Genomic DNA, 72,089 nt, shown 5'->3' on the forward strand with positions numbered 1-72,089 from the left:
TTCCACCCTAGTTTTCCGGCACGCGCTGAAAATACTTTGCCTCGAATTATGTGCAACATTCGATCTCGTCATGCCCGCAATTCGCTCTTTGGGGTTAGTTTCACATTAGGTTAAGGGGGGCTTAAATGTCTAATGTATTAATTCCGCTCCTCGGGGTTGGCGGGATAAGGCATTTCGTCTTCATCTCATAAAATTGCAAATTTTTACTCTGTGCCCTCTTTAATCCAAGGGAGAAGAAATTCGCAAAGTCGTTGGACAAATGTCAAAATTTGTGGCTATTGATTTGACTTCCTTTCAGTGACATTGGGGTTGGAATCCATTGATTAACGGGAATAGGAAATGACGTCTACTCGCATAAAGAAATTTATAGACAAATTGGAAATCGGGGGAGGCGGCTCAAACGATAACATGTTGTGTGCGAGTGCATAAAATGCATTTTAATTTGGGGGGTGGCTTTTGGGAGGGTGCATCTTTAATTTGGGGTGCGGGTGCTAATGGTTTGATGACCATTAAGAGTTTTAAAATCAAATTGCGCGAAAGTAAAGTTTAGGTTATGGCAAGCAGCTGCAAAGAAAGTAATGAAATGGTTTTTAGGGTTGCTTAAAAGTGTGGGGCTAGCAGTGACATAATAAGTGGAATGATGAATAAAAAAGGAATTTTAATAAATAGTCAGAAGCGTTTATGATAAACAATCTTATTACACAGCTAAAATAAAATAAAAGAAGGTTTTCTTAAGGAAATAATGATATTTAAGCCATCTAAAACAGCCAAGCCTTCCCGCCTTTTCATACCTATAAATTGGACCAACTCAGTCGATTATTTTAACATTGAACTGCTCCTCTTCGCGATGTAGACGGCGTGTCTGAGTAATCCTATTGGCACCAATCAATTTACCATCAACATGTTGCCAACCCATCCATCCCATTCCACTCACCGGCCGGGTAAAAACCTGTCAACCATCTCACGGCTCTAATCCAATTGCTAGCTGCCAAACAAGTTCTATATAAATCGCCATGTCCCGAAAAAAAGTAAAGCTTGGCTCCAAAGGTAACAAAAAAAACATTTTATATTTGGTGAACACATAAATTCCACAACGTTTTTAAGCTTATGGACATTTAGATCGTGGTGTATGGCCATGGAAAATCCGTAAGCTATTTAGGAGAAAGATCTCTGCACAGCTGCACACTTTTAAAGCAAGTGCAGTTTCATTAGACTTGCTGTGAGGTCTATCAGTTAAAAATGGTTTAAATCGATTATTTCTTGACAAATCGTTGGCTCCTCTGATCAAGTTTTTCTTCAACTCAATTATTTAGCTAAGAGTGGAACTTAGCTAAAAATACATACAAGAACAAAATTGTATTTAAAACTGTTTTGAACGTTATATTCGCAATTATCATCTTACAATAGTGATTTTACTTACAAAGGTTTCACAAGATATGTTTTTCACACAGTGTAGAGCTTCTGAATCTCTTCAGAAGCTCGTTCCATTGCCCAAAATACCTATATTGCTCCTCCACAGCACCTGAAGCAATGTCACCAATGCGATTTACGACCATTATTCAATCAGTATGACTGTTTGTCATTTTGTGCGAGCACTTTTTTGAGTCCTCCACAGTCCTTGGTCCTTGGTTGAGAAATTGGGGGAATGGACTCGGGGACTCGGGGATGTCTCTTGTGGGGGAGTTGAGGTTGCGATGTGGAAGTCAACTTGACGCCGTCTCGTCTGTTGCATTGTTGGAAAAGCATTTTCTCGCAGTTTCTGGCTGTGTTGTCCTTGTCTCGTTCTGTCGCTTTATCTGTCCCTATATCCATCTCTTTCGCTGCCTCTATCCCGCCCTGTGGCCATCTCTTTACCCATGCCTATTCCCCATCTCTTTCTCCCCGTCCGAAGTCAGTCAACGTTGACGCGCGCTTTTAATGCATTCTTATGTCATTTTTTGCACTGCACTGCACTCGAATGTCATTTCTTTTGTATGGCTGGAGCACCGAAAACCCAACCCAGCCATCGAAAGCCCCAACCAACCTTTAACCACTCTTCGTTGCCCGTGTTGTTATTGTGCTTTTCGCTTTTCATTCATTTTATACTTTTAGAGCTGCGTGGGACGAGAAAGAGGAAGGGAAAGACGGCGTCGCCAAACTTGAAATTGTGGGCGCATTTCATTTATGTTGACAAAAGGGTTTTCCCCACCCGCTGGCCATTTTTTTGCTACCCAATTTGGCGACTCCTCAGCGATCTCCAACTGCCCAGAGAGTACCCTTGTTTGCGGAGTCCCCTTTTTTGTATATTCCCGGTGGTCGTACAATAAGTGGGTATACTAGATATATTGCTGTACAGCAACGACAAGATTTTTAAACAATATGAAAATGGTTGAGATGGAAATATGCCAAGGTTCTTGCTAAAAATAAGACATGGTTTTATGGCTGCCTGGGGAATTATAGCTTACCGAGATCGATATGTAATGTAATGTAAATGTAATGTATTTAAATGTTCAAAGTGGAATTTAGGAAAGTCAGCTTAGGTTTTTAAAATCTATATGTTATTTTCCTTAACTAATGTAGACCTAATTGAGCTGAAGAATTCGCGCTTAAAATGCATTTTTAATAACAACAAAAGGGTATCAAACTTTCGTCCTTTAAAGCTACCTTTTCCCCCTTTTTGTTTTGCTTTTGTTTTGCTTTCTGGCTTCATTTGGAGGAGTTGATGCCAGGCGCTTTTGTTGCCCGCCATTGTCGTTACCCGGAGTAACATATGACAAGCTATACAGGAAGGGGTTAGGCAGCGGGTAGTCGGGCAGTCGGGTGTTAAGGGACCGTGTTATCTATATGTCTGAGAGGAAATGAAATGGCAACAATCGGTAGCTTATGTTGGGGGCGTTAATTGATTTTGATTGAGATACCGAGACAGGATGGATGCACCACAAGTGGAGAATGAATTACAATAAAGGAAAAAAGATCAACACAAGTACTTCTAACGTATGCAACAAATTTTAAATAAATACAACGGTACCTATTTGGAACAACACATAATTTCAACTTTGTGTATTACTTATCTATAATATTGTTTGCACGGCGAATAAAAATATGTTTATATACTGGAATGTGTAAGGCACCCTTGCCAAAAATTAAGAAAGAAAGGGCACATAGCAGTATTATATAATAATTGCTCAACAAAGTCCTTGTTTAAATTCTGTTTTCATTTCACTGCAAAGAGCGTCACAATTTTTACGGATAAATCCTTGACAAATTTTGAGTTTCCTCAACCAAGCCAAAAGCCAACGTGGTCTGAATAAATTGGGGTCAATAAGAGACAACAACACGGGAAGAAGATTCTCGCAAATTAATACGAAAACTTTCTTGATTATTTGCGAATCACCTGAAGAAGCCGAGTCACACGGAGGCAACAATGTTTTCCATGTTGGCCGACAGCACGGAGTGACACATGAGACAAAGTCTACCCAACCTCCCTCGGGGAAAACTTTGATTCAAAGTGAAGACTCATGGGGGAGTTAGATGGTGTTTTCAAGTAGTTAACTAATCCGCTGCTTAGAAAACACGGCTGGTTAGTCAAACGGAGAAGATAAAGAAAAATCTTAACTCGGTTTGATTTTGCTCGGTGGCGAAAATTTGTTGTGCGCGTGCCATTTAAAATTGTGCAACCGTGCGTATGCGTAATGTTTTTCATATGAACTCTGGAATTTTCGGGGTGACAAGGCTGCGAAATTGAAATTCAGCAGACACACCGCCCAGAGACTGAGTTGAGATGAGTTGACTTGACTTGACTCGAGTAGACTTGACTTTTTGGCTGAGTGCACCAAATGATGATGTTTTAATTTTTTCGGTTAACCAAAAAAAGTTAAAATAAAATAAAAAAAAAACTTTCAAGCCAAATTTTCTTTACTCTACATTTCCTACGTTCCATGGGCGAAAAAAAACTAATTTGTATGCTAGGCAGCAGAAGTCGTTAAGTCGTTTCAACCAGGCGAAGAAGCAACCGTCTTGGCTTGTCTTTGAAGTCCCAAAAATAAAAAAACTAACAAGAAAACGCAGCCAAATTTCGTGTTAGAGGTTCTTCCTCTCTTTATGCTTCTGCTTGCTTGCCAAGTGCAAATTGAATTAGTTTTGCTTGGGAGGGAAAGCTAATTAAAATGCCGCACATCATTTACTAGTAAATGCATTTTAAATAACACTTGAAAAATTATGTGACAATTTGCCATAAGAAAACACAGAAGAGAAACGTTGCTGCCACAAAAAATGTCGGTCGCAAATTTTAATTAAAATTTTCAGTAGTTAAAACAGTGCAGGAAAAAGGCTATAAAAAGACTTCATAAGTTGTTGATTTGGTTAATGGGTTTGTTTAACCAAGAAGTGGCAAGTAACTTTTGAAAAGAACAAATATGTGCCATTTGGAAAGACACTTTTGCAAAAACTGAAAAGTTAGTCATGCATTAAACGAAAAGTTATTTAAGCATTAAGCTATGAATAAATATTCAAGATAAACATTTTCCAACTTGGCTACATTTTAAACTCAATAAAATTTTTGAGATTATTCAAGCATCGCCAGCATATTGTTTGCCTTGAAGTCAATATGCAAATCATTCAATAATATGTTGAAATCGAACATGTGTAATTTGATAAGGAAATGCCTGGGATTATGCAACCAATTCAGCATCAATTTATGTTTCTCTGCTTCTGCCAGCAACAATTAGTTATGCAAAGTAAAAAAAAAATTAAATTGCAAATGCTCAAAGTACCTGCCAAGCAGTAAGCCCATAAAATGGCAAAGGCAGTCAAAATTTTATTACTGCTGGTCCCTGCCTTGTGCCCAAAATCAAAGCTCATTTTGTTCGGATTCTTAGCCCCTACCATTCAACAAAGAGACTACCTTCCATCTGAATCTGAATGTCAGTTCGAAGTTCTCAAATTGCTACCCGTCCTCAATCACTCAGTTCGGCAATACAAAATGCTTTGCGTGTCCTTTGCAATTTTCTCGTACATCAATTTTCATATTCATATGTTCATACGAATTGAGTTTTGTTTTTCCAATAATATTCGCTCCAATATGGAACGACAAACGGGTTTCTTTTGTTCGCATTTTACGCACGATTTCATTTATGTGCTCGGCTTATGGTTCACATTGTTTCGACGACTTTGGCAGCCAGGGCTTCTTCCATTGCAAACGGGAGCTTAGCTTTCATAAAATAAATTAAATCGCATCTTCTGTATGATTTTAGACTTGTTCTGATACATTTTAAAACAGTTTTCTTACATACTCTAATCAATATAATGTTTTATTTAAATTAAGCCCATTCATGGCTCAATTATATATATTTAAAGAAAAGGTCGTAGGCGTTGTTTAATTCTGACGCGTTATACTGTTCTCAATATATGGTAAATGAGGCCATAATTTCATTTGCATTCATTTGGTTTGCCGGACACTGGCGCCCATTTTTGGCATTTTCGATTAATTTATTGGGCTGGGGAGCAGCATTTTAAAATTATTGAAAATATTATTCCGTCATTGACAGCTGCGGCATCGCATATCAAAATTGCATTTATCGTTCAGTGGCTGGTCATAAACATATATTGACCAAAAAACAAACAATCAGCTGTTTTTGTTATTTGGTTACACTATGTGGACAGGGACAGCGTCAACGGAAGTGAAGTGGCTGTCAATGGTTGATTCAGTTCTGGATCTCTAATTTAGATGTGCGGTAAATACCCAGTACATTCAACATTTGTTTATTGCACTTAAATGGATAATGAATATGAAACCCAACAGTTGTGTGCGGGGGTGATTGGTTTTCGGGTTAATCATTGTAAATAAAGGGAGGTTTATTTGAGATAATAATGGTTGCAAATAGTACAGATTATACTTTAATAGGGCCTTGAATTTGATTTCAATTTCAAAAAATAATTAACAATCTGCGTGATTTAATTTTAGAGGGGAATAATAACAGTGGATAACCAAAGCCATAAAATATATGCTAGTTTTTGCATTTTAAGGGGCATTTGAAATAATCTTATGAAAAAATAGATATGGTGATATTGAATCAATAATATTACATTTAAATAATAAATAAAAGACTAATGGTGTATACATTGCAAACATAATTCTAAGCGCTATACTCCAGCAAACTAATTTATAAAGTCTATAATCTTTTTGGCGGCAAAACTTAACTAATTTTGCATTGAGAGCTGGCGTTCTTCGGTCTCTTTTTTTGGCGACAGCGGCGGAATGGGAAATCGCGATAAGCGACTCTAACAAACATTTATCTATGGCGCATGCAAATTTCCCCCGCCAACTTTACACCCACACAGCGAAAACTTTTGACTGCAGCGTCGAAAGGCGAAAAGCGAAAAGCTCCAAAAAGTATGCCAAACAGATAAGCGAACCGCACCGAAACCAGCTAACTGAAATGGGTAAAGTGCGACGGAAGGCACAGAAATGGGCGGCGGCTCCGGCAAATGTCATTGTCATTGTTTGCGATACAATTGAAAAGTATAATTAATTAGACAGACGCAGTGCGGGGAAGTGGAGAATAGAGTTGAGCACACACATTCATTCGTACAGAAAGAAAAATTTCACTTTAATTGAACGAACATATGAGGTCGTAATGAGTAATTGCGGGCTTATCGTGTGACTTTTGAAAAAGCTGTGAATCAAATAGTAGATTGTCAAGCAAACCATAAGCTGAAGCAGAAAAGCACAGCTATGTACTGAAAAAAGGTCAACAAAAATAGGTACTTACATACTTTACCATGAAGTTAAGCCTTACTCAATTTAAAACGAATTCTTAAATAATTTAATTCAATCAACTAAAGGGATTTATTTTTTCAACTCAGACCAATTTATTCTATGGCAATGCTTAAAATAAGTTATTAATAAATCTTTTGGTTCATTTATTTTTAAATGGGTTGTAATGGGTTATTTCTTACCAAGTAGAAGGCAGTAATTTTGTTTCTCTCGGTACACGTACTTCAATGAAGGGCACTTCACTAAAGCGGCTTAGTCGCAGACAGAGACAGAGAAATAAACAGCGAAGCCAGAAAGAGAGGGACAGAGAGAAGCATGGAGACGGAACAACCAACTCTATATGTCCTATATGTCCCTCAATCTGTTCAAATCCCGAACCAAATGAACGACCAAAACGCATTGCAGTCACAGACACTGATGGCTAAAAGGGCTGGGAATTGGAGGCGAAGCCCTCTCAGCATTGTTGCCTGCAGTGTAATTAGCATATTAGACAGTTTCAGTCAAGGGTCCTAGACCACCAAAGCGATGGGCGGTGGGAGGGGGGCGGCACTTTTGCCTCCATCCGAAACGAAGGCGTCCAACCTGTCCCAATTCAATGCAATTAACGTAAGGCGCCATGAGCAGGGTCAAAAGGGGATCTGGAGCTGCAATCTCGGCTCCATTCGGTGCTCGGCTCAATCTGTTGATATGACAATTCAGATTTCGCAAATTAGTCTGCATGCGTGCAAATGTTTCACACATACCTGGTCGCCAACAATTGGCAATGCAGTTACAATATAGAAATGCCAACAGTGGTGCAGGCACAATGGTTTTCAAAGGGATCTTCTTCGAATATTGGGGAATGCCATAAAAATAAACAGAAATAAAAGTTTGCAAATATAAATGGAAACGACTTCTTTCAAATTAAGAATATACTGTGTACTGTCTTGTGCATACTCTAAGACTCTTTTAATAGTGATTTCCAAATCCTAGTGATTATCTAAATAAATTAAACAATTGAAATATGAAGTTTCTGAATATTCAAGCTTGTTGTTGGGATATAAGAATATACTGTGTGCTATACTTTTAGACTCTTTTATAAGTGATTTTAAAAACCTAGTGTTTTCTGTATTGTGTAAATGGATCAAAGGCTTTTTATATTAAATATTTAACAGTACTAATCAATTGCAATATGAAGTTTATGAATTCCGGAGCTTGTTGTTGGAATATTTAAATTTGTTCATAAAGTCTAAAATTCTCAAGTCTCCCCCTCTGAGTTCACACCACTGCTTTTCGGATAATTTATAACCAAGTCAATTTGCTGGCGAGAAGAGACGCAGACTCCCACTCACTTGGGAGTGTGAGGGAAATGCAATTGTGTTGCTGTCCCACTGTCACGTAATCGTCCGAAATTGAATTGTAACCCCCCAGTCCTTTGGGCAAAGAGAAAAAAATCCGGCAGATAGGAGGTCCACTAGCTGGTACCCGCAAACATAATGTTGGTGTTAAATTTATAGACATTTATGCATTGTTGCCCCGGTACCAATTGCAACCCAGAAATTAAGACAGAGCCGAAACAACCGCGCACAATCAGCCGAAAAACAAAGCCAGCAATAAAGGCGAATGAAAACAACGTAGTCAAAGGATAAGCTAAATAAAACAATAAAAAGCCACAACTATGTGCCGGCAGACAGTGTCCTGGAGAAGGGGCAGAGTGGGGAAACAGGACCTGCAGCTGGAGGACAATGTCCAAGCCAGGATAAAGCGAGCGGGATTGCGATGCGCGACACTTGCAGCGAATGTCCTTTTCAAGCGCTCCCCGTTTGTTTCAATAGTCCGCACGGGTAGCACTTTCTGGTGGCGCGAAACAGGGGCGGTGTTCAGTGAACAGTGAACAGTGAACAGAACAGGCAAATGTTGCAAAAAGTATGCATTTTATTTCTATTGGGGTCATCAAGCTGAACGCGTCTGGTTATGGCTCGGTTGTCTGGTCAAAGGTCGCCCCATCCCGCGGCAATTCGCTAGATTGCGTTTTGTGTTTTGCCTCTTGTTTTATTCATTTCCCACCCGCCAGCCGATTATGATTGTCTTTTGTTATGACTGTTGTTGAGAGGACAACGTAATTGATGGTAGGACAATCACAAAACTCTTTGATAACAGGTAACTGAAACTGTTTTTTGTTTAGTCTGGAGAGCTAATTTCTGCTACTGCGTATAAGTCTGGCTGAAAATAAAAGGTTGCCTAAGGTAAGCGGAGGAAAGGAACTTTAGCTGGCTATATTACATAAGCTTACTTAACCATACATATGGTTTAATATTAAATCTGCTTAGTTAAATCTTATTCATAATTTATTGGGTATATATTAATATTAAAATTAATTAATATTAAAACTTACTTTTACATACAATACAAAATTTGTATTCATAGCTGTTTAAGGCTTTTGAAATATACAGATCAACAAACACTCTTCAAATTCATTACAGATTTCGGTAAGCTCAACCATACAAACTAGAAGGAACCAAAAATCGCCAAGAGCCACAAAATAATCCCCTTACGACAAGAAAGATCAATGATAAAACGCCTGCTCTAATTACACACAATGGGCAATAAATAAAATATTGACAAATCAAGATGTTTTTGTGTCTGCTTGAGGTCACTCCCCTCGGCAAATACGGCAACAACATGGACTCCCGCCCACTCACAAAATAAGTCCTCAAGCCAAAAGGAACGACAACAAAGGAGAAACCCAAATCACTTGATTATGTGGAATACTTTGCTATCATTAATCTTCGAGAGGGAACTATGTGTTTATACGCTTATAATAAATGGGCCAAGCACATCTATATTAATAACTAATAGATGACAGCATAATTGTGATTTACAAGAGCCAAATAAATAAATTTTTATTAGCCCACAAGAAGCGCGTGACTAGAAAAATTGTAGTAAAACAGAAGAAAAACATGAAACAATAAATGGAGTGAGCAAGATATTTGCTTTTCAATTAATTCTTAATAACTTAAAGTAATGTAACAAAAAACATGTTTGATTAATTAAATGATAAGAGGGGTTATTTGTCAGTTGTACATAAAAGAAAGAAGAAAGTTAGAATCAGGTCAAATTAAAATAAAATGTTTTCTGGTCTACTCAAATTCAATGTGTTTAGAAAAACATAGATAAAATTGGTCAAACAAATTTATTAAATATTTTATACAAAGTTGTAATTTTTAAAAATACAAAAAAACCTTTTTTAAATAAAGCCTACTTTCCTTCACCCAGAAAATATTTAAGTGGCCGCCAACCACTCTTCAAAGCCAACTTCAAGTTACTCCTTTTGGCCTTCGTGAAGTGAACCTGTTGGCAGTTTAGAATGCGAAAAGTGCATTTCAGCAGGTTTCCTCGAAAAGCTTAATGGACATTTTATAGCACTCTCCCTTTACACACACAGGAAAAGGAATATAAAAAAAAGGGGAAAAGAGTTTTAGTCTGGCCCGGGTGCCATACATCATTTTAGCATTTCAAATACGTAGGCACATAAAAATCTCTTAACACCAAGTCGACGGCAAAAATGAAGCAAACAAAACCCAGCAGAGTGCGAGGGAGAAAAAATTGCAATTGTAATTCAACTTTAGTGTTTTCAAACTGTCAGAATGGAGCTGCAGGCAAGGGCACGAGTGCCAGCAATCTGACTGCTCTCAAAATGAAAAATTGAATTTGTTGCCCGTGCTCACCCTCATCCATTTGAAAACACACACAAAAAAAGTTTAGGAAGAAAACCAAAAGGGAAAATGAAAGTCTAGCTCTTAAATTGAAACGCTCGTTACGCACACTTTGCACTGTTTATATGCGTGAAACTCGTCTTGATTTATGCAACAATTGCAGTGGCGAATGAAATGCGGTGGGCGGCACGATTGCGGATCCAAGGGGTGCATAAAACCTAATAGGAATGAATGTGCACCCCAAGGAATTTATGCGGCAAGTGCACATAATTGAATTTTATGAGTGGAAAATGCAGGTGAACATAAAACAAGAGCAAATGAAATAGAGAGATTGGATAGTGATTTTTTGAGGACTTATTTACAGGAGTTCGAAAATTGGAAATATTGTTTAAGATCACAAATCGAGTTGTCTACATTTTCTCTCTACCAAATCAAATTGTGATTAAAATCAAAAAATAGTAATAATAAACACTTTATTTTAAGTAGCAATCTTTAGGCAAAAATATAAAAATCTCTGGTCCACTTTTCTAAATCTTTAATACTTACTTACCGCTCAGTAAAAAAAGGCCAAACCAATTTTAGCATCACTTGCGAATTTCGATTTAATTGAACTCGAAAACAATCACAAACAGGCAGGCAGGCAAATCGTGTCCAACTTTTTGCAATGATTTAATCCAAACTTAATTTCGTTTCATCATTGCCAGAAAGTTTGTCCGGCAAATTAATCCACTTCTAGTGCCAATAGTTTCCTTTATGCCCCTTCGCTCCGACAGGCGGCAAGTGATGCCCGAAGCAATAGCGAAGCTATTAAAAATTATTCATTAAATACGGAACACAATAAGGCGAGGAACAACAATGGGGGAAAGTGCAGCCAGAGGAACAAGGAAATGAAAAACTTACTGGAAAAGCACCCGAACCTTCCTTTATCCCTCCATTCTGGCGAACAATTGCGAGGTGCCGCCTTTTCAGAGTTTTTATGCTCGCCAAAGTATGCAACGAAATTACAAATGTACGGTGCAGTGCTGGTGTGGTGAGGTGAGTGGGGGGTGGTGGAAAAAGGGTGGAAAAGGGGCGCGGTGGGCGTGACAAGGCCAGAACCCGTAACAGAGTTTTCCGCCAGGAAGCCGCCGTCGAGTAGTGAGCTGAAAAACGCCAAACTAACTAGACTTTCACTTTATTATTCATGAAAAGTGAAAAGCATGCAGTGCAACAGCCACCAGAAGATGATGGCGCTGGAAAATGGGGGGCGTGGCAGGGCGTCGGGATCAGTGGTGGATTGCCAAATGACTAGCAAGAACTGACGCTATGTGGGGCGTGGCTGAAAATTAAATTAAATTAAATGCAGCAACAGAATGAAAGGCAGAAACTAGTCCCGGAGTCCGGAGAAAATATATTTAAATTAAAATGCACAGAACAAAAACAAAGCCATGTGTGAGCTTATAAAATAAATATATCCTAACAATCATAATGATGGAGCTTGTAGTGCAGTTTTTTAACAAATTTATAAACATTCTAAAAGCATAACACGATTTCTCTATAAATGCCTTTTAAATATAGATAATATTTTTAAACTCAATCTAAAATTTCAAAGCTTTGTATTAACATAAAAATTTTTTACACTTAAAAAAAGTTTTTTTTATTTTAAAAGTTATTAAGTTAATATCACACCAAACTTTCAAGCCACTATTAAAAGCTATTTTAGTTGCCTACTGTGTGCTGAAGTTAAACATTATTTTATTTTTTCTAGAACTCAATTACTATACACACACAGCTCAAACACGCACATTCCTTTAATCAATTTTAATTAATTTGCCGGCAACTGTAGGAATATAATTTTTATAAATAAGCAACACTAATCGTCGCACCTTCACCCCTCCCCTCGGCCCAGCTGGCTGCACTAAAGGCCGGCAATTTGTTTCTATTAACAAAGCTGCGCCTACAAATGGCGCATCATTTATCAAGTCGAGCTGAAAGCCGCAGTATGGAGTGGGTGTGTGAATTCGAGGTGGGTGCGATTGTGTGTAGCAGAGTGTTCAGGGTGTCAAATGGTCAGGACTGAGCACACCTGAGAAATTGGTAATGGTGTGGAATTCATGAATAACAGGCAGGTAGGTTCAATTAACGAAGTGAAAAAGACTAGAACCATTCCCAGCAATCGTTAAATTCACCAATATGGTTTGTATTTGTTCAGAAGCTAAATTTTTTATAAAATAAAGAAATAAAAGGTGTTCAAAAATAATTAAAAATACGAATACCTTTATTTACCTAAGCACTAGTTTTTGAGTGATTACTAAAACCTTACCTGTTTTTATTTCTTTTCTATAAAATAATTATGTTAAAAATATATTTAGAAAAATCTATTTATTAGTACTTAGTGTTATAATGCGAGTTTAAATTCATTTAATACCTAAAGGTATTTATTAAGAGCATATCAACTACTTCTGACTTAATTCTTCGACCAATCGTGGTCAATAACAAGAATTCCCATCCTCTGCAACAATCACGTCAAAAGAAATGGGCAAGAAAATGAAAAACTTCCTTCGCGTTCAGCAAAGTTCAGACACTCGCACATGTGTTTCGACATGTAAAGGGGCCATCGAATACAAAGGACTACACGTATATGCCGTCATCATCAGATATGGCCAATTTGAAGTCATCACTCAGCACGGACAAACAACAGCCGGCAGTTGGTGGTCGAGGCGGAACCGGAAACACTCTAAGCACCTCGTCGCACTGATAACATGAACGCCACACACTTTAACACTGTAAAAATTAATTACTGGTTTCCCAAAGCAGAACTTTTGGTATATTGCCAATAATATCTATAATAAATTAATAAGTTGTACAAATTTAACTTTAATAATTTACGTTTATTTTGTTATTTTGGTATCTTATTAATATTGATTTAAGTTTCAAGTACTTACTGTGTGTAATTCCGCACCAAGAGAGCAAATAGTTTTATTCTTAAGAGATTTTAAATCACTTATTAAGATGCCCATAAGATGCCCGTTGGATAAATAGCGAACGAAGGCGTAGAATTTTATAAGCAGACTTTACGAAACTTAATAATTTTTCGAAAATATTTTTCATAACTATCTCTTCAAGTTTGCGTTATTGTAAGATCAATTTCAATATTTATTCCGTGCGTGGCTTGCCAGTTTCCTATAATTCTAGCCTTTCGGGTCATAGATTTTTCCAAGTATGAACGAAAGGCTGAAGGTCGTGAGAAGGGGGGCCTGGACGCCCAGAAAGTTGGCAAGTCAGCAGTGAGCCGGGTCGACGAGCTCCGACATAACTCACAAAAACACATCAATTATGCGGAGTCTCCGCACATGTGGGTGTGTGGGAGGGTGCCCGCTGCCTGGTGTTCTTTATTAATGACAGTTAAACTGTCAGTATGTGTCTGTGCGTGCCCTTGCAGGTGGCAAGAGCTTCGTCCCGAGGACCCTCAATTTTCCCCATTTTGCGGCTGCACCCGTAGAGCGCGTTTTGAGTAATGTGCGCTTGTCAAATTTCAACCGGATAGGACAGCCATAAGTCAAGTATTGCCTTGTGGGGGGCAAGAAATTGCTGCCCATCAATATTTAAAGTACATCTAGAATATTGGGCAGCATAAAACGGAGTTGAGTTAGTTTTTCTTAGACTTTTAATAAAGCAAGATGATTTTAAAATATTAATACTATTCAAAACGAAAGGCCATTGTTTGGAAAACGAACCAAAGCTTTTGTTTGATGGTCTCTTTCAAACTTAAATTGAGGAAAAAAGTTCAGGACAGAGCTAAAAAATCAAAAATTTTAATAAACAAAGAGTTTTCTCCTCTTTCCATCAGCCATTCATCAAGTGTGCTAAGAACGCAACTCAATCCAGGCTGGCCAGGCTATTAAAACTTAAATCGACTTCCTTCAGCAGAGCAACAAAATCCCATTCAATTTAATTGCTAAACGAAGAACAACAGCCCCCGACACACCATATCCCGTATATGTAGGATCTGCTATACAACGCCTCAAAGTATGCAATAAATTCCATGCCTACCACGCGACCTGCAGAATAACCCATCAACCAAAAACAAAAACGAAAAAAAAAAAAAGTAAGAAAACAACAGCCGGGAAAGGAAACGAAAAATAGAAAAACCGAACATATGAATGACTTTCATTACTATTTTGATGTGAAATGCTTTAGCATCCAGCTGAGGCCTTCCGCCGTTGTTCCTCGCTCATTGTTCGCCGCCATGGGCATAGAATGTTTACCCATTGTTATGTAATCAATGACAGCCAGGGATTGAGGCTGCTGGAGTGGATTGAGTGGAAATCCGGATTCGCTTTCGAGAGTTCAGCATGCCTGCCTGCAGTTCGCAGCGAAAGTGGCGTTAAAGTTCATTGAAAATAAATGATGGCATTATTTTGATTTGATGTTTGCTTTGATTGCTCCGCCACATACAGATGTGAAGCGAAGGGAATTCACAACAAATGATGTTGAGGCAGTACGCAAAATAGTTGCAAATGGCCCACACACACACACACACACACACACACACACACACACCGACAACTTTCCCTTCGTGTCCTGTGAGTGTGGCATTTTATTTCGTTGGTTGACTGATTTAGCATGTCATTCAATTTCATGGTCAGTGGCTTTCACTTCCAGTATAAAAATTTCTGGGAAATGTAAAAAAAACACATGAAAAGAAAACAATAACAAAGTCATTTGCATTGTCCAGGAAAAGACAACAAATTGATTTGAAAGTGAGCCAGCTGAGACAGTAGCAAACGACGTGAGTGGGGAAAAAAGCAAACCACGATTTCCCGAGCATTTTCCCAGGTCCCGGATATTTCGCTAACCAAAAAATAAACCAAATGTAAGCTAACCGCGGAAAATGGTTGCTGAATTTTTAGTTTGTCTCTGAGCAAATATTCGAAATAAAAGACGCTGTTAAACCACTAACGATGTCAAAGACTGAACAACAATTATTTCCCGTCTCGGTTCGACTGACATGTTTGGTTATTTTTTTAATATAATGTTAAAAAAAAGATAGGTTAATTAAATTGTTTAGGATTAATTATGAGCTTTTAATAGACATACAAAATCGTTTTTAAGTCATGACATAGTCAACGTACATTTTCAAACCTGCAAGAAATTCCACCAAATATTTTTTAAATTCTAATAGTCATGGTAAGTACTTAAAGCATAAAAAGCGTAATATTAAAGCTAGTATTTTATGAAGAGGATAACAACTATTAAACTAAGTAAGTTCGCAGAAGTCAAAATGATTTTCAAGTGTCGAAGTAACTCAAAATTAGAGACAAGGCCACATTATCTAGTCCTTTTTCCTAAATTTGACCAAAATGTTCCTAAAATGTAAGGCTCTGGTTCATTTTTTTGTGTAATTTTGTAATGCAATCGAATAATTACAATAAAATAAATTCTTTTTGTCTCTTAACCTCTGCTTCTATCACATTTTCGCTAATGTAAATATGTGCCTTGTTGACTTATATAACCCGCTGACCAACCACAAACCTGTAAGCCTTTAAGCTATAAACGACAATATCAAACTGATCCCCAGAGACCATCAACAAACTTTAAAAGTGGCAACAATTACGCGCCAGCTGAGCTACTAACGCCAAAAGGCCAGCGCAAAAGCTGCGGGCGCCAAACAACAGCCAACTTCAAACAAAATAACAAATTGTCGAAGAGCAATAAACAAACAACAAGAGCGAAAAAGCAACAAACAGCTTAAAACATACGCAGAGAGGCGCGAAAAGTAGTTTGCCATTTCACTTTTAATAAACACATCAAGCACTTAATTGCGTACATGATAGCGAGCGTGGAGTGCTTGAATTGAAAAAGTCCTGATGACTGAAGGATAAGTCGTTGAGTTGGAAAATAATCCCAGCTGACTGAAACGGACAGAAAAAAAGAAAAAATGCAGAGCATTAAATGAAGTATAATGCATAGATTTTTGATCCAATGGTTAGTTAAAAGTAAATTTTTATGTAAAAAATTCTTTACCTCTATTGTCTCATCTAAGCTAAGCAAATTCCATACGTGTTCTCAGTTTAAAAAATATTTTTAACTTACCATGAAGTCGAAAAAATGGCGCTTAGTCTTATTACTTTTCCGCCATTAATCAAGATATACAACGTAACTTTATACTCGATAAGAGCCCACTTCAAAAGCCACTGCAGTTAAGGCAAATTGTCGCTTGCCCCTTTCCCTTGTGAAATTCAGAAACCAGCCTGCAGACAATGAACTTCTGTCATCGGTGCAATATAATTATGGCATATATAGCATATATACGTATACCGTTGCGTGCCCATGCGAGTTTGTATCTGCGAGCGCAAACAATGGAAATTACACTTGAGTGGCCTCCGACGAGTCCTGTCTCACTTGAGTCCTGTCTGCGTGTTGCGTGCGCGCAAATGTTTCAATATTTACCGTTTATTAGCTGCTATATAGTCGAGGGCGGCTACCGAGTGGGCGGGGCACCAGACAATGGCCGACGATGGTGTGGGCGTAAAGGTGTGGCAAGTGTTTAAATGCTGAATGTGTCTGGTGTGAAGTATATTGCCATTACAAGTGAACATTTAAATTACCAGATGGCAATCTTAATGGAAAGCAGCTTATCTGTAAATATTCAATTTGTTTTTTTGTAATCAAAATTTAAAAAATATGTATTTTTATGCTAGCCTACAACTTTAAACTGTAATTACGATATTTCATCAAGCATGTCCATTTACAATTTTTTATAAAATTTAGCGATGAGTTTTTTGATTGCAACGCACCCTTCAGAGCAATAATACCCCATAACTATATGCACACATCCTTATTAAGGTACTTTTGACGGCAAAACTGTTGTACTCATATTTCGCAAACAATTATAGCAAAAAGCGGAAAACGACAAAAAGTTAAACTTTCTTACAAACACAGTGATAAAGATATTTTATAACTGCATTTTATGCTGTTACGCCCACATACGAACTTTGGCATAAGGTCTCTTAGGAAATGACTTCGTCTGCGTTTTGCAGCTCGAGTTAAATTCCCACATAACAGAGCAAGAAAACATTTCAAACTTTTGTTACACTCAAGTCCCACAATAGATATAGTTATTGTCAAATATTTATTTCTGGTGTGTAAAGTTTGACAAAGTCGCAATTGTATTCTACTTGGAAACCAAAAATATATTATGTAGATTTTTGCTAAGTAGTTGTAAACTAAAATATGAAACTATGAAATATTTTAATTTAACTCTGTTTATTTTGCAAAAAGATTCATATTATCTCTGTCAGTCTACTACAATAGATTTCTAGAATTTTATTTAAATATTTTAAGTTTTATTAACCTACTATATTTTTTGTAGCACAAAAGTTTAATGGTTATTTGCTTCCTTTTTTGTTTATGGGCTTTTTTAAACAGCAACGAATTCCGGAAAAAGGAGCTTATGCTCATATTATAGAAATGCCAAAAATATTCAGTCTATTTCTAGTTCAGACACAGCTAAGCCCCAATCACAAACCCAATCCCGTGGCCACACCACAAGGGCGTCTGTAAACTTTTGTGAAAGTCAAAGCCACAGACAGTGGCAGCAAATCGAGGCAGTCAAAAATATTAATAAACCGCAAACGCTGTCTCAGAGCCCCGAGTTTCCGCAGCCCCCGTTATGTGGGACTACCCCTTGTCGTTTGGCGAATGATATAAACCACAGGATAAAAACTCAAATATGCAGCATCGACAATTTTCCACAGCCATGTCGGGGGCGCAAAAAGAAAACTATGAAAACATCATAAATTTTCCACAGTCAGAAAAGTTTTAGAGAGCTGCTGACTCACCCACATACGCGCACATCCAAAGCAAACGAGTACTCTGAAGCGAAGATAGCTGATTATCCAAATGAACTTTGGCAGCCGAAACCAGTGAAAATTGAAAAAGGCCTTCCACTCACAATTAATGCCTCGATTGAAGAGACTGCTGCAGTTGGAAGCGCATTAAGTCGAGGAGAATCGGAGCATTGTCGATTCCACCAGAAAATCCCACTCACAAAGATCACCGAATTACGGCCTTCATTTGCGTTAGTCGGCAATTCGGCTGATAAAGGGAGAGATATTTGCTAAAGGCAACTGCACATTTTGCGGTTCGACTAAGGGGTATTGGGTCCAATTTCGGCAAGTCAAGTGGACCTCCTAATTGTACTTTAATTGACTGAACTGCAAAATGGAAGAGATTGTCGGTTCCCATCGGTGAACCTTTACGTACTTTATTTTCTATACATTTTCATCTATATTCCAAAGAAAGAACATTAAGTATCTTTTAGATGGTTGCCAATGTATCTTATATACACACTACTTATTTTTTTACCTTATAAGTGTTCGCTGGCACCGTCAACCCTTCCTGGCTTGTAAACATTGCCATACCACACAATAAACTGGCTTATTTCAAAGGGTTTTTCTTTGCCAGATTCACAATACTTATTATCATTTGAAGAGGTGGAACTAAACAGCAAAAGCCGAAAGAAGAAATTATTGTTCAGGGTGCTGCAAAAACATTATTAGCGTATGTGGGTCACAAATACTCTTTTTGCATTTCACAGAATTCTTGCGAGCTTGTAAAAGCGTTGTTATTCTAGCGTGTTTTCTACCGCACACAACTTTTTGCCATAAATACGAATATTCTCCATTTTGGGTGAACAAAAATTTTACCAGCCATCGCTTCTTTCCGGCTTATTTATTTGTTTTAGTTTAATAATCTGTGCCAGCACTCCCAAAGGAAACACTTGTAAGCGGAAGTGTAAGTGACTGCCAACTTTCCAGCTTTCTTTTGGTTTGGATAAAATACCTTTCCTTTTTCCACGTATATATATTAGCGTACTTGTTTTCGTGTATTGTTTAAGTGCCTTATTATTCCTGTAATTATAATGGTTAATTTAACTTATAATTTATAGGTTAAGACCAAGGCGCCAAGCCATTACGAGAATTAATCACTGGGGTTTAAAATCAATAGTGAGCCAAAAAAAACTATTTTGTGTATGTTTAATATTATTTTATAGTTCTCAAAATTATTACGATGTATTTATAAATAATAGTGTAATAAAATCTCTCTCAGATATGCATGTAATGGCTAAACTATTACACTCAATTCCCAATTACACAATACTAACTAGATAATACATTTTAACTACTGATTTTCTCCTTAAACATATATATCTAATTGGCTATGCTCCTGGTTTTGTATAAACTCTCATCTTTCAGGATCATCCTGCCAGTTATCCTAACTTCTTATTGAATGAGTCAGTCAATAAATTCATCGTCCTTGCTTAAAATCATCGAAGCTTACACTCATCAACAAAATTGAGTCGGAGGAACGGACAAAAAAAAAGAAAAACATTTCTGCTCAAATATTATGGCAGTGGCAATATTTACATTTTCACGCTTTTCACGTTTCGACTGACTTGCCATTTGCTCATTTTTGGCACTTCGCTATCTCGTTTTATCTGTATCCATCTATATATCTATCCATCCATCCATCCATCCGTCGAACTTTTCTGTGCACTTTGCTCTTCTTCAACGCTTCGTTTGCCGCACTGGGCTTGCCAAAATAATATTCGTAAATAATTTTTGCACCTTGATGTGATTTGTGCGCAAAAATGTTTTCCAAATGATTTGTTTGCCTAGGTGTTTGCTTTTATCGGCTTTTCCCTGCTGTTGGCCAATAGACAGAGGTGGGTTCGGAAAAACCGGAGCAGGAGCACTCAGTGTAATTGTATTTGCCTTTCGAGCTTCCTTCGCGTCATTTTACGCCCACGCAGCGAAAGTCAAACACAAACAAATAAAGCGGTAAAGGGAAAGAGGAGCGCCAAAGAAAATGGGGGAGGGGCTGGACAACCTTGGTGGAGCTGTGCCAACGGAAGCGAGGAAAATGTGTGCCGGAAAATGGCGATGCACATTGATTAAATCAAATAAAACGAAGGCAAATAAGAAAATTGGATAAAGGCAATACAACAATATTAGTTCGTCAATGCCAACATATTTTTGCATACCGCGAATGCAGAGGTAAATTGAAAATGGTTGCTGAGTACATACAAAATACGATTGTAACTCGATTTTGACATAATTGTTGTGGTAAATTTAGTTAAATGTAAAATCCAAAATATGTTGAGAAAATTAAAAGGTTTCTAACAGACTTGGTTTAATTATACATTGCGGTAAGGCACCTACCCAACACCGAAATATTAAACTGATTCAGCAGCTTTAACGAAGTTAAAGACTAAGAACATAAACATTAGCTGCAAAAACCCTAACATATAATTGGTTTTTTTTAAGAAGATAAGTTTAAGATTAAGTTTCCCATCCGAATGGCGCGTATCAGTAGCATTAATACCCCTTTCTTGCATCCTTGCAGTTGGCTTCGGGAAACGTGATGCCAAGTTTCCCAGAACAACTTTGTTATTTCACAAACAATTTCCATGGCACGCAGGCTGGCAAGCGGTGCGCAAAGCGCGAGCATGTGTAAAAGGCGGCGGAACGTGCGTGATGCGGAAAAGTCTATAATTTAAATATGTGTGTTGTAACACTTTGCTTTAATGGATGTTACTTGTGTGGCTACAACAAATTGTCGGTCTGTGGCCGCCAGTAACTGACTCATTGTCAGTGAAAAAATGTTAGCTCCGCGGCGGCAGAGGGTGATAAACAGCTTTAAAGTAATCGAGTTGCATAATAAGCATAAAATATAATGCCCATATAAGCTAACAAAGTACCGAGAGAGAGAGAGAGAAGGGGGAGAAATAAAATAAAAGTGGATGGAAAAGTTGCGAACTGAAGACCGTTTGCCACTGCCACTGATGGCACCACTACCGATGATGATATCATCAACGCCACGCAAGGATGTTCCCGAATTATGCATCCTGGTGGATGAATCCCCCGGTCGAGGACACAAGCTTCCATCCCCGAAATCAATAACAATAACAGGAGAGTTGAGAGTTGAGAGATCTGCCGCAGACGTCGCCAACTCTCCGGCCAGACGTCCCGCCAAAGTGGCGCCAATATTTTTAGCCGTCTCGCTTCCGGATCGGGGTTGATTACCTCCCCCACCCGGAAAATCCACACGGAAAAGCCACCCCCTCTAGTTCTGCATCTCTGCCCTGTTTGTGCTGTTCCGTCTGACTTGTCATGGCTTTTTGATGGCTCTGGTTTGGGGCTTTCCTTTGATAGTTTTCACAGTTGGCCCCTCAACTTTTATGCATTGATGCCAAGTGTGTGCTTTTAGTTTGGCCCCTGTGACTCATGTACCATGGCTTATTTAAGCCTGATGTGCATAAATTCATTTACCTTAAACAAGAAAATTTCTTCGAACCCGGCAACTTTCCCAATCAGAAATTTCCCTCCCCCGAGGGCAATTTGAAATTTTTAATTGAAAATCTGATTAAGTGTATGTAGAGTAAAGAAATTGTTTCTTCTTTCCGTTGTTTTTTTACTCATATTTTTAAGACCTGCGGTTTTTGGCCAAGTTTTAACTTCACTTTGAACTTTTAATTGCCATCTGGTCTTAATTGATAAATAATTAATTAAAGTCTGACAACTTCAGGTGCGATCTTTCACCCTTGTAATTGATTGGCTAAATGCCTAGGCAAATTGAGATATCAGCGGGGCTAACGAAAATTGGTCTTAGCTGCTTAAAGAAAAATAACAATAAATTGCCATTAATTCCTTTTTTTCAAGTGTAGGCATGCCATGCCTTTATTTTGTCCTACCACTTTCCAAATAAAAACGCGAAAAACACAAAAAAAGGCATTACCTTATAAGTTCTAAAACGTTTTTTCCACTTCAAATACCAAATAAAAACCTTAGATGACATACATTCAGTCATTCTGTGACTTATAATTTATATAACTTAATTAAAGTTATTTTTAAGTTACAGAAAAGATAGTTATTACTTGTACTTTTGTTTTAATTTATTTTCTGTTTACGATATTGCAACCACACAGACTCACTCATCTTGTCGCACTAATTAAATAATAAATTTAAGTAGAGACATGTATATATGTGTGCTGTCTTTTGACCAGCGCATTTGTTTTATGTCATCGTCATTTCATAAAAAGCATTTGCCATGACGACAAGGACGACCTGCACTTGCATCCCGCCACTGCATTCACATTGCGTTTCTGTTTCTGGTAATTACTCAAGCAGACGTTGAGGATTCGAGTAGGACCTCCTCCCGCTTTTGCCCTTTTGCCACCCACTTGTCGGCTGGCAAACATAATGAACATATGGTACTACTAGTGACACGGCACACTGGCGTAAAAAGGCTCACTCCAACACACACACCCACACCCACTCCCACACCCACACACACACACAGAGACAAGTGGGCGTGTTCACTGGCTGCACAGAAGGAGCGTGGGCGTGGCCAGGGCATTACGCGCACATAATTCTAATTAGTGGCATATGCCACCAGAAAGCAGATAGAAAGGCCCACAGTTCCCAGTGCATGTCCATGTCTCAAATTATGTTATTACGCCTTTTGAGCGCCCAGATTCTGTTGCATTGGCTGAGGCGAAAAATAAACTCAAGCTACGCAAGGCCTACTAAAAAAAAATCTGTTAAGGTGTTTAATAGTGTTTAATAACTAATACTAAAATGTAGTAAAATTTAATAGCTTCAACTACATTATATAGGATACCCTTTTCCAGAGAGAAACTTTTTTCAAATTCAGAAGGTCTGTTTGGTTATTTCAAAATCTAACAAACATTTTTTAAAACATTAAATTATAGTCATGTTTAGTATAAAAAATGTCTATCGTATATAAATTTCATATTTTTGGGGGTTCTATTATAGCTTATCGTAGTTTCAAATAAGATCAGTTCCGATACGAATAAAACTTCACATGAAAAGTTACTTAAGTTACTATTTCTTAATCAAAAGTAGGCCTTGACTAAACCAGCTTAGACCCTTCAAAGCAATTTCAACTTTAAGTCACTCTCAAAAAATTTTTGGAATCATAAAGATCAGAACAAAATTGTGATTTTTCTCTGGCAATAGCAAAACAGAACTATTAAAGAAATGTCCAATTTAGATGATTTCTTCGCCAAGAAGGACAACAAAAAGTCAAAAAAAAAAAGTCAAATTACTTGGCTACCGATGAGTTGTACAAAACGCTTGAAGAATCCGTAAAGCAGACACCGGAGGTTGGCAATGATCCCAATAAAGATTTGGGAAACGAGGATCAAGTAGTTGAATTTGGTATTCGCCCTTTGGATGAACCATTGATGACGAGGACGAATGGTGTGACTTTACAGAGGAGAATCGCAAGCACTACACTAGTCTAGGTCGTGGAATCCAGTTAAGACTTAGCTCTACTATTCACGCTCCATTTACAGGCGGTGAGGCTAAAATCAAGGAGTCTGAGCAGCGGGACACCGGAGGCGATGGCCTAGGTGTGGGTCAAGGACAGAATGACGCTGTCTTCAATAGCCTATGTCCCTGGCAGAAGACGGAGAGCCTACTTCACCAGGAACCAAAAGATCAAATCAACGATGAGCAACCGGTAAAACAGGAGGATTTAATCGATATGAAGAACAAAGTCTACATACCACCTGCTCTGCGCCAGAGCCAAGGTGACTTCAATCAACGCCATCAGGTGGAAAACCGCCTGCGCAACCCCAACACCCCAACGAAGAAGTCGGGAAAACCTCAAGCCCCCGATATCAATTGTCCCGAATATTTTCCCAGCCTAAATGGCTCCAAAATATTCAAACGCACCAAGTAACCAAGTATGCTATGTTTTATGTTTTTTTTTCCAGTTCGAACTTTACTGAGATCTTAATCTGTGGAAGTTTGGGAGCCCAGACTTGCGCCAATAAAAATGAAAGCACACCGCTGTTCTGTTCTGTTCTGTGGTATTTTACTCGTAAACAAATTTGCACTCAACAGGCCCATTAGCATTACACGACTTTTTGGGTACTCCCCGATGTGTCGTTAGCTGTAAACGAGCCAAATATTTACAATCAAATCGCTTTTAGTCCTAAATGCACCCGGTGGACTGTAAGCAAAACCCGCTCTCTTAAATTTGGTCGACGAAGCTTGGTACTAATTTGTTTTGCAAGCATTCGCAGAAATATAATAATATTAAATTAAATTTAATATTATTTTAACGTCAACTGCTTTATATACATATAAGCTTAAGTCTACGGACATCGAATCTATGACTAAATGGCAAAGTCTGATGTCGCACATCAGTAAAAATGCAATTTTTAAATATACTCAAAATTTATTAACATTTATTGCTGTTGGTTAAAACGGGAAGTTCCAGTTCAGATCCTCAACGTGATTTATCTCAACAATTTTCGGCACACACCAAGTTTTGGTCCAACTTTGCTAGCTAGCGTTTCCAAATGGATCTTGATTTTCAATGAGGCTTCAATGATGCACTGTTTTGAGCTCCATTTCGGGATGGCGGATTGATAAAACCTATTTTCCTTCTAAGCAGGCTAACAATGTCCTCCGTAGGGCCCGTAGCACGAACAGCTGCCGTATGGACCACAAGGACCACAGCAGTGGTTGATCGAGCGGAACCACTGGCCATTATACGGTCCGCACAGCAAACAGGGTCCCAGTCCGCCAGTCGGTCCACAGCAAGTGCCGGGCATCGTACACATTCCTGGGTTGCACATCTTTGTCTGCCAACAGAAAACCTCTTATATTAAACAATTTAGTATAGGGTGGGGCCACAAAAATAACTAGACCTTGAAAATTACTTAAAAATGTACATTTACACATTTACACAGTATGCAAAAAATATATATTAAACTTCCGAAATTTCGTGGAAATCATTCTTTTTTGTTGCATAATTCAAAAGACACATTTTAAAGTCACTTCAAAACCCTATTATTTTTTAAAGGCACCTCCACAAATATATTTTTTACTCACATTAGCCTGTTTACGGAAATAGGATTTTTAGCCCAAAAAAAAATTTGGTAGTCGTCCAAAAAGATGTTTTCTGTAAGAGAACCCAAACGAGAATGAGCCTTACTTACTCACTTGGGAAGCTAGGTTTAAATTTTTAACTTTAATTTCATGGCCTTCTGACTGGCATACTTTTTGATAAGCCCAAATATACTCCTTTAAATAATAATAAATTTGCGGCATAATTTTCCTGTTATGTACATTAATATTTTAAAGCTGCTCTCGGCTGTCCGTTAATCCAATGGAATTAAACTTCATTGCTCATCTTTTAATACTACAGTGTGTCGCTGTAGGACTTTGTAGGTCCTTCATCCCTCTAACTTTTGATGTCATAGTTTAGCCAAAAGGCGCAACAAGTTGGAAAAGCCCGCGACTGATTTTTCCTTTTGCCTCGCTTTTATTGTTTTACCGAGAGCAGAGTTTTCTTAAGCATTTTGTGTGGTGCAATGCACACAAACCTATTTTTCTTCTCAGCCGGGATTCCGTCTTCTTGTTTACGGACAACAGAGCCGGGATTCGCACTCAAAGTGAAGTAAAGTCACTTGACAAGTTTTGTCACGTGCGTCACATGCTGGAATTTCCTCCTCCTGGTGGAAACCCACTTTTCCGAGGCGCCCCTTTATCCTCCCTGGCTTTTGAGCATTTCGAGCAATTTTCCAGGCATGCTTTGCCGCTCCTGTCGTTGTCGTCATTTCATTGTTTCAAAATTGTTGCTCATGTTGTTGCTGTTGTTGACCCGGTTTGCCGTATTTTTTGTTGGCCCCCTCGCTCAGCCACGTTTCTTGGTCGGCAACCAGGCTTCAACCGAAAGAGCTCTCGTTGGCGTAAATGTGTTTGTGATTATTTAGTTATGGCATCTAATTGAGTTTTGAGTTTGTTTGGTTGGCCGGCGTGGGGGTGTGGCAAATGCTTATGCAATAGCTAATTGAGTCGATTATTTTAACAGTTCTCACATTATCGCTTGAAATCCGGGTGCCAGCGGATATGCACTCACAAGTTGACAGAAGTGATTCAATCAACTAAAGTTTATGACTCTGTTATAGTCAATTTATTTCATAATCCTAATTTCAAGTCAATCAAATTAAAAAAATGTTAGGAAGGCAAGGGAAGAGTTTTGTCATGATAATTATAGCTTTCGATTATTTATTTAGATTTAGATTTAAGCCTTTATGTTTTCCTGTATATGCACATCTGCATTACACTTTAATCGGATAGAAGGAGAGAACAGCAATCAAGTCTCTCAGTTTATCAAATTAAACAACGAAAATACCAACCAAACTTGATCAGATTAAGAACATTAAATTAAAACCCTTCCGCTCTTCGTAAATAGCCAACTGCCTTGTTGGTTTAGCTTATTTTCCGTTCCGATTCAGAAGCCCCAATGCCCCGCAAATACCCCTTTTCCCCTGCAACCTATCCGTATCCCCACATCATCTCCATCGCGTGCTGGTCTCGTATTACAGCATTGCATACTTGCAGGCGCGTGCGCTCCCATTTGATTCGAACTCTGTGGCGACTTTAAAGAAAAAGCATCAGAGAGTCGAATATGTTGTGACTGTGAAGCTCAATGTTTCGTGTTGATGTAGCTTTTCTGTTATTTTTTTTTTTCGTCTTCCTTAGTGGTATTTTTACAGTCTTCAGCAATGCCCTTTTTGCAGCGTGCTGAGAAGTTCAATGTCCCCCATTTTCCAGGCGTCCGTGCAACGGAAGTTTTTGGGGCGATAAGTTTTTTGTTCCCTTGCTTATGTTTTTGATTTATTTATTTGTACGCTGCAGCTTAAAAAAGGAAAAGAACTCCTTTAAATTTATAATTTACCTAATACTGCATAATTACACAATAAATAAAAGCTAAAATATTTATTTATTCCATTTTGTTATGCATTTTATTATGAATGAAACAGGTATTTAAAATAAGTTTATTAATGGGTCAATGTTGGATTGAATACAATTTTTTCTGATTTTATTATTGAATTGAATTAATATTAAACGATATTTCAATTTCATTGATAATATAAATAATTTAGTGTAACAACTTTAGTTTTATTTTTGGATGCATTATGAAAACGGTATCGAAAATCGAATAAAATCACTAAAATATTTGGTAGAGCTGATTGTGGTCACTTGGCTGCCTGAATGAATCAGGGATGTGGATGTAGACATTATGTCTGTCTGACTCAGTCGGTGGATCAGGATGCCATATCTATGGCACTCCCTGCATCGACATCAACAATATGGTTATGGTAGTGAGGGAATTAGAGCGAGTCAAGTGAACTCCTGCTTTCACTCTCCCTCCCTCTATTGGGATTTCGATTTCTGCAGCGAAGCATAACTTATGCCCATTGTAGTTATGCATTGAATGTTTTGCTGAAGTGCACAACCAAACAACTCCTCAATCACTCACTGAATCAATCAGTCAGTGCACAAAAACCCCGGCGACGTGAAGGCGTTTGTGGATTTATAAAGCGATGCCAGCAATTATCCGCTTAGATGAAGTTTGTCTATAGCCAATCATCCGTTCCCGGGGAAATGTGCATTTGTGTGTGCTTACTTTGAGTTGTGTATTGTACAGGTTTCGGAAGCTTATATATCTGCACATTATTCCCATTGAGAGAGAGTTAAGCCTGAATTCGAAGGGCTTAACTATTTTCTCTTAGTCGAATCTAAGCCACTATCCATGTCATCTCAATGGGTAAGTCGTTGCATTAAAGTGAGTCAAGAAATTTTAATATATTAAGGTCTTTACTAATGAATGTGTTTTAAAAGCTTTTAGAACAATAGAATTTGTAAGGCCCACTAAATAGAAGGCAACCCAGATTAAAATTAAATTTCAATCAAATCAAATTTCCAATCATTATAAATTTAAAGTAAATCGACTGAAGAGCTTTCAATGCACCGCCGACTATTTTTATTCATTTTCCATTAAGTTAGCACTCAGCCAATGACCCTTGACATTTGATCTGATTTGCACTTTTCTCCACATAAGCACATATAGAAATTAAATTTTTTTTTTTTTTGCCAATCAGCAAATGGAATTGGTTTTCTCCACTGCCCAGAAATTTTGCAATTATACAAAAAGGTTTTGCCATGCAATATGTAAACAAAACCAATTTTAAGTGTTTGCATAGACTGAATTTAAATTTTTGGCTATTGACCATTGAAGTCAGATGAAAAATGTGCGCATAAATCAGGCAATTAATCTTAATTTCAGTAACTAGAACAGATGCTTGCACCTATACCAATAAATCTAATAAATTGACTCTTTAAAGTGTCGTAAAATTTAAGTTATAAAACTTTTTTAGGGTGGACGATTTGCGTTAAAGGAGTCGCAGAAAAAAGTTTATAATTAAAACTTTACGCACGTTTTGGCCAAGTAAATAGCACAGACGGCTAACACAAACACAATGCCAACACTAGCGCAAACAAGAAGCCTTGCTTTTGGTTCTTTGGTACGCATCCAACGTACGAGAATTTTGTGCTGCATACTTAAGTGGGCAAACTCTTCAGAGACAGAACATATGCCAGGGTTAGAGGATCCTGCGGGATGGAGCTGTGGTGGTGCAGAGCCTTGAGATTGACACTAATTATGGAACCAACAGCTCCATGCACCAAAACACTGCCCACAATTTGCAAACGATTGCAAGCCCCTGCTTTCAGCTGTGTAACCATCTCGTAACTAGCAAACATATTATTCATGAGCAACTGTAAAAACAACAGCAAGCAGAATTGTAAGTCAAATGAAAGTTCATATGTAAATATTTTCAACATGCTGTGTTTGTTCTAAAATTTGGCCAGCCAGTTTGAATTTGGTCAGTTGATTTTTGGCTGCTGCATAAATAAATGAAAATGCTACAGTTAGGACACTAGCTAACATAAGTAAATCGATGCAACTATTTTTTATTTGGTGCATTTCTCTTTTTCTTCCCGTTTGCCTGTATTTTGTTTTTTATCTTGAGTTCTGATTCGCCGATTACAAAAAACTAAATAATATTTGTGTAGCACTTTACCGATTTATTTTTGTAAACTTGTGTAGTTCTTGTTCTTTCGTATTTATGCATCTTTCTGAAACAAAACTGAAATTCTTTTATTAAATGAATTTCGTTTGACTACTATTATTAATGAGTTAAGTTGAAATACCGTCAATATTTGAGAAACCGACGACCGAACTGAGCTTTCGAGTTAATTGTCTGAGAACTGTTCGTTACCAGTCGGCGGTTTCGTTTTATTTTACTTTTTTAATTATATGCAAATTATTGTAAACTGTTGCGGCTTTGTCTTTTGTGCAGCACAAAATGTTCGTTCACAGAAAACACCCTAAAGGCGGGGTATAATGACCTCAGAGTTTAAAGAGGCAAATAATTGGGCCAAAGTAAAATATATATTGAAATACCATTTATATGGTCGCAATTGGTAATCAATTTAATTACTGAAAATATATATATTCGAAATTAAGAAAACATATTTTTAATTAAATTTATTTATTCAATTCTGTATCTGAACAAACATTTAAAATTGTTTAAGGAATGTCAGACCATATATGAAAATTAAATCATCTTATTCATGCCATTAAATTATTTTAAACTGCACCCTTGTCGCTGTCCTTTAATTTCTGCTGGCCATATAGCCAAGTCTTGTGTGTTTAAAGCTGTCTCTTTTTGTCATTTCAGTGAAAACATTTATTACCCAATTGCCCCTCTTTCCCTTTGGTCACACACAAAGTTGTTAATTTCATATGAAAAGTGCATTTATTTGCATTTTCAATGCAAAAGGCTCCCTGCTAGGCCAAAAAATTATTGCATTTAATTACATAGCATGTGTTTTCGTTATTGTTATTTCATGTACAAAGCGGATTCATAGTGAAAAATTATTTTGGCTAAAAAACTAATTTTGCTTGTAAACGTTTTAAAACAGGACTACATAAATTGGATATTGTTTTATATGAATTTGATTAAAGATATGTTTGGGAAAGCAAAACTTAATATGCTAAAAACATTGTCTTTTAAATCGATTGTGTAAGCTAAATATTTCTCTGAATTAAAATTGGTTTCTTAATGTGCTTTTTTGTAAACTCACTGTGAATTATTTTTTAAAATAAACAACATTTTTTTATGTTCTTCAACGCTTGTAAAATTATTATTTAACTGTCATCAGCACGCGGCGTCTGCGACATTGAAAAAACGCACAAAAGCTGCTAAGAAAAGATAGAAAAAATTCTTTAACTGATTTTGCCTTTATATCTGAAGCATCATTATTCACATGGCACAGGGCTGGATTATCACATCGGGCAACGAAAGGACGAAGTGAAAGCCAGACAAAGAGACAGGCTCAAGTGAAAGTCAGGCAGCCGAAGAAAAAAATATAGAATAGTGCAAAAAACAATACCGAGCAAGAAAATTGTAAAAATTATTGGTATAAAGTCACAACAGGCACTAAAAAAAACTGAACAAGGGCTTATAATACTGATGGACAAGCTTGTCCTTCGGCAAGAAGGATTACTTTTTTGCACTAGGTAGAAGGAATGTCCATTACTGCTCGCCCTTGATTGTTGTCCTTCCAATTGTGTCTCAAAACGTACTAATCATGTCATGGAGAAACCGAAAAATATTCTGGGACTTATCGTTTGATAAATGTAGTCTAAGGAATTCGACTTTGGCTAGCTTTTGATAAATTAAAAATGTAAATGATTTTGGCTTGGCGATTTGGCGTAAATGCTGCTCGGACTTAATCTTCAAATTTACTCTGCCAATAAGCGGTGTTTACTAATTTGTTTGTTTATTAAAAGCCTGCAGACAAACGCATACATTTGGCTTTCAATTTTATGACCTGTATTAAAGAGTGTAAGTATTTAAAGGAGTGCCTAATTATACCCTTGCAGAGGGTATTATAATTTCAGTCAGAAGTTTGCAACGCAGTGAAGGAGACGTTTCCGACCCTATAAAGTATATATATTCTTGATCAGCATCACTAGGAGAGTCGATCTAGCCATGTCCGTCTGTCCGTCTGTCCGTCTGTCCGTCTGTCCGTCTGTCCGTCTGTCCGTCTGTCCGTCTGTCCGTCCGTTTATATGCAAACTAGTCTCTCAGTTTTAAAGCTATCTGCATGAAACTTTCCCAAAAGTTGTCTTTCTATTGCAGGTAGTATATAAGTCGGAACGAGCCGGATCGGACGACTATAGCATATAGCTCCCATAGGAACAATCGGAAAAATAAATGAAAAAAAATTATAACTTTGCTGTTTTTTAATTTTTTGTTTAGTTCTTCGACATATAGTAATGGTAAAATATTTCCGATTTACGGTTTAATTTCATCAAAATCGGACGACTATAGCATATAGCTCCCATAGGAACAATCGGAAAAATAAATGAAAAAAAATTATAACTTTGCTGTTTTTTAATTTTTTGTTTAGTTCTTCGAGATATAGTAATGGTTTAATATTTCAGAATTACGGTTTAAATTTCATCAAAATCGGACGACTATAGCATATAGCTCCCATAGGAACAATCGGAAAAATAAATGAAAAAATTATAACTTTTCTGTTTTTTAATTTTTTGTTTAGTTCTTCGACATATAGCAATGTTTAATTATTTCAGAATTATGGTATAAATTTTATCAAAATCGGACGTCTATAGCATATAGCTCCCATAGAAATAATAAAAATATATAAAATAACTATCTAACAATTGAGCTGCAAATAATCATAGTTTCAATGTTTTTTTTAGCACATACTCAAGTAAATCATAATTTAAATGTTTTCAAAGTATTTAATTAATGCAATAGCTGCAAGGGTATATGAACTTCGGCTTGCCGAAGTTTGCTTTCCTTCTTGTTTTAGATTCATTTCTCTCTCTCTCTCTCTGTTAAACCTATATTAACATAAGTAAGACATAACTGTGCAAATGAACCTTGCTTAATAACTTAATTTCCTTGCCAAACTTATACAACCTTTAACCACATCAGTTAATGGCCAACGAGTCTTCGAGCCCAGACCAAATCAGACCCCTATTTTCGTGCTGTGGCTGGAGATATGGTGGCAAATATTATCAGTGTAATGTAGCATGGCGTGTCCCAGCCGTCCACAAGTCCACAGCAATCTATCAACAGGAAGGCAGATAGGCCATTGTGCAGGTGGTGGTTCTGGCCGGCCCGGAACAGTCCAGGCTGGGACAGGCCAAAAAGGTCGTCGTGGCCCGGATAATGGGCGGCCGATAGGGTTGCCAATTGCAGCAGCTACAGTCGTGAGTACGAACGAGACTACGAGACTACCAATCTGCAATCATCTCCGGCTGCCTGCCGTTGATGATGCCAATAAAGTGCTTTTTGTTGTTTATGCCGATAATGATGTGTCATCCCGTGCGACTGGCAAATGGGCTTAAAGTCCCGTCCCCTGGACTTTAAATGGTCTGGGGCAGCGGATTTCTTTATTTGACATTTTCTTGGGAGGTGTTTGCGGTGAAAATGCAAATGGGCGACCCGCAGTTAGCCAAGTTAATGACTTTCCCATGCAAATGGAGTTGACCCTCGGGCAACCCCGAATATTGACCGTTTTTAAGTGTCCCAGCCAGACTATTGGATAAATTATGAGCTACGCGGGAGTGCTGCACAGTATAAACATGCCATTGAGGAGACATTTTACGACAATTATGCACTTTCGTTATTGCGAAACTTAACAATTTTTATTTAATTTGCCTTTATTTATTCATACGGCAAGCGGTTTATTGCATTGCCATGACAACACATAATGAAGAAACTCACCGCAGAATGGGGCATGTGGTATGGGCTATTGAGTTGGATCGTATATTATGGAAATAAGTGCAGTGCAAAGAGGTAGATTAAGGATATGTGGGGCAATTTTGGGTAATAAATTAAATTAAGTATTAAGTGCATTAAGAAGTCAACAAATAAATTCAAAATTTAGTGCGTTTTAACTTTTTGATTTATGAAACGAAATATTTGAACCAAATAGTAACGCTTTGATGTTTAATTATACTCATTTTCGAGCTTATCACTGCATTTAAATATCTTAATAATAAAATTTTAAAATAAATAAGTATTATACTTGTATTAATGTGAGTATCTCTTTAAATTGAAGAGTATTTCCGCAACTTCATAGCAAGTGTTAAATATTTACACATTTTTTGTTAACTACATATCTGTTAATGTAAGAAGCTTCCCATGCATGTATTACAAGCACAGAACAACAGATCCAGCTCAACAGCCGGTAGATACGACAAAAATAAAATTCTTTAATGCGAAAACAGGCGGGCGACATAATAAAAATGCGCATATGCATACAGGGGGTATACTATATATGGGAAAATGTATTATATATGTGGGTAGCCCAAATGTACGTCATTGCAGTTTTTACATTTCTGCGGCCACGCACAAAAGCCAGACCCGCCCACTCGATCACGCCCCCATCCGTTCGTCCTGGATCCTGGACATCAAGCGAAGGTCCCAGTAACCAAACCTCCTTTTGCTCATGCAAATGAAGTTATCCTGCGGTTATTTGTGGCTGTCGTTATGATGTCGCTCGGGTGGAAAGAGGACGAATGCAGTCCGGATATGTTGCTGGTGCTGTTGCTATTGCTGTTGCTGTAGCTGTTGTTGCCTGGCAATTGATTAAAGCTTAATTGAATTTAAAGTCAAGTCCGAGGGCATTAAGGATTAATTAGAATGTCTTGGGACGCGGGCATATCACTGAAATTGATGAGTCGCCGCCATTCTTTGGCCAGAAATCCGGCCCCAATCGTCTTAACCTGCACACGCAAGCCGATAAGGACACGAAACCAGGTTGTGTGCGGAATGTTTGTTGTGTGCACTAGGTCCTTGTGTCTTCTTCGGTAGGTTGGACTTGGGGGGTGGGAGAGTTTCGCTTAAACCTAATTAATTATGGCAATTAATTGCAAATGCATTGCCCGGCCAAAGACAACAGTACACACAGTCCGCACACCCCGGCCGACCGCAAAAGCCATCTGACAACTGACCGACTTTCGCCGCAAGGCCGGCGACTCAGCCGGGCTTATTCCGCCCGGGTTGGCTTCCTTTCGGACTGACTCTCTGACATACGAGAAGGCCACCGTCGTGATTAGACAATGAAATGCGAAACTGATAATTGGCTAAGCAGCTAAAGAGAACGACGATAAATGCTTTCGACTTTCCATTGTTTGTCTTGGCATTAGTCGGACTTGCAAATGTGTCAGCTGGAAGGATTTAATGCTCAACTATGTTTAAAGTTGCTGGATATTTAAAATCCCGGTTAAAGCCAAAGCCTAGTACAGATGGCTGTACACTTAATAAGATTCAGATTAAACACAAATACATTTTCCATTAATTATGATAAATCAAAGTCTACTGTTTCAAGGCAACACTGGATTCTATATTGGTCTGTTTGTTGGACCATGAATCTATGTTTAATATTTAATTAAATCCATTGGTGGATAAATATAAATAAATATAAGATAGTGGTATGTAATTAAAATAAATGTTTCCATAATACGGAGAGCTTTTATATTTTTTCATTTATATTTTTTCTTCTCTCATTATCTACATTTTTGAGAAATAATTAATTAATTATTGAGAAATATTTTAAAATTGTCATAGTAACTAATTTCACATTTAATAAGTGGAAAAACGTATCCCAAAATAAACTTGAAAAACATCAACGGTTTCCAAATATTGTCAAACCCAAAAAGCAGTTTGGTGGCAGATCAACCTTCACCTTCACATCCCCGAACATCCTGACTCCTGTCTCTGGTCGGAAATTAATACACTTCCGTTTTTGGGTCTCCCATCGCATTACTCAAAATGTGTTTTTGCCGCTTTGCCCCGCACAAAGAGACATAAAAATTAATTTGCTTTTGCCGTCGTCAGGCTGCCGGAAGCGCGCTGTAATCAACCGACAAATAAATTAACACTGCATGATGGAAGGGCATGAGGATGAGGCCCCACCTCGCTTCGCGTTTCGGATTTTTATGAGCGCCTGGCAAATTGCGAGCCCCGCGCATTTCTGACCTTTTCACTTGAATTCCGTTTATGACTAACCTTAAATACATTTTTGCCAATATTTTACCCATTTTTTTCCACCCGAATTCGCTGCTCTGGCGTTTAATTTTTATGCGCCCGACATGGTTCAAAGCCGGGCCCATTTTCATTGACAAAATAAGAAGAAAAATAAATGTTTTTTTAATATGCAAAGCATGTCACGTTTGCCGGCATTATTCAATAAGCAGTTTAAAAGAAAGCGGCGCAGAGCTCTATGTGTTAAAAAGTAAATAAAAAATACGCTCAATACATGTAAAATGTAAATAAATGAATAAAAATGGTGGGTTAACATGTTAAGGGTATCATGAAAAGATTTTAATTTTGTTATATTGAAAAATAATATCGAGGTAAGAGTTCTAAAAAAGTTTAAGTCGACCCAGAAATGTAATATATCAATTTTATTTTAATATGCCTAATTGAAAACTTTCTATTTGATGAACAATTTGTTTTGTTTACATTCAAAGAAATGTTATGCAACTATTCTGCCCATAAAGTTTTTTGGATCAAAAAAAGCTTTAAATTCGCCTGCGATAATTGTTCGGTGGAAATGGGCCCCTACCCGCCGCTAAATCCAGGGAAAAACAGAGGGATTCCCGTGCCACCGTTGCCAATTACTAGGCAAAAACCAGCCACAACAATGTTAGATGCTTAAAATGTCGACGAAGCGCACATTAGGCTTAATTATAAGCAGGCAGATAAACGAAGCGCTTCAACACTGCCGAAAACCAAAACAGCACGTATACGCCTCCTAGTGTTCGGGGAAGGACATTGTTGCTGCCGAATAGTTGTTGTTATTACATCCTTTTGTGGTGGCCAGAAAACTTCACTTGCATAACTCACGGACAAACTGAAATGACCGAAGGACACGGCAAAGTTTTGGCCTTTAATTTCGAGCGATGCAACGGTCACATTGGCCAGCATGCAAGTGTGTTAGCGCCATTGTGGCCAATTTGACTATTTTGTTGTCAAAAAGACAATACTGGGAGTTGTTTATTTATTGTTTACAATTAATGTGTCAAAATTAATCAATAGATAATATAGACTAATTTTCTTAAATAAATTCTGTACAATATTAGCTTATTACTGTTATACTTACCAATTTGTAATGCTGGTTTTAGCTGGTTTTTCCGAAGCCAGTTTTCCTAGTCGACAGCACTAGCGAAAATGTGTGGGGCAGACGTGCGTTTGGCACTTGTTGTTATTGCTGGAAAACTTTGGCAGCATTTCCCACCATCTGCGCTGCATCTGCATCCTGTGCGGTTTGCCTGTTGTTGTCGTTGTTGTGCTAACAACTTTCCACTTCCCTCTAATTCCCCAAACACCCACCATTCTTTCCACGCCCTCGATGTTTGTGGCTCATTAAAGCATTAATCATAAGATGGCGGAACGATGTTTTGGGTTTGGTGTATGGCCATGCTATGTGGTCCCGGTCACGATTGTACAACTTTAATAGCATCACGTCGACCATCTCAATTTCTTTCACTCGGTTTGCTCGAATATGAGAGCAAACTTCCCACTCATAGGCACATACACTGCGCGGAGGGTTTAAGATTTGAAAATAAGCCAATATGCCAAATATGATATTCTATTCACACGCTTTTATATATAATGGCATCAGTACATTTATTTTTGCATAATTTTTTTTTTGTATTGTATTGAGTTTAAGTAAAAGTAAAGCCAAATAAAGACATATAGAAAGTTTTGAAAAAATGTTTTATAGATAACGATGCCTTTAAGCATAATTTTAGATCAAGCAAAGTCTAAATATATTGAATTGATTCCATCATCGTACTACATCTTTTTAGTAATTTCTTCAGAAAACTTTATATTTTTGGCCAATTAAGTAAACCGATAAAAGTTAAAGCTAAATTACATAAACAAAAAACCATCTGTCTAGACGCAGAGTATTAATTGTTCGTTTTCTTTCATCCAAAGGACCTTCTTTCTTATTTGTGGCATACTTTTGTGTGGCCGCCAAGCTAATTGTTTCGAAGCTTGTTGCTGGACGGGCTCATAATTCTTAAATGCTTTATTACCCAAACACAAGCCCCCATTTGGCCACACCCCAGCTCACACACAATCTCGCAAATTGGCCCTGAGCAACGTCGACGGTAATAAAAATTAAATAAAACGCATTCGCTTCCTACAAATTTCTTAATGTTTACTTGGATGTTTGTGTTGGGCACACATATGTATGAGTTTGTCACTCTGTTGTTGTTTCTCATTTTGTTTGTTATTTTTTGTTTGTCGCTTTGTGTACTGCAGTGGTTTTTTTTCTCCGCCCTCTCTTTGTCATTTCCTTTCGGGGGCGGGGGGCGTTTCGCCCCACGGGACTTGACATTTATAGCTGGGGCATTAAAAGTCAAGAGTGGCAAATGGGGGAGGAGTTTCTGGGGGGATTGAGGTCGCACGTCGGGGTTCATGTGGGTCTGTATTTTAAGGCACACTCACTTACGGTTCGTTTAGGGTAAGTAGCACACAAAATAGACAGTGGGAAGTATAAATATTTTTTATCTTCAAGGCCAATTAAGTCTTTTTTTGATATTCCCAAACATAATATCTAAGGTTTGCAATCATTTTAGCCGTTATCAATGATTGCCTTTGATAATTTAAAAAAACATGTAACTCTCCCTCGGTACTAAAAGAATATAGATTATAGCCATTTTAAAGTTTATTATGATATAATTAAATATTTTAATTAAAGGGTTTTCTTCATTTTTCTGAATCGTTGAAACGCGAGATGCGACAACCATCAAATTTATATTTCTCTTGAATCGCGGAATAAAGATGTGCTGTCATTATTTCGTGAGACATAATTAGCTCAGGCGATATAAATCTTCATATACGTATGTTCGTGTGTCGTGTTAATTAATACACAAATGCAACTTTTAATTGAAATTAACCTGAGTGGAAATTGAAATCGGCCATGCTCGTTTGCACAGACACAAATCCGTTCGGGGTTCAAATTGCAATACATAAATCACAAAATAATCAGACATTTACGGCCAGAGTTTGTGTATTATATATACGGCCGGGTGTATTTGGGAATGGCTGTAATGGGAGGTAGATGTCAATCTCGCAAGCCAATTGTCAATTGAATGCATTACAATTACCGAAATCCCGCAAATATTTCCTTCACCGGGGGGAATGGAATGGGATGGAGCAAAAATCCAAATGCAAAACTTTGCTGCTCGATTGCATAAATACTTAAAATTGCATACGAACATGGCGGCACCCACTTTCCTGCCCCCTCAAATTGCACAGAATTACAGAATCGTGGTGTGTGCAATGAAAATTGATTTATCACGCACACAGCATTTACGGTCACGAATCCAACATAAATTTTCATTCACTGCCTTTTCGGAAGCAGCGGCTGCCGCATTGTTTTTCCTGGTGTATCTGAGGCGCTGGAAAATTGTTTTGTACGCAGCATAAATTGCAATTTTATACAGAACCAACCAGGCTTTAGCCGATCCGTACACCCATATGCGCATAGGTGTAGACGATGCACCGGTGTACAAAAAATAAAACTGACTGTTACTGTAAATAACAATAACATTGGCATTCCCGAGGAAGAGAAAGCCAATGGTATGAGTATTTACAAGTACTTTGCGGTTACGCGTGGTTGTTAAAACATAAATAATTGGTTTGTCTTTAAACAAGGGATTTGCCCTTAAAATTTTTATATGATGTTTTGTTCAAAGAAATATAAAACGAATTAATATAGTTTCATATGACAATTAATAAAATAACTCAAAATAAATTACAAATGACTAATGTGGCATAGTTAACCCTTAGACAGAAAGTATGCAACAGCAACACTTTCTATTGAAATGCGACACATTACTGCAGAGATTTGCATGCCGAAAATTCATTAGCACTTTAACAATACACATTATGGGCCTTGCCACGCCCAACATTCACCTTTTACCGCCCGAAATTCAGTTAGTCCCTCTCACAGAGGGATATTAGATTACAACGCTAACATAATTATTGCTTCCTGAGGTAACAATGCGCATCCCAAAACACATTTCAGATTGACATTTGGCCGATAGTGCATCAATTAGCAATTACAATTCTCAATCACTCAAATGAAACATTCATAAGCGACGCTTAAATGGAAATTTAAGCCAAACTTTGCTGGGTGTCAATACCATAGTGGAGGAAAATATACACCACTTGATACCACTCAATGGACACTTTTAAGCGGACCTTTATGCTGGGCAAAATGTCTCCCAAGACACCACTAAACAAATTAGCGTTAATTTAATGACACCCATTACCGCCCCTTTCTCGCAGTCTGGCAGGATTTATAGGTTTCTATAGTAGATGACAGCAGGTTCGGTTAGGTTCGGTTCCTTTTTGACTGCCTCAAGAAGAGTCCAAGTCCAAGAGGCAAGGCAATGTGCAGACCATAAATTCCATTTGATTTTCCTCCCAAAAACTCCGACCTGCAATGTCAGCACCAACTGTTGCGTGGGCGTGGCATGCTGTTGAATGGCAATGATGGTGACGATAATAAACTTGTCGCAAGAAATTCCTGATGCGATGGTGAAACAGCCGGTGGAATTTTCAATTTAAAGGTACAGCCGTGAATGGACGATTTAAATAGATAAACTCAGTTATTAAACAGGTATTTGTAGTACATGATATTAACAGAAAAGACTTAAGCTGTTAACAAAAGTGTGGCAAACGCCAAAAATAATTTGGTAAGCCCATCAAAGAAAAACAAATTGTTAAATTGTTTTAAGAATGGCTAAATTTATTGGATTCTGAAAGATGTTCCCAGCAAGAACTTTCGGTTGTGGATTAAATAACATGATAAGACCTTTTTTCAATAAACGGTTGCAAAAATAGTTACCTTACTTAAAGCTTCGTAAAATATGATTGTGTTTATATTCTGAAAATTGTTTTCATTTTTATTATATATTTAATTAAAATCAAAACCTTTAAATGTATTATTTTGTGCATAATATTCTTGATATTTTATGGAAAACTTATTATCCTATGTTGTAAAATATTTGCGTAATTAGCGTATATGCAAAATGAAAAAAAACCATAGCATATATCCACAGAAACTAAATTTTCTCAACAGCTTCGCAACGTACCAAAGGTAGTAAAATAGAACTGAGTAGTTAATTTAAAAAAATTTAAAACAAACTAGTGACAACATCAAATTTCGAATTGCTTTTATTCATTTTGCAGAATATTTGTATATATATGAGAGTGTTTCGCCTGCCCCTAAAAGTGGCATCAAATGTTCCTTCTCCATCTCGCTCAACTTGTAAATAATAAATCTGTTGCAGTTCTTCGGACAGACAAGCGAGTGGGGCAACATTCCTAGACAGGCTGGCTGCATTTTATATGCTCCTGCTGCTCCTGCTCCTCCCGGATGCTTTGGCTGATGTTCTACTTAAAAATCGTGACTGGGCTACCGTATTCATATATTTGACATGCATATATTAAACTCTGCTCGGCAGCTAGAAAATTTAATAACAAAATAAAAAACGAGATCTGTGAAAATTGAAATGCTGCTAGCTTTGAGTGGGAAATATTATTTTTTATAAAATAACATGTACTTATACAAGAGAGAAATATGAAAGTTTTTGAAAGCATTTTTTGCCCAGGTGTGCACAAAAATTGTTCGCACCTTTTCAGTTGCTTTGGCAGTTCCTTAGTTCGACGGAGAGTTTTCTGCTCAGCTGACAGGGCAAAACCATCCACAAATTCCTATTTGTTTGCCAGTGCTGTTGTACATAAGTTGTGCTCCCCTTTTACAGAAAACTTTTTGCATACAACTAATGTGCACTTCCGCTTTTTGCGCGCGCCATTTTCTTTTCGACTCCAACTTCTTCGCTTCCGTATCCCCACCACTCAGCATGGACAGGGAAAGGTCCTTGCAGTAGGACCGAAAAATATGCGTTGTGTACGATATTATTTTGTGTTTCGAACTTTTGTTCGCCAAGAAAGGTAAAGCGGGGAATGGATGTGCAGGTCCCGGATGAGTGCAGGGATGCATGTATTTATTGGCAAAGTTTTCGAGGCCCTCAAGGGACTTTACTGGGCTGGCCAGCGAGAGTTCAATCGGAAATGTGGAGGAAAAATTAAAGTTTCTCTTCGAATTTTCAACATTGTGGTTTCTTATTATTTTACGATGTGCTAATTTGTAAAAAAAACTCAACTACTTAGTAACCACATGCAAAAGAGAATATAAAACGAAGGGAGAATAGGGAAAGAACATGCCAATATTTGCAAGATTAACAAAAAATCTATAAAATCGAAAACTTTATTTTTTTTCATTCTATTGTACAATTTTTTATTCATTTAAACATGTTTACATATTAAGTTCCTCACTAAAAATTTACACCTGCAATATTAATAGAAAAGGTTTTTTGTCAGATCTTAATTAATATTTTACCTTTAAAGATTAAAAAAAAAATGTATTGCTTTTTCTTGGCTTTAAATGAAGTTAAAAGTGTAAAAAATTATTAAAATGGTTTGCCAAAATGCGATTGCTTGATAGCGTTTTATTTATGTATTTCTGCACATATTTTGACAGAACTAAATTTCAAATTTTAATATTTAAAAGCTTTGTTTTCAAAATGAAAATGGAAGCATGTTTTTTTTGATTTATTCAGATTTTTTGCATTGCTTCATAAATATATTTGATGTGAAACAAGAGCAAATTTAAATAAAATAAAATAAAGCTTTAAAATATTCCAATGAAGGTACAAAAATGAAGTGTGTGGGAAATAACTGCCGGCAGGAAAACAAATCTATCCCTGGGGTGCGTGGGACCAAGTGTTTTTTCCTGCCGGTTAGCCAGGAGTGCAGTTGATGACCAAGGACCGTATAAATGAGCCCCGTAAAGCGTCCATCTCTACATCTTTGTCTCCATGCCTTTGTATATCTTCGCACCCAGGCAGTTGGACATGTTAAACAAAACAATCAAGACACTCGCTCAATGGGGAATGGGAAATGGACTCCTCTGTGTGGTTAGTCAATAAAAATACTGCCTAAATGGAATTAACACGCACTCGACCAGATCACCAGCTGCTGCAAACGAATCTCAGGTTTGCATTCTGCTGCCACGCCCCTCCCACACTAAACCCAACTGCCAAGCCCTCTGCATTGTCGCAAAACACTTTGTCTCACTTAATTTTTTGCTCGTCTATTTCTGCTTTCTTTCATTTTATTTTTTGCTCCGGTTATCCCTGGCACTGGTTTTTTTGCCTTAGTCGTTTTTTGGTTTTACTGCCTGCTGTTGCGATGCGGCAAACAATTTCAATTTAAATTGCCAGCTTTGCTTACCTTTTTGCCATGCTCTGGGCACACTTATCAGTGTCAATAAAAGTCCGAGGGGAAAACTCTGGCCGAAAGGAACTGGCCAAAACGAGTAGCCAAAGAACCAGGCAGCGGCAAAGACAGATGTGACGCATCCAGCGGGCCCAGAAAAAAGTGCAAGTCGCAGCAGACAGAGGAGTGCCATAGAAGATGGTGTGGCTACCAATATTTAGCCCCTGCCTGCCACACAAATGTTGGCCCAACTGGGGCTTAAAGTGACCGAGGCGAATTGTGAAGCAGAAATTGCCATTTCCTCTCGAATTTAAAACTTTGAAAATAAGGATAGAAAACACTAAAAATGTACAAAAGCTCTTTAAAATTTTTCCGTTTAGCGGGTCGAATTACATTATTTAGCAATTAAATGCTAATCTAAGCTATAACTTTGATATTAATAACATCCATAGAACTAATATGTATAAAGCCTATTTATAAAAAAATAAACGTAAATTTAAATGTTGTTGTAGAGCTGATTTTTGTTTACGTTTTACGAAGACAATAACTATATTTTTGCCCTTCTCTTAAATCCTTGGTTTCTTGTCCTCCGCTGGCACTGAAATAAAACCAGTATGGTAGTGTGTGGAAATAGAAGGCATATGTGAGGGTAATCTGGATGGATGTGCTCGTAGGAGTTTCCTTTACTGACGCCGCATGACGTCGCTTAATTAAGCAAGAAATAAGTTGGCTAATAAAAACTCGAGTGTCTAATATTAACATATGATTTTTCAAATGGGAAAGTGCAGAGGGTTGGACTTGGTACTTTTGTCGAGGAAAGAAGGCATAATTTTTTTAAGATTAACTCCGTTAAGGTCTATTTAAAAAGTGGAATAAAAAAAAGGACTAACAAAATATTAAAATGTAGATCATTAATCACACAGATTAAGTTCAAATACCATTTTTTTAATATGTTACAAATGGCAAAAATTCATATTCCTTTGTCTTTAACAACTGTCAGGTAATAAAATGGTAGAGTGCCGTTTCCCTGTTCAAACTCATATCTTAATATCCGTCTGTCTGCAAGGCTGAACTTTCTCCTCCTTCATGTTCTGCTTTTCCATATTTCCCTTTCGAAAAAACGAATACAGCGGGTTAAGCTGTAGACAAGTTGTTTGTACTTTTCTTAATTTATTTTTCCACCATTTTTTTCCGTTTCCATTAGAGCAATATTAAAGGAGATGAGTGCAAGTCTTCCGAGAGTACACATGAAAAGCGAATGCAATATAAAATTGGGTATGCTGCAATAAAATAAAAAATTGTCGGCTGAGAATAAATCGAAAAGCTGTAATTAAACGTGGCAAATAAATTAAATATTTATAAATTCCTTTCAAATTGTTTCTTAAAAGGTGATAGATTAATCTGGTTCTAAAATAATGGTAGCCAAAAAGAAGAATGCTAATGCTTAGTTTTAATTTAGTCTATAAGCATTTAGATCTAGCTGGAAATTATGTTATATAAATATAATAGCATACAATTTTTGTATTTGCCATGTGCATCCATATTTACATCTTTAAAGACTCTCCGAGATTTCCCTACAAGTTTTGAGTGCTTTTGCATTAATTCAAAGACAACACAGTAAAAATCTCGTTTTCAGTACAATTTTCACATTGCAACAAATTAATTTCCTTTGAGATTTGACTTCTGCGCAACTTTATCGAGTGTCCTGTGAGTTGGCGTCCTTGCTGCAGTAACGTTTATGTATATTGTTCCCTGCACTGCCCTCAACACTGCCGCCCGAAAACCAAAAAAGGTCGCAAAAGTATGAAATGTCATTTTACAGTTAAAATGTCCAGAAAATTATCAACTTTAACATTTCGTTGCTTTTCTGGGCCGTCCTGTAGTGAGAGATAGGAAATATAGTTGCCCAGTTTACTTACTTGGTTGGGTTTTTGCTGCCACAGACAGCAACTTATAATGAAGTCCTCGAGGACGAGGCACTCGGAGAATATCTCTCAGTTATTTTAATGTAATTATCTTACCAATTGCGAGCGTGAGAGTGTCTGTGGTTCAACAGAAAGTAATGAAAAATTTGAATATGTTTCTGGTGGTAAAAATCCTGATAACAAGCTGTAAAAAACTTTTAATTAGCCATACAAGTTGATAACGTGTATACGCAACGTTGAACCATTGAGCATCGCATGTGAGCTCATTCATATACTTCAAACCATTTACAAATGAGCATTTCTGATTATGATATTTAAAAAAAAGGCAAAAAGAAGCCATAAGAAATGTTATAAATTAATAAATATATGAAAAAAATTAACTTGTAACATATGTTTTCTAAAATAAAAGCACTAATTTCATTAAAAAGTTTTGTCTTCTTATGACTGTATTATAATTTTATCAATCGTTCTTACATTCATAAAATGTAAAAAATGCCTGAAAAAAGATTTCCCAATTTTATATTACGAAATGTACAGGGTAAAAGGGTATAGAAGTATTTTGCCAATACAAATTTCAGACAATTGCCCTTAATTATATGCATTAAAACGTGTACACATGTTTATGCCGGCAGTAGCCAAGAGGAATGTTTGTGCACATCCTTTCAACCATATCCATAGTATAAAGACAATCTGAGCGACTCTTCCTGTTCCTGTTGGCGCAGTTTTGCTTCCAAGTTGGACTCCCGTAAATATGCTACATGTGCCAAGCGAACATACAAACCAAAGTTGCTCTTGCCTCCGGTATTTCACCGACATTATCACATATATAAACATTATTTTTGTTTTTCATGTGTGTTTGCGTTTTGTAAGCTGGTTTTTGATTTTTGTAACTTTGTTCGTGGTGTGTAATTATCAAAAACTTTTACACTCCAAGCATTTAGGCCTTTAGAAAGATATTACAAATCTGGTTTCTATTTAAACTATTATGTGTAGTTTAATATAACTAAAATAATTACAAACAAGTAATTATTATGTTTTAAATCAAGCCCATTTTGTTTACCATGCTTAACGGACAAAACTTTTAAAAGCTTTAAATGTTAATTTGCAGCAAAAGAGCTTTTTGTATTTTAGATACGGATAAAGCCGAAAATAAAATACTCTTCTAAATCACCCCAATTTCTAATGAACAAATGATTTTAGATATATAATTATTTGTAAGTGTATATTTTTTATATTTGTATATACAGAAACCAAGATAAAAACTATTTACTTGTATTTTTTTTAAAGAATTATGGTACAGAAAATACAAAAACCCAAGAAACACGTGCATTAACAAATAAGCAGAGGCTAGGCCATATTTTAAATACTTTCAAAAGTACCGAATTAATGTTTTTGATTTCAGCACTTAGTTGGCGCAATCAAAGCCATAAAGGAGTTCGAAAAAAAACATTTCCTAGATATCGAAATTTCAAAAAGATCCTAAAATTGCCAGATAGTCGATTGAAGAAATACCAAAATATTCACCAACTAGCAAGTGAGGCCGATGAGATCTCACCAAACTGACAGTTCTCGGCTGATCGTTGGCGTGACTTGGTTTGGTTCGGTTCGTCGCGCCAGCGAACGTGTGTGTTCAGATTTATTTATAAGCTGCACGCAGAAACTACTTTTCTGTACGGGTGAAGGAAATTTATAATTTTCTGTGGTTTTCTCCTGTATTTGCTCGGTTATTCGTCTTACAAATTAATCTGTTTAAGTGAAACACTCGTTTTACAAACAGTTAATAGTGAAAAAGAGTGAAAAGTGTAAAAATATATATGGAAAATATATGTATAATGTGCGAAATAAATCTATATTATACATTGAGCTGGCACACTTTGAGCAGCTATATATAAAAATATATCAGAATTGAGTGCATAAAATGATTTAAAACGTGTTGTATTTAATACAATAAAGTAAAAGTAGTTACTATTCATTATTTTAAGGCAGAAAATCAATGGGGAATAGACGATTTCCCAGCCAAATGAAAAATATGTACTAAGCAAATGAGAAAAAATCTCCCAAAAAGTTTAAAAATATCAACGCCACGTATGCTGCCTTTGGCTTCTTGGCTCGGATATTCGGAACGCACGACTGCCCCTCAACAAATAAAAATCGCAGCGTGTTTTTATTGTTGCCACGCGAGGGAATCGCTTAGGGATCAGCATGTAAGTGAAATGTTCAACAAGCAGCCCCGCAATTAACTAGATCAAGTATATGGTATATATGCATCGTCTTAGCCATTTAAAAATAGCCTTTTTAAAGTGTTCCATGTTGTTCAGACCGTAGCGTTGCATATTTCAATAAGCAATTTAATTTGATTTAAGTAAAAGGCAATACAATTAGGCTAAATTTAATTTCATTGCCTGCCGCGTTTGTTGTTTCTCTTTTAAATTTGGGGCTACAACAGAGCACTAACAACATTGCCGCATCGACAGATCCAACTACGTGTGCTTGATCTAATTTTAGACCGGCGAAATCGTCTTCTGGCCCAAAGAAAATGACCGACGAAATGCCGATCCTACACTATACCCAACACGCCCCCAACCTCTTCGCCCTCTGACGTTTTTCTGTTGTTTTAACAAATATTTTCCCGCACATTTCTCATTGGACACGATGAAAACTAATTTCTGGTTGGTGCGGCATATTTCAGTTTTATAGTCAAAAATAATTAAAGCAATTGTATAGACAAGGAACATTGAAAAACTCTGTGATATTGGCCTTCACTTATATATTTGTGGTAAATATTTTATCGCAAAGTGAATTGAAATCAATTTGAGCAGCTTCGATCTAATTGTTATAAAAAAGCAACTAAAGTATCTCAGGTCATTTAATGGGTTTCAATTGTTTATAAAACCGAAAAAAAATAATCAGACAGAAACTCATGAAAATCGCGGACAAAAATAAACAAATCATAAAATAGTGATCAAAGATTATGGGTGTTTTTAGATATACATATTCTAGAGCCCATAAAAAAACAAAGGTGTCAAGTACAAATTGGTTAGATGACATTTCTTAAAATCACACGACAATTTGTGAACATTTATTTCCATAGCAAGCTCTAAGATACCAACAAATCACCATGCCACTTTCAGCCGGAAATATATCATTAGCCAAATTGTATACCTCATCGAAAAACACACCCATGGGAAAACCGAATTTATATTATAAGTTATGATATATGGCCGAGCGTCAGAAAGTATTTTGCGGTGACTCAGGCAACCCGCTGTGTAAGTGAAGTTTAGTCGTGGAAGAAATGGCATCGCGGGGAATCTGGGCATTTTCATTATTTGACATTCGCTCTTCCAAATCTCTCAAGATTTTCCCGGTCTCTCGCCAGCTGTCAAACGTTTTCCACTGCGCATGTGTTCAACAACATCAGCTGTTTGACAACAAATGTGAGTGCAAGCGGGACATAGATACTCAATATCGGAAAACTCTCCCGATCTATTCATAAAAGTTGTTTTAGCTTCTGATAAAAATATCTATAGCATGGGTGAGAACAAACAGAGAACAAATAAAACACAAATAGGCGAAGCATAATTGTTTGGTTCCCGCTTTCATTCGTTGGCACATTTACGTACCGATTTTGATTTGTTTGTAAACAAATTTTTAGGGTTGAACAATAACTCTGGGACTTCCCTATTTACGGACGATTTAATAAATGTTTAAGTAAAGAGTTTCTATGTCTGCTTGCGATGAATGTTAGTGTTATTATAATTACATTTTACACTTTACATACATATCTGTGAATATATTTTAAGTTATAATAAGCCATCAAGAATATTATAAACTTTAAATATTAAAATATCATTCAACAAATAAAGTAAAATTTAAACATTCATAATCTATTTTACCAAATTCCAAAATGTAGTACAACAATATTCAAATTTTTTTTTGTAATCTCTGTCAAGCTGCACAGTTTTTCATATAAAAGTCAAGCAAACTAAAAGTTGATAAGGTTTATTAGTACTCAAAATAATTTAGTTTCTCTAATTGTAAGCATATGCGTTTTTACATTAAAACTGTTTTTGAACTTTTTTAATAACTGATTACACCAACGCTGGCCTTTCCTAATTTCACAACCTTTCACCAATCGATAAGCAAGCTCGGAATCCTAAGCTTTTCTTGGGCTAACGTCAACATTTTCACGGTTGCCTCTGCGAAAAGCTGAATTTTCCTGCACAGTGTGCTTTTGTGGCTGATTCCTTAAACTCGTTCGCGTTGCTAATGGTCGCGTGTGAAAAATACAATAAAAAACAACACTGAAAGGCCAGGAAAATCTATCAAATTAAGGCCAAAACACGGAAATTGTAAAGTGCAATGTGAAACTTCGAGATGGGGTACTAATAACAAATTAGAGGGAAATAATGGGAGGCTGCTTTCACTTTCTTCGCAGTGAGCCTTTGAAATTTTTCACATGTTCACATGTGTTGGTGCTGGCTGAACTTGTGTGTGTGTGTGTTAGTGGTCTATTACATATGCGTGGGTAGGTCAATCGGTCAGCTTGAACCTCTTAGCAGCTAAAAACTTTAGTAAAACCGTGTAATACTTAACATAATTAATAAGCCAACCAGGCACAAAAGTATCCATACACCATTTCCCAGGCGGGCCATCAAAAGACCATGAGCAAATTAGTTTTTACTGCCCAAAAGCGCGCTCTTGACCCAATTTTCGTGTATAGGGTTTTGTGATACTTCCCTGAATTCCACAAGCCAGCTATTACCCGCATTAATATGCAACTACTGTTTTTTGACAATTCCATGAAGCCTTCTTACCCAAACCAACTTTGGTAACAAAATAGAAACAAATAAGTAAATTTAATGATTTTTTTGGGTAATTTAGCGAAAGTTGTATTTTGTTTGCTGCAAAGGCCAAAAGCTCCAGTGCAGAAGGAGCTTGCCAGTGAGCGAGAGAAAGTCGCTTTCTCTCAGCCAAAGTTGATTGCCCATTTGACAGTTGGGTCAGAAAAAAGTCGTTGCGACAACAAAGGGAAAATGTAAACATTGCGCGTGTTTTTGTTTTGATGCTCTCTCCCTCTCACACACACCCGCAAAAGTGGGCTATACTATATATAGGTAAAGCCAGGAAATGCCGATACGTTATCATCTCCAAATGAAAATTCGTTGTCTGTGCACTCAAATGGAATTAAGCAAAATCCAATAAAGTGCTCTGATAGCAGGAGTTAACCGAAAATTTGTTCTAAATACTAATTGCACCATCGTGGGGGTGGTATAGAAATTTCTAGAAATTAGGAAAAGTGTGGGTTTTAAAAATAGTTGGAGAAATATATGTGTGTTCAGCTTTTTTCAGTTGACTTACAGCTTTTTGGGGTAACTAGAAATAGTTGTTTTAGAGAACACTTTTAGATGATCCTTCTAATAAATAAAACCAAATAAAACCAAATTTTATTTAGATCTAAAATCCTCGAATAACACCTACTGCAGAGTAACAATAATTGCCAAATTTTTAAAAACCGCCGCTTTAAACTCGTCCAAATAAATAATCATTAAAATACAACCAAATTAAAAGTCAACCGTCGAATTTCTACAACTAAAAGCCATTTTCTAAACAAAATAAAAAGCTTTCCCCGCATTTAAGTGAGTCTGAATAAAGTGTGCATGTCTGTGCGGCGTCTGAGACCAAACACACCTGTTGCCGCAATGCTTTGACCGCATTTCCCCGGTTGGCATTTGGCAAGCACAATTTTCCGAGGAAAGCGCCCTTTAAAACAGCATTTTAAACGACTGTGCAAATCAATATTGTGCGTCCGAATGAAACTTCAAATATGAATACAGGTAAAAAGTCTTTGAATCGATTTTCATCTTATCTAAAAAGATTTTCAAGGAGCTTAAACAATTTCGTGTATATATATATATATACCTACTTTTGTTAACGTTTCAGTGATTTTTAATTCGAAAAAGGGAGCTAGCTTAATTGTGCATTGAATATCTATATTCCATATTTTGATATATAACTGTTTTTTAATTCCTTCTGTTTTTATTAAATTTTTAATATAATATGCTGTGAGTTTGATAGGTTATTTGATTAGTAAATAAACATTGTAATTTTCCAAACTTCAGTTTTTCAATCAATTAAATGTTGTATTTTTTGTTTTTTTTTTTTGGAATTTGTTTTTTTTTTTGTATGTCCCGTTTGATTATGCCAATCACAACTTATGAACATACCCCAACAATTCACATTTTGATTGCTAAATTAACTAACCTCTTCTAAACACCCCACTAACAATCCGCAAAGGAGACCGTAAGGAGCAAGCCTCGTTAACACCGCAACAGCAACAATCGCCGCAGCAGCCAGAGCCACAGCAACCAATTACCCGACACGATGCCTTGGATAGTTCTAGTGCTAACAATAAACTGAATAATAAACACAATAACGATAAGGATAAGGATAAGGATACAACAGCTAGCGATAAGAATTGGGAGGCGGGCAGAGATTTATTTCCGGCCAGTGTTGTCATCGTCGATGAATCATGCCCCTCGAAAAGCCAGTTAGAGTCGAGTGTGGTCCCGCAAAGTGGTGCCACCTCCTCATCGCAACGCCGCCGGCAATTGCAATTCCAGAGACAAAAGGAGGCCAAACTTTATGACCGCGGAGACGGGGAGCCATCGACCTCGACCTCTGCCTCAGCCTCAGCATCTGCCTCAACCTCCACCTCGGCCACAACCACTGTGATGGGTGGCGGGGAGCTGGTGAACTGTATTGCCTACGATGACAACACCCTGGTCATCGAGCGGAAGCCCTCGCCCACCTCCCCGTCCACCTCCCGGCGTTATCTGAAGGCCGAAACTCCGACGCGTGGCAGTCGAAAGTATAATCGCAAGTCATCATCATCGGCTTTGGCATCGGCATCGGCCAAAAGTGATTTGGAAGTGGTCGTTGTCAAACCGGAACACCATCGATCGCCAACGATAACACTGCCGGTGCCGGCGAATCCACTGACCACTTCCGCATCGGCGGGCACTTCGCCCACGGGAGCGGGATTGGGATCAGGACTGGGAACTGCCACGGGAACGGTCCTGCAACAAAGGTACATACAACTCCAGCTGGAGCACGAAAAGAAATACATTTTCCATGCAATGCAAGAGTTTGATTACATGGAACAAACTCAAACTAGGCGTTCTAGGGCATAGTAAGTCGGAACCAGACCCCAAAATTAACTATCGTACTCCTATCGTGACTCAATGTTGTCCCTTGTGCACCGTCGTCTTATTGTGTGTCTCGTTTGTCTCAAATCGCATGCCCAGTAATTAGTGTGCCCAAGTTGGTGGTTCAACAAGTTATTAAAAACCTATTTAAAGGGTTTTAAAATGGGTTTTGTTTAAAGCTTTTACTCTACACAAGTAAACAAATAATTTAGGTTTTTAAGGGACAATTAAATATCCTTTTTTTTAATATCTGGGTATATATATATATTTATGTATTTGATCAATGATATATTGCAAATGCATTAAATGTTAATGATTTGCTTACCTAAATCTTGCCAGCCACCTAGAAGTTTATTTATGGTGACTTTAAATTATCCTGCCAAGTTAAGTCATAATCATTTAAACAAACCTGCCATAAAACTATCCATACAAAAGTTAGTTTGTTTATTCAGTACGAAACTTTTGTAGTTTTTCATCACATTACACAATATAACACAAAACATCTGCCTGACGAACGATTAGACTGCTGTATATGCAATCTCATTCAAATTTTAAATATCTGTTTCCACCAGGAAACACAAAAACACAAATGTAATATAAAGCTGCGAAAGTACAGGTAAATTTAAGCAAGAACATTTGTTTGCCTCCTAAGAATATTGTTTTAAGGTATGGGCTATGTTTTAAAACGGATATGTTAGTAAACAGATGGCATCTCTATATCGGGATATAGTCCTTAATTCTTAATATTCAAATTTGTTGAGTATTTGTATACAAGTTCTCAAGTTTATCTTCTCGAATTACAATATATAAAGACAATATATTACCACCAAATAAAACTGTTTTCAATGCAATTAAACCTAAAAGAGTCGGCCTTCTAGTACCTATAACCCAAATCAAGCAATGGCGTTGACTTGTTAAGTGGTTCTCATTTATAAAAACCTCTTACAAATAACCCTTAATATTTCTATAAACTCTGACAACGGAACACGTTAAACTAAAGGCAATTATAATTTAAGAGCAACATTAAGGTAAATTAATAGCCGGATTCCATTGGCGCATTAAAACTTATTTAGCCTAGTGGCGCATTAAAACGCATTTAGCCTAATGCGCATTTATTTACACAGGAAATCCCATAAGGCTAAATGCCGCATTTAAAATAAATACGATAAATTAATGCGATTAAAAATCATTCGCCCCGAACAATTTCAGTATAAATACCGCAAAATACTGATTTTTATGCGAAAAGTCAAAAGTAAACAAACCCAGATCAGCTGTTCGTGCCACTCACACGTCGGAGTAGCATAAGCTAAATGCTAATGCGCCAATTGAATCAAGCACATTTAAAAAGTGCACAAAAGCGTCATTGGAATATAATATTTATATATAAGTTATATAAGTTAATTGGGATTCAGTTTTGTAGACTGTGTGGCCACATCCCCACCCTGTAGAATGAATGGTTGATGGCAAGTGCTGATGACGATACAAAATATAAAGTTCTAATGTGGTATTTTCTTCTCCCCCCCCACCATAGTTGCAGTGCCCTTGAGCCGTTGGAGGATCTAAATCAGTCCAGTGGAACCAGTGGCACCAGTGGAACCAGGAGGCGACCCACCAGCACCGAACTCGCGCTCAGCAACGTCACCAGTCAGATTGTGAACAACACCACCTACAAGTTAGACTTTAAGCAGCGGCGTCACAAAAGCAACAACGGTGGTGCTGAATCAGCGGCTGGATCGGGATCCTTGACAGGATTAGCCACTGGATCGGCGACAAGTCCTGGAGCGGCAGCGGCAAGCGGCTCTTCGAGCAGCAGTAAACGTCGCAAATCCAGTTGCACATCCTGCGGCGGTGGTGGTATCAGTGCCCCGCCCCCACGTTTAACGCCCGAGGAGGCGTGGCAACTGCAGCCGCAGAATAGTGTAACCAGTGCTGGGAGCACGAATAGTAGTTTTAGCAGCGGCGGCGGACGCGACGACGATAGTAGTTATAGTGCTGTCGGCGGCGACAGCAGCAGCAGTAATAGTTGCAACTGCGATATTACCGGCGATAATAGTACACTGCATGGCTTTGGCGTCGGAGACGTGAGTAGTTTCATCGGTGACTGTGACGACGATAACGAGGACGACGAACACAACGATCTCGACAATCCCGATCTCAGTTCGCAAACCCTTCGCACAGCCGCCATTGTAGCCGCCGTTGCTGCGGCTGCAAAGGAACAGGCCCAGGAGCAATCGCTAGCCGACTGCGAGAGCTTCAGCGATCGGCACCAGGATGCCGATGAGGGTGTCCGAATTATCCAGGACAGCGGAGGCACCAACAACAACGACTCACTCGAGGACGTCGGCGAGGTGGACGACAACGCCGACGTTGTGGTGAGAAAGAACTCGCGGAATCGCCCCTCCATCAGTCGGACATGCAGGATCACCGAGGAGGACGACGACGACGAGGATATCGCTATCGGTGATCAGGGAGATCAGGAGCTAGACGACGAGGAGCCCGAGGGCACCACCATAGACATTGATGAGCAGGAGCAGCAGCAGCAGCAGCAGCATCAGGACCAAGACGAATCCGCTGAGGACGAGGACGAAGACGAGGAAGACGACGACGAGGACGTCGACGAGTATTTCGAGGAGGAGGAGGACGACACCCAGGCCTTCTCGCCATTCTACTCCAGCTCAGCAGAGCTGATAGACAATTTCGGTGGCGGTGCTGGCAAGTTCTTCAACATTATGGACTTTGAGCGCGGAGCCTCCGGCGGCGGCGGCTTTTCCCCGAACGGCAATGGCGGTCCTGGGAGCGGCGACAACTCCCGAGCGGCCAGATACGATTCCGGGGAGGGGGATTTGGGTGGCGGCAACAACATTATGGGTGAGTATCAAGCCTCCATCATAACTAACTGCGATGGGAAAAATGTAATTTAACTGTACGGGAGCAGCCTTGATATTTAATAAAATATCAAGTTTTATTTACTTGTTCCTTAGTTTAAACAATTTTAAAGTTAAATTTAAAATGTAATCAAAAGATATTAATGGATTCTATAGTATGTAAAAAATTAAAACAAAAGAGACTTATATGGTAATCTTGATAAGGAAAATAGTTAGTTAAAACAAATTTCAAGACAAAAGTTTTTATTTTCAATGTGAGTTTCTACTTACTGATACAATTCCTTTCATCCGCTTCAAGGCATCGATTCTATGGGCATTGCAAACATTCCGGAAACAATGAACGGCACCACAATTGGACCAAGTGGAGTTGGTGGCCAGAAAGCTGGTGCTGCTGCAAGTGCAGCCGGCCAAAAGAGGCAGCAGCGAAGGGGCAAACCGCAGCCAGATCGACCGCAAAGAGCCCTATTTTGCCTCAGCGTCAAGAATCCTTTGCGAGCACTCTGCATTCGCATTGTGGAGTGGAAGTATCCTTTTCAAAGCTAATCATATCATATCATAATCAATTGCTTACATTTTAAAACTGATTTTAATTTATTAGATATGAAAACTGGTTATAGAGTCCAGCAAGTCCTTGATCAAAAACAAATTATAAACCTTAGGTCAAATTCTTATGCTATCTAAAAACTAATTGTTTTTGAAAATTAACAAAATCTCGATATGGCTTTCCTTAACACCTTCTCCTTTCTAGACCATTTGAGTTCCTTATTTTGTTAACCATATTTGCCAATTGTATTGCCTTGGCTGTTTACACGCCTTATCCGGGCAGCGATTCGAACGTAACGAATCAAACTTTGGTAAGTCCTGCCCAATTCGTGGGTATACTAAGTATAAAAGAATTTTATTGTGGCTTACTAATGAATATGAATATTTCTTTCATGTATCTCTTACGTTCACCACTCATCCGCATTTGAATCACACATCCAATACACTCATAATTACACCAACGATGCGCTCCTTGAAACCAAATCCGAATCCCTGATCCGTACAATACAAAAACACAACAATGCACTCCAAAACCAATACAAAAAAAAAAAAACAAAAACCAACACCGAAACACAGGAAAAAGTTGAATATATATTCCTAGTAATATTCACAGCGGAATGTGTTATGAAAATTTTAGCATATGGTTTTGTGTTACATAATGGTGCATATCTAAGAAATGGATGGAATTTATTAGATTTTACAATTGTAGTTATAGGGTAAGCATACAAAATATTCCAGTTAAAAGCGCTTAGCGCCCAGGCCCTCTGCGGCCTCGTTTTAACCATTTTCTATGTTACCTTATATCCAATTCAATCGAAATTGACCAAATCAGAAAATCGTAAAACGAGAAAAGAAAAAATTTATACAAAATTATCGAAAAGAAATCATGCCAAGACTGAGACACGTATGAACTTTGTATGCCGTACATTTTTACAGAGCGATAAGTACAGCACTCTCCCATTTGATGAAGGACGCCTTCGATGTGAAGGCCCTACGTGCCTTTCGTGTACTACGTCCACTGCGACTTGTATCGGGTGTTCCAAGTAAGAGCTTCATTCCACAACCGACGAAAAATCTAAAAATCCAAAACACAATCCTCAGGCGTGGTAGACGGAAATTCTAGCAACTACGGACTGATTCGTAGTTAAAATACAGCACAGAGTCATTTTGCAAATACGAATGTAAATAATATCATTATACCCTTGCAGAGGGTATTATAATTTCAGTCAGAAGTTTGCAACGCAGTGAAGGAGACGTTTCCGACCCTATAAAGTATATATATTCTTGATCAGCATCACTAGTAGAGTCGATCTAGCCATGTCCGTCTGTCCGTCCGTTTATATGCAAACTAGTCTCTCAGTTTTAAAGCTATCTGCATGAAACTTTCCCAAAAGTTGTCTTTCTATTGCAGGTAGTATATAAGTCGGAACGAGCCGGATCGGACGACTATAGCATATAGCTCCCATAGGAACAATCGGAAAAATAAATGAAAAAAAATTATAACTTTTCTGTTTTTTATTTTTTTGTTTAGTTCTTCGACATTTAGTAATGGTTAAATATTTCCGATTTACGGATTAAATTTCATCAAAGTCGGACGACTATATCATATAGCTCTCATAGGAACAATCGGAAAAATAAATGAAAAAAATTATAACTTTTCTGTTTTTTAATTTTTTGTTTAGTTCTTCGACATATAGCAATGGTTAAATATTTCAGAATTATGGTTTAAATTTTATCAAAATCGGACGTCTATATCATATAGCTCCCTTAGAAATAATAAAAATATATAAAATAACTATCAAATAATTGAGCTGCAAATCATCATAGCTTCAATGTTTTTAAACATATACGAAAGTAAATCATAATTTTAATGTTTTCAAAAATGTTTAATTCTTGCAATAGCTGCAAGGGTATATGAACTTCGGCTTGCCGAAGTTTGCTTTCTTTCTTGTTTCGTTCTTGTTTTAAGATAACAATGGTTGAAACAATTAGATCGTATAATCAATTGAAGAACAGAATCTTACCAATTTATTTGTTCAGTTTAGTTTATTTATTTTTAAAACCAAACAATCAAATACTGAATTTTTTTTGGTACACTTCATTTTTATTTTCAGTCAATGAAATACAAAAGTTAACTTTTAAATCTAATATAAACATTTAAACAAACATAGATTTTTGTGTATAGTTTGGAATCAATTCGCCTTCAGTTTTGATTTATAACTATTATTTATTAAATATTTCTGTGCGTGTTTTCTGCTTAGCTTTGATTGTTTGCACTAGATATTTACCCGCCAAACCATGCCAATGAGAACCCCAAAAAAAAAAAAAAAAAAAACCTCAATCGAATATTGGCAATTCATAAAGCTATTCTACAGGTCTCCAGGTTGTGCTGAATTCAATTTTAAAGGCCATGGTGCCACTGTTTCACATTGCACTCCTGGTCATATTCGTGATCATAATCTACGCGATCATTGGCCTCGAGCTCTTCTCGGGCAAATTGCACAAGGCGTGTCGCGATGAGATCACAGGTAAGCGGTTAAACTCCCATCATCGAATCGTACAATATTTATACGTTGTACGAATATCATTCAATAGTCTTGAATGCCACCAGATATGTCGCATTTCAAAATCAGCGTCCAAAAGGTTCTATCACTAGTAGATTAGTGTTCCAGGAAATCTACGGCTGACATAACTATCTAACTCTAACACAAAAAAAAACAAGCCCACAAGAATACTTAAAGGTAATGCCTCGATTTCCGGCTAATCTGCTAGTCAATAAAACTGATTGAAGTTATATTGGGACAAGTCAAATATGCCAAAGATGCGGCATATTCCGCAAAACGACACTCCACAAGAATACCCAAAATGGCACTCCACGAAGCACCACACAACCGTATCTCAGAGATATCACCTCATCCACCCATTCCATTTCACTACATCACTAATGCATGAATCCTAAACCAAACAAAATCCAACGAATTGGAATCTAGGTGAATACGAGGAAAACATCCGGCCTTGCGGAGTGGGCTATCAGTGTCCAGCAGGCATGAAGTGCTATGGCGGCTGGGATGGACCAAACGACGGCATCACCAACTTCGACAACTTTGGCCTGGCCATGTTGACGGTGTTCCAGTGCGTCACCCTCGAGGGCTGGACTGATGTCCTATACAGCGTAAGTGGAGCTTCAAATAAATGTTAATAATAATGAATAATTAAAAAAATGTTAACTATATTAAAACTATGTTCAAAAACACTTCATACTCTATCAGATATCCATATCTACTTTGTTTTATACTCAAGAGTCAAATTACCATGAAGAAATAATGGATTAAAAATGCTAGAGAATTCGCGTTAAGAGTTTAGCTTTAAAATTAGCCTTAAACAAAAGGGGATTAAGGGGATTCTGGTAACTTCACACCTCTTTTTTAAGGATACAATTATAGTGATTCTGGTAATAAATAGACAAACGAAATCATCCTTTTCAGATCCAAGATGCTATGGGCAGCGACTGGCAGTGGATGTACTTCATTTCCATGGTCATTCTGGGCGCCTTCTTCGTGATGAATCTGATTCTCGGTGTGTTGTCCGGTGAGTTCTCCAAGGAGCGTAACAAGGCCAAGAATCGCGGTGACTTCCAGAAGCTGCGCGAAAAGCAGCAGATCGAAGAGGACCTGCGCGGCTATCTCGACTGGATCACCCAAGCCGAGGACATCGAGCCCGATGCCGTGGGTGGTCTGATATCCGATGGCAAGGGCAAACAGCCCAATGAAATGGACTCCACCGAGAACCTGGGCGAGGAAATGCCCGAGGTTCAGTTGACTGAGTCGCGTTGGCGCAAAATGAAAAAGGACTTTGATCGGGTGAATCGCCGAATGCGACGAGCCTGTCGCAAGGCTGTTAAGTCCCAGGCATTCTACTGGCTCATCATCGTTCTGGTGTTCCTCAATACGGGCGTCCTGGCCACGGAGCATTATGGCCAACTTGATTGGTTGGACAACTTCCAGGGTGAGTTTGGATTTAATGATTAATATAAAGAAAATGTTAACATACCCTTTGTTTTCTGGTTCACGGTTGTAGTCTGAATATTCTAAGCATAATAATTATAAATTGAATAGTATATTGGGTAATTTTCTTAAAGAAGATAAAAGTAATATTTCGTTTACCCCTTTTTCAGAGTACACCAACATGTTCTTCATCGGACTTTTCACCTGCGAAATGTTATTGAAGATGTACAGTCTGGGCTTTCAGGGCTACTTCGTTTCGCTGTTCAATCGCTTTGATTGTTTCGTGGTGATTGGCAGTATAACAGAGACCTTGTTGACCAATACGGGAATGATGCCTCCTTTGGGTGTTTCTGTGTTGCGATGTGTCCGACTCCTAAGAGTTTTTAAAGTAACCAAGTAAGTGAATGAACTTCTCATCATGAAATATATATTGTATATTAAAACATTGCCATTTTTACAGGTACTGGCGATCTCTATCAAATCTCGTTGCTTCCCTATTGAACTCTATACAATCGATTGCTTCGCTTTTGTTACTGCTCTTCCTGTTTATTGTGATATTTGCTCTGCTGGGTATGCAAGTCTTTGGCGGTAAATTTAATTTCGATGGCAAAGAGGAGAAGTATCGAATGAATTTCGACTGCTTCTGGCAAGCTCTGCTTACAGTCTTTCAAGTAAGTGTTTCTATTGATATTTATTAATCTGATTGATAAGGTTTAATTCATCTTTTCCAGATCATGACTGGTGAAGATTGGAATGCTGTTATGTATGTGGGCATCAATGCCTATGGCGGTGTGTCCTCCTATGGTGCCTTGGCCTGTATTTACTTTATCATTTTGTTTATATGCGGCAATTACATATTGCTAAATGTGTTCTTGGCCATCGCTGTGGATAATTTGGCCGATGCCGACTCGTTGTCCGAGGTGGAAAAGGAAGAGGAGCCAGTAAGCTTAAAATCAGTTTTCTTAAAAGTTCAAAACGGAAATTCTTTTAAATTGTTTTAGCATGATGAATCAGCTCAGAAAAAGTCTCACAGTCCCACTCCAACAATTGATGGCATGGATGATCATCTTAGCATAGATATTGATATGGAGCCGCATGAACTGGATGACGAAGATAAAATGTAGGGAAAGGAGACGGTTTTATAATTTATAATAAGCTAGTCAATTCAGAGCTAAAACTTCTCCTTTGCAAAGTAATCAAATGAATTTTAACTACAAATATTATTTTCAGGGACCATGAAACCCTGTCCGATGAGGAAGTCCGTGAAATGTGCGAGGAGGAGGAAGAAGGTATGTCATGTTGAATTTTGTTAACCAACTACCCAACTAAGCTCAGTGTAAGATTTATATATAATACTAGAATTACAAAAATTAAGTATTTTAGCTTATGCTTAGACTTACTCAAAACTAACACATATCAAAACCGAATCAAAAATATTTCCTAAAAACAATGCCGCCGACGCCTTGATCAACTGCTGCTATTTTTTGGAAACCACGCACCAACCAAACCAAACCAAATCCAAACAAAACACAAAAACACTCGCAAATATTAATCGAAAGACTCCAATTCCGAAGTATCAGCACGTGTCACTGCACGACCCCGACGACTATCTGAGGTCAGCATGAAGAAGACTAAAAAGCCCATCCCGCGAGGCAGTGCCTTTTTCATTTTCAGTTACACGAACAGGTAAATCAATCAACCGATCCATCATCGATCGACAACAAACAAAGAACACTTGCACACAATCTTTAATACGGTCCATGTGTCTTGCGATTGGAGTTAATTTATTTTACACTGGTTCAGCCGTTTGTTGTTCGCATGTGGCATACAATCGATTATAATTTCCTATCGAGCTGTATCTAATGCGTATTTGCGAATGTATATAACTTTTATTCATTTTTTGTTTCGACAACAAAACCAAAAACCCTATACGACACTGACAATCTTTTTGATTTATTTTATTTAAATTGGTTTTGCATTTTGCTGTTAAGGTTGGCCAACATTAAGAACGTTTATATTTTTTTCATCACTTTCTTTTTTGTAGAGGTATTATAGGTATATGTAGAAAAAAAACTGCAATTTCCATATATTTTTTCTAAGAACCTAAGTTTATATTTAAGGTATTTGTAGTTTAATTGTATAAATGGTTTTTGGACAAATTCTTATAAATGTGTTTATTATTTTTTCCAAATTGGCATCTTACATATATATACGTAATATATGATAAAAATTTGTATTGCATATAGTGGATGAAGAAGGCATGATTACAGCACGCCCCCGACGTATGTCTGAGGTTAATACGGCAACGAAAATTCTACCCATACCGCCGGGCACATCATTTTTTCTTTTCTCACAAACGAACAGGTTTTTATGTTTGAGTATTATTTTCCCCGAATGTCACAAATCTCCGAAAATACTATATATTTTGCATATCTGTGTGCAATGCGTGTGCGTGTGTGTGTAAATTATGTTTTTATAAAACATAATATCAATAATCATGTATTTGTCCTTTTGTTTAACCTTTTTTTGTATATTGTCCTAAGTCGAAAATATCCCGAATTGATTTTTAGTTTGATTAGATCATAGAAATTCATTTTTTGTAGACCAAAATTAAATAGATTCTTAATTCCAAGCTGCTTTTTAAACCATTATTTTGTTTTTAACTTGTCTTGTGAAAGCCCTAACTGCATGATATAAATATTTATTTTGTGATTTTATTTTTTGTGATAAGCAGTCTGTTTGGCACTCGATTGTTAACAGTTCATTGACCTATATTTTAACAGATTCCGTGTCTTCTGCCATTGGCTTTGCAATCACAGCAATTTCGGCAACATAATCCTGTGTTGTATTATGTTTTCATCGGCCATGTTGGCAGCAGAAAATCCTCTGAGAGCCAACGACGAGCTGAATAAAGTAAGTAGCTCCTGTTCCGAAACCAAAAAAAACAACGTCAAGTGATATTAATAACTTGTAAGTTACGATAGAAGCTTAAAAAGTGCTGATATCAATTTTTCATTACACCAAAACACTTTTCATTCTATGTCCTTCACTATTCGTTTGTTTTTGCAGGTGCTCAATAAATTTGATTACTTTTTCACGGCAGTTTTCACAATAGAACTGATTCTGAAATTGATTTCATACGGTTTCGTATTACACGACGGAGCCTTTTGCAGATCCGCATTTAATCTATTAGATTTACTTGTGGTCTGTGTGTCATTGATATCTCTTGTGTCCAGGTAAACGATAATCCATATAACTACTCTAACCCAGTAGTTGTGATACTAATTACTTCTGGAATATAAACTAAACGTCGATTTCAACTGCAGTTCGAATGCGATTTCAGTCGTGAAAATTCTACGTGTGCTCCGTGTTTTAAGGCCACTCAGAGCCATTAATCGTGCCAAGGGTCTCAAGGTAAGAATTCATTAAAAGCCTTTCCTATATCGCTATTTATTTTTCTGACACATATATAAATGCTTTAATTCAAAATGTTTACACTTTTTCTTTGAGTTTCAGTTTTTAATTTTTATTTTATTACGAAAATTACAAATCAAATAACAGTTTTTATTTTCAACTTATTTGCTTTTTAAATTTGTTTACAAATGATAACCTCAAATAAGTGGTCTGGGGCCTTTAAATAACTTTAGAGTATGCCAAACAAAAAACCTTGAAATGCTGGGTGTAGGGTGCACCACAATAAAGTTATAAAACAAAAACTTAAGCAACAAAAAGTTTACCCATGAACTATACACAGCTGAAAAAAATTTTTTTTTAATTTTGAGCTTTACTCGTAACACCCTAACGAAAATGGGCGTGGAATAGAAATGTATGGGCGTGGCTTGGGCATAGTGTAATCTATGTAATAACTCCTGATACTAAACACAGCGCAAACAAAGGAAGTCAGAAAACAAATATGCCTTAAGTTATGATTAGTGTTATTTATTAAATAGAGTATTACTATAACTATATATCGTCGTATCACATACAGCATGTTGTTCAGTGTGTCATAGTCGCTGTTAAGACTATCGGAAATATTGTGCTCGTCACATGCCTACTGCAGTTCATGTTTGCCGTTATAGGAGTCCAATTGTTTAAGGTATGATTTTATTTTTAAGTTCCCACTTGATTTGTCTCCCCTCTTGTTAAGTACGGAAGCCTAAGAATGTAGGAAAAATCTCATATAAAGAAGATTAGGACAACCAATTTAATACCCTTGAAAATGTTTTATCAACAAGTTTTTAAACCAAGGGTATTAAATAATTATGATTAAAAAATATGTACAAAATTAATGATAGAATCAAAAAAATAAAAAAAATATGTACAAATTCTGGACTATAAAACCGCATGGAACCTTAAATACCTTTTAGGATAGAAAGCTTTAGCGGAAAAGATTAAGTTTGTTTATCTGCTTTTTATACAAAATTTTAAAAGAAATGTATGTTTTCTAAAAGTTATCTAGGTTGAGTTTGGGTGTAATCACATGCAACTTCCAAAATAATTCCTAACATATTTTTGTTGTCTAAAATACATTTTTTGTTTAAATTTGCATTTACTAATACTGTTAAAAGCTTTTTTTATTTGTTATGGTTCTACAATATGTTGACTAATTTGTGTAGCATAATTGGTTTTACTTATAACTAAATCAATAAAAATAAAATGAAATCAATCCAATACGAACGACTAGCAACTGTAAATAATATCAATTAATTGCTAGCTAGTACTGCTTATTAATGCTCAGCATAATATAACCAAGGACAAGTCGGTATCAAAGATATATCACAAAAAGTCATCTACAAGAAATGGATTGTTAAAAAAAAAGTGTACAATTTTGAACCTTTGGAAATTACTATTAAGAATTTATAGCAATCAATTTAAGTGACTACACTGATCCTAACATAACTCACACGACTTAAAACTCATTATACATATATTGTAATATCAACTCTTATATATTCCACACCCATTTTCTGCGTTTGTACACGTCTAAATGCAACAAATTCACAATAAATATCGATAAGCGATCATAAGCACACCTACACATATAGTATATACGCTATATACTTAAAAGCACACACATCAGCACATGAACTTTGGGTCTTATCCTTTAGCAACAAATCAGCAACCAACCTTGCACCCTAGCATCAAGGCCATTCCTGTCCTTTAGCAAATAGACTTCCCAGGTGTAAAGAGCCCCAACAATTGAGGACCCATCAGTAACACAAACTTCCAGCAGTGTTGAGTAGAACATTTGTTCATAAATCCACAGTAAACAGTAGCATCGAAAACTATGTAAATGCAATATAAATCTTTTATTAGCTTTTTAAAATTGTATAATAAATGAAACAAATTTTAAGAGTTTTTTAAAAATTTTAAAAATTCATTAGTTAGTAAATCTAAAAAAAGTAGGGAATAATTTTTACTGTGGATTTATAAACTAATAATTCAAAGTGTATTAGAATTTCATTTCATTATTTTCTATATTAACCTTCCTAGGAAATACCTTTTGATTTTGATTTTATTTGTATTTTTACTTTCTGTTTTAATTTTTATTACTGTAATTGTACAAATTTAAACTAAATCCTATTTTTAGAATGTTAAAAACCATATCTTTTCACAAAAGGATGTCCCAATATTTTAAACAAATTTTCTTCCTTCTTTCTCTCCTCGATCGTGTTTCGGTTGTTTTATATTAATTTTGCAAACACAACAAAAAAATGTCGTAAAATTAATACTGATACTATGCCAAACCATTTGATTACATTATAAAAATGTGGCCACCAAACACAAAAAAATAACACTCTAATCGATGCTGAAAAACCACACACAAACTTGAATTGAAAATAAAAATATATTCTTAATTGTCATTCATTCGTCAAAAATTCGAACAATCAACCAATTGGCCAACACTGATAAAACATTAAACTTCTGCAGTATGTGGTCAAGTGCGTTGTAGTCGCAATCAAAACCATTGGTAATATCATGTTGGTGACATATTTGTTACAATTCATGTTCGCTGTTATTGGAGTACAACTCTTTAAGGTAATTTCTTTTGAATTATATATAAAAAGTCATTGGTGAAGGGTATCTTCAGACGGCTTTAAGTGTGCGCTTCTATTTTTTAAAAGGAACAACTATAAATGAATAATAAATGCGGCTTAATCTATGTGTGCTTTGAATTTTGTAGTTTCTTTTCATCTTGGTATTTGTGTTAGGGGTAATTTTTATTGGAAGGTAATTATTATATCTTTGAATTTGACAACAAAAAAGTCTTTTTCTAAAGCAAAGTCTTAAAGTCATTTTTTGTGCCATTATTTTCTTAACAGAATTGTTCGCTTTGCAAGCGCTTGGTAAATCCATAAAAATGTTCTCAAGTTTTACCATCCAGCTCAGTTCAATTTCAGCTTCTCGAAACTAACCTCTAAGGCAAAGTTAGCTCGCTCCCCTGCTAACCCAAAATGTAATATAATTTTATATCTTCCCTTGTATGTAACACTGTTTTCAACCCAGTAACATTTGTTGGTGTCCCGTCTGTAAATATTGCTCTGTCCAAAAAAACTAAAACTGTTGTCGCCCATCCAACAATTTCGAGCAGTGTATGTAAATGTGTTTGCATATGAAAAACACCCTGTATATGTGTGCATACATTTAAGCAAATATGTAGAGCTAGATAGTCTATCATCGTATTCTGCTGAAAGCTATTTCTGAATTAGGTATTAGTTAATAGTCCGTACAGTAAAGCAGTTTTAATGTTTGTGATTCCTGGGAAAGCAAACTCGAGCGAAGATTACTTCACATCGAGACTGCTATCCATAACATGTAACCTTGTCTATTTAATATGCCAATACTATCTAATACTATCTTATCATTCCCCGACGTCCTTTCACATTTCCCACAAACCAAAACTATAGGGTAAATTTTTCAAGTGCACGGACGGTTCCAAAATGACGCAGGATGAATGCTAGTAAGTGAAATTCTCATGTCCAAACTAAGCTTAGTTTTAATGAAATAATCAATTTTAGTGGCACTTATTTGGTCTATGACGATGGTGATGTCCATAAGCCGCGACTCAAGGAGAGGGAATGGAGTAACAATCGTTTCCATTTTGACGATGTGGCCAAGGGCATGTTGACCCTTTTTACAGTGTCCACTTTTGAGGGTTGGCCAGGGTAAGTTTGTATACTTCCTTATTTTTTCAAGATTTTTACTATTTTTGTATTCCAGATTGCTGTACGTTTCGATTGATTCGAACATGGAAAACGGCGGACCAATACACAACTTCCGTCCGATTGTAGCTGCCTACTATATAATCTACATTATTATTATTGCCTTCTTTATGGTGAACATATTCGTCGGTTTCGTTATTGTCACTTTCCAAAATGAGGGTGAACAGGAATACAAAAATTGTGATCTGGATAAGAATCAGCGTAATTGCATAGAGTTTGCTTTGAAAGCGAAACCTGTAAGGCGCTATATACCCAAGCATGGCATACAATATAAGGTCTGGTGGTTCGTCACATCGTCGTCCTTTGAGTACACCATATTCATATTGATTATGATAAACACGGTAACGCTGGCTATGAAGTTCTACAATCAGCCTTTGTGGTACACAGAACTTCTGGATGCCTTGAATATGATCTTTACGGCGGTGTTTGCCCTGGAGTTTGTATTCAAACTTGCCGCATTTCGATTTAAGGTAATGAAGACATAATATGCGATACAAAATCCTAAAGTACCTGTTTTATATATTCCATTTCAGAACTATTTTGGTGATGCCTGGAACGTTTTCGATTTCATCATTGTTTTGGGCAGTTTTATTGACATTGTCTACTCTGAAATTAAGGTTCTTAAATATAACAACTGGAATACTACTGAATCTAACCCTTAAATATTTGCAGAGCAAAGACACTTCTCAATCAGCACAATGTGATATTGTCGAGGGCTGTAAGGCCCAAAAGAAATCTGTGAGTTTCTATTTAATATTCCAACTATATATGATTTAAAAACGATTCTTTTTCAGGCTGGCTCAAATCTTATATCCATCAACTTCTTTCGTCTATTTCGCGTAATGCGACTTGTGAAGCTTCTCAGCAAAGGCGAAGGCATTCGAACATTACTTTGGACTTTTATAAAATCTTTTCAGGCACTGCCCTATGTAGCACTGCTGATTGTTCTTCTATTTTTCATCTATGCTGTGGTGGGAATGCAGGTAAGTCCTTTAGGTACAACCTTTTAAGGAGCTCTTTTTCATGAATAATATTTTTTCAGGTTTTTGGCAAAATTGCTCTGGATGGTGGTAACGCCATAACTGCCAATAACAACTTCCAGACTTTCCAGCAGGCTGTTCTCGTACTATTCAGATCGGCCACCGGAGAAGCCTGGCAGGAAATCATGATGTCCTGCTCGGCCCAGCCGGATGTAAGATGCGACAAGAACTCAGACACACCGGATGACCCGTGCGGATCCTCAATAGCCTATCCCTACTTCATTTCTTTTTACGTTCTCTGCTCGTTTTTGGTAAGAAAACTTACAAATGCCATCTTTATTCTTCAAGCACTTTAATCTAAATTAATTTTTAGCTTAAGAATGTTAAGAAAAATATTGTTTTTATGCATTTGCATTTATTAAAAGCCAAAAATATTACAAGCTCTTAAAACGTTCTGTTTTAAAATAAAATTACTACAGAAATATTAATAAATTTTCCTCTTCAGATCATCAATCTTTTCGTAGCTGTCATTATGGACAACTTTGACTATCTGACGCGCGATTGGTCCATTTTGGGTCCCCATCATCTGGACGAATTTATTCGCCTTTGGAGCGAATACGATCCGGATGCCAAGGGGCGCATCAAACACTTGGATGTGGTGACATTGCTGAGAAAGATATCCCCGCCACTGGGATTTGGCAAACTCTGTCCACATCGAATGGCCTGCAAGAGACTGGTTTCCATGAACATGCCCCTCAACTCAGATGGAACTGTTCTGTTCAATGCAACGCTATTCGCCGTGGTCCGCACCTCGTTGAGCATCAAAACGGAGGGCAATATCGATGATTGCAATTCCGAGCTGCGAGCCACTATCAAGCAGATCTGGAAACGGACCAATCCTAAGCTTCTGGATCAGGTTGTTCCACCGCCGGGCAACGATGACGAAGTGACCGTGGGCAAGTTCTACGCCACATATCTGATCCAGGACTACTTCCGGCGGTTCAAGAAGCGCAAGGAGCAGGAGGGAAAGGAGGGTCATCCGGACAGCAACACGGTCACTCTGCAGGCCGGACTGCGAACCCTGCACGAGGTGTCCCCGGCTCTCAAGAGGGCCATCTCCGGCAATCTCGATGAGCTGGACCAGGAGCCGGAGCCCATGCATCGTGTAAGTTGATGAAAAACAGTTAATGAGTTAATTATTAATTTATCGGTTGAATTTTACCCGATTGATCTTGGTGGAGTTCAAATGTTCAAAATTTAAAATATTTTTACGAAATACCAAAAGCTTTATAATATCTTAACATTTTCCTAATAATAATACGAAGAAATGATTATTTTTCTGCAAAACGATAGCTATACAGATTCCCTAATGCAATGTTGTTCAATTTATTTAAATTCATTTTCCTACAGAAATCTTTATATGTACTAATTATTTTTTACAATACTTTAATCTTTTATATATCATATATTTGATACCATTAACCAAAGACATTTGGCTTTTTGGTATTTATCAGTATTATTTTGTATTTATCACTCATACGCACGGTTGCCTCCTATCAAATAAATTACCATAACCATAAAAAATATTATATAAAATTAAATTCTATTAAGTCATTAAGCAACAGCCTTAAGCACTGTTAAATACAATTATTGCACGATTAAATCTAGCACATTAAATAGTAAGTGCTAATGTTTTTTGTAATATTTAGTTTATTTAAAATATAGTCTAAGGCTTTTACATTAATACATTTCCTCATATTTCTTTCAGCGCCACCATACGCTTTTTGGGAGCGTGTGGTCGTCGATCCGCCGGCATGGGAAACGGAACCTTCCGTCGCAGTGCCAAGGCGACGGCCTCGCAGAGCAACGGTGCCCTGGCAATCGGCGGATCCGCCTCGGCGGCGATGGGCGTAGGCGGCAGTTCGCTGGTGCTGGGCAGTGCGGATCCCGCTGGCGGGGATTACCTGTACGACAACTTGAACCGCAGTGTGGCCGATGGGGTGAACAACATCACGCGGAACATAATGCAGGCAAGATTGGCGGCCGCGGGAAAGCTGCAGGACGAACTGCAGGGGACCGGAAGCGGAGGGGAGCTTAGGACCTTTGGCGAGAGCATTTCGATGCGACCGCTGGCCAAAAACGGGGGCGGAGGAGGAGCGGCCACTGTGGCCGGAACACTGCCGCCCGAGGCCAATGCCATTAACTATGAGTGAGTATGCGGGGGCGGTTGTTTGTGGAGGTGGTAGAGGAGCGGTCATAAGGCCAACTTTGACTCCTAAGTTTCACCTAGCCAAAAAACAAAACAAAAAAAAAATAATAATAATAACTATTATGAACACACGAAACTCCATTACCATAATACTTGTTACTATGGCTTGCTGTTTAGTGAGTTGATTCATATATTCTTATTGCCAACAATTATCGTTTTCTGTTTTGTGGCATTTTGTTTGGTCACCTAGTGAAGAGCGCCCTAAAGTTTGTAATGGACAAAAGGAGCCGAGCCAAGCTCAACTGACTTGGCACCACCAAAACAAATACGAGTTTTAAATTAGTTGACTTAGCAAACTTAGTTGCAATCACAAAATACCTTTAAATGCATACTTGTTGCCACATAAACTAGTGGATTTTAAACCAAATGATACAAAAAAGACCATACTTATTGGGAAAAAAAAATCAACATAAACCAAACTTTTACTCAATCCCCGAACATTAATTTCAGCAACCGCAATCGTGGTATTTTATTGCATCCATATAACAATGGTAAGCCTAAAATGCTGCAAATTGCAATAATAAAATTAAAACAAATAAAAACATAACAAACAACTACAGCAGTAATTGCAACAGCAACAACAAATGCACTACAATTTATTAACATTATTTAATATGGTTCGATTTTATTTTGTTCCTTTTTAACCGGATAAAATTCCAAAAAAAATTCCGATCAAATTGGTTTGTTTGTTGTTTTCATACACTCCAAATTGGATCCTAACAAAAACGCAAATAATTTTTATAATAACACCGATCTAATTGTTTACCCATTAATTTGTTTTGTTTTATCTCCGATTATTGTAGCTGCTGCATTCCTATTAAATATATTGCAAAATAAAATTATGTACAGATTCTCGCCCACTGCGTTCTAAGATTTGTTATTGCCTGCGGCATGTAAAAACGTTAAAAACGACTGTTTAAGTCAACTGCAAAATCACAAACTAATCAGATGAGACGACAAAATGTTCTTCGTTTTTATTGTAATTTTCTGGCTGTTTATTAATCGGGACAAAATTAAAATAACTGAATCGAATAACAAACAATTTAAATTATGTTTCACAACATTTGTAGTACACATCCATTAGATCTTATTTCTGAATTAAATATAAAATAGACTAGTTATTGTAGAACAAACTCGTAGTTTAGTAATATTTGAGTGGAGCTTTATATTTTACAGCTAAAAAATAGAAACGCTTTTGCTGCATTATAGTTAAAATCTAGCCAAACACACAAAAACACATTTCAAAACATAAAGCATATATATTTGAAAATATTTCAATTTCAGAACAGCAATCTTACAGGTAAAGTCGTACACTATGTTTTAAACATGTTATAAATGATGAGAGATTCCTAACAATCAAAATTAACAATGGTCGGGATGCTTCGCTATTGACTAGGGGAAATTAATATTTTTTTTCATAACAATTTCTTAAAGTTAAGTAATATATAAAATATAAACAAAATATTGTTTTAATTTTTTACTTTTGGTTTGCTTTAACTCTACGATGCAGAAAGTCAATGAAGGCAATTCGATATAAATAGGCAGATCTTTCTTATATACTATCAATACGAAACTCTTCTCCCGAACTTCTTTTTAATAACGATCGTATTAACCACATTTAAACCTGAATTAAGTAACCACTTTAATGACCAATATAACAAGTTAATACCTTTAACCAAAGCGTCTGTGGCTCCTTTTGTTAATTACAAACTAATAAACTGATATAACGCATCAAAAATCATCAATTTTAAGGAACAACAAATTCACAAAAAATAAGATAATTAAAAAAATGAGTCAATTGTGTCTGCTAAAGTAATTTGTTCTTATAACTTTTTCTTAAAAAATCTTTATTATAGCATAAGTGATTCGAGTTTAAAAACCACCGAGTGCTGAGTTTCGAGCCAAAGACAAAGAGTCTCCAAAGAGTTCGAATCAAGACTGTTTTCCCTGTTTTCCATATGGGAATCGTTTCCAAACGTTTATTTTTGTTTCATTATTTCCTGTTATGTTTTAAATGCAAAAAAAGAATCTATTGAAACATTCCGTTGTCGGTTACCGATTTGAGAGTTCCCTGATAACAATGTGGATTTAAAGACATAACACCTACAACAAGAACAACAAACTACTACAAGTACCAGAAACAACTTTAACAACAACAATCGTTTAACACGCAACAACAGCAACCAAAGAGAACGTAATTAAAAGCAAACCCAAAGCAAACCCGATATCGATGTCTATATATTCCATATATATAATATTTCTTATATATATATATAAAAAGCCGTGATGTTGTGCCCATCTACTCATAAGCCTTGGCCTTGGCTT

At 37.2% G+C, this 72,089-nt stretch overlaps 2 protein-coding genes and 1 long non-coding RNA gene across 3 annotated transcripts in view; 2 read left to right on the forward strand and 1 right to left on the reverse strand.

Moving 5' to 3' along the window:
* Positions 1-23,405: 23,405 nt before the first annotated feature.
* On the forward strand, positions 23,406-24,437 carry LOC128261517 (protein CDV3 homolog). Its single transcript, XM_052995251.1, is given in 3 exon segments — positions 23,406-23,538; positions 23,541-23,763; positions 23,766-24,437. Coding segments are annotated over 3 exon segments (702 nt in total). The 5' UTR covers positions 23,406-23,495; the 3' UTR covers positions 24,202-24,437.
* A 253-nt stretch (positions 24,438-24,690) lies between these two features.
* Positions 24,691-26,434, reverse strand: LOC128261600 (uncharacterized). The gene is made up of 2 exons (XR_008268268.1): positions 25,362-26,434; positions 24,691-25,111 (listed from the first exon to the last, which is right to left on the reverse strand). It is a non-coding gene; the product is annotated as an uncharacterized LOC128261600 (long non-coding RNA).
* A 23,667-nt stretch (positions 26,435-50,101) lies between these two features.
* LOC128263361 (voltage-dependent calcium channel type D subunit alpha-1) overlaps positions 50,102-72,089 on the forward strand; it is a 24,950-nt gene continuing 2,962 nt past the window's right edge. The window contains 31 exon segments of the mRNA XM_052998388.1: positions 50,102-50,489; positions 50,950-51,844; positions 53,392-54,728; positions 55,044-55,269; positions 55,494-55,599; positions 55,865-56,004; positions 56,225-56,331; positions 57,664-57,816; positions 58,279-58,460; positions 58,774-59,293; positions 59,463-59,688; positions 59,753-59,963; positions 60,024-60,233; positions 60,294-60,412; positions 60,523-60,581; positions 60,852-60,978; positions 62,076-62,205; positions 62,362-62,528; positions 62,619-62,706; positions 63,281-63,388; positions 66,201-66,253; positions 66,312-66,458; positions 66,514-66,985; positions 67,049-67,132; positions 67,188-67,253; positions 67,310-67,498; positions 67,558-67,806; positions 68,001-68,660; positions 69,264-69,311; positions 69,313-69,704; positions 70,215-70,255. Of these exon segments, the coding sequence (XP_052854348.1) occupies positions 50,480-50,489; positions 50,950-51,844; positions 53,392-54,728; positions 55,044-55,269; positions 55,494-55,599; positions 55,865-56,004; positions 56,225-56,331; positions 57,664-57,816; positions 58,279-58,460; positions 58,774-59,293; positions 59,463-59,688; positions 59,753-59,963; positions 60,024-60,233; positions 60,294-60,412; positions 60,523-60,581; positions 60,852-60,978; positions 62,076-62,205; positions 62,362-62,528; positions 62,619-62,706; positions 63,281-63,388; positions 66,201-66,253; positions 66,312-66,458; positions 66,514-66,985; positions 67,049-67,132; positions 67,188-67,253; positions 67,310-67,498; positions 67,558-67,806; positions 68,001-68,660; positions 69,264-69,311; positions 69,313-69,704; positions 70,215-70,255 (7,522 nt within the window). The 5' untranslated portion in view covers positions 50,102-50,479.

This window comes from Drosophila gunungcola, unplaced genomic scaffold (genome assembly GCF_025200985.1).
Source record: "Drosophila gunungcola strain Sukarami unplaced genomic scaffold, Dgunungcola_SK_2 000001F, whole genome shotgun sequence".
Classification (NCBI taxonomy): Eukaryota; Metazoa; Arthropoda; class Insecta; order Diptera; family Drosophilidae; genus Drosophila; species Drosophila gunungcola.